We start from the raw sequence: 72,089 nt of genomic DNA, 5'->3' as shown, positions 1-72,089 counted from the left end.
GACCATATCGGTGCAGCAGTCATCTCCTTACATCTCACACTGGGAGTCCATTTGGCTGAGCTCCCCACTGGACCTAACTCCCTCCAACGCTCTCCTCTTCCTCACAGGCACACTTGTCTTGGCAAGCAGGCAGGCACTGCTGCTCTAGGGTCCACAGCAGGGGGTGTTGGTCTACTCAACCAGAAAGGAGATTAGCAGACCTTGGCCCCCAGTCCTGGTCTCAGAACTTCCCCTCCTCACACAGCACATCTGGCTGCTTGGCAGATGACACATTTTGGGGTCTGATCCTCCCTTTCTTATAGTCCATTTCTGGACTCCAGATGTGATTTAGAGTCTGGATCTTTGAAGGTGTATGTTTGGGATTCTGCTTCTTTTGAAGTGTACACCTTTCTCTCTCTTCTTCCTCTTGGGAGGCTGTCTGTCACAGCAGGAGACTCCGAAGCTGATACTCCCACAACACAGGCCATGGGAGTGACAAGAGGCCATGAGGCTGACTATAGATCACACCTCAATGTCAGCCACAGTGTTATGATCAACAAAAGATTATTACCTGGCTCCCAGCCCTACTCTTTATAATTCCCTTTTCAGCCCCATCTCCTTCCTGAAATGTGTCCAAGGCCTTTTCTTGTAATCTATCACTGAATCGAAGAGCGCCCTTTTGAAGTATAGACGGGGACTCTCCAGTTTGTCCCGCCCTCCTCACAGGAACGCAGCAATACACAGATCTGTCTGGGGTATTCCTCTACTCCCCATGTCTTCACCAGGCAGGCATGGGCTTCCCAAAATGGAACCCAGGGCCATCCATGTAATCTTCCTTTGCAGGCATGCTTGCACTTATTGTACATAAATAGCATAGATACTGTCCAGTACTGCCACCTCCATGGATTGTGCTACCCAAGACGCACATAAATTCAGCACACACGATCCCTCTGTGTGCACTGCTCAGTACTGTTTCCTTTCTGTATTGTGTAATGGTGTGCTACATGCAAACACACCCATTGCCAGTACACACATTCCCCGTGTGCATACTGCAGAACACTTCACCCTTCATGTATTTTACTTCTCGCAAGCATACATACACCCAGCAAATGCTTTCATTGTGCACATACTGCACAACACTACATTTCTCATGTAACGGTTTTTTCATACATTGGAGGGTAATAATGTATTCTTATTCTTTTCTACTGGTCATTCGATTTAGTAGCTGAAATCACTCATTTTTCAATTGTGTATACCAAGCCTCTTATCTTTAATTTAAAGTAAATCATCAAACGTTGTATGTTATCTTAAGATCCTTTATTCAATTAAAAAACATCCCTTTTTTTGGGAGACCCAGCCAACGTGTTTCATCCTTATAAGGAATTTATCATGGCCTAAAAAGATTTTGAACATATACAAAAACCAGTGCATTGTATTAATTGAAATCGTTTTTTCAATTTTTATATCATACATTTTTATGTTATTTTTTCACAATCTTTTACATAAAATCAATTAATAATCTGAAAATGTGTAAAACAAAACTACATTTCCATGTCAATTTATCTGAGATTACCCCATGTGTAAATTGTTGCTGTTCCTTATCTTTATGGAACTGGATCCTGTCCATTTCATCCCTTCCTTTTTGTGGTTTATACATGGATATTCAAAAAACAGACCAATAGTGCATGTTCATTTCCAATTTGATAAGAATAAAAAACAACTAAAACCTATTGTAAGAGGGTAAGTTAAAATAAGTAAGTATGGGCGCAAAATCCGCTCCGCTCGCGAAATTTGCGAATTTTCGGCAATTTCGCGATCTGCGAATCTCGCGAAATTGCCGAAAAATTTGCGAATTCGCGAGCGGGAGGATTTTTTTTTTTGGCCCACTGGAAGCACAGTTTAGGCAGGTGCTCGAATTGAAGCTAACTTTGTAACCATTTTAGAATGGCGCCGACAAGCTGCCAGAGTGCTTGCTGGCGCCATTCTAAAATGGTTACAAAGTTAGCTTCAACTCGGGCACCTGCCTTAACTCTGTAAGTGCTTACTGTGGGCCAAAAACTTAAACCTCAACAGGAAGCACTTACAGATATAAATAAAGCAGGTGCCCGAGTTGAAGCTCAAATTCAGTAACATTTTAATCAGCCCAAAAGCATTAGTGAGCACGGTCGAGGCTGGGCAAGTGTGCTTTAACCCCATATCTGCCGTTGAAAATTTGCTGTAATACCCGAGGGAGGTCTTTGCATCCCTGAGTTTCTCGAGCGCAATCCCCGTGTAGTTCCTGTGACCAGGAGGCTGCTTTCTCCTCACCTGCTGCCCCGCTCGCTCTCTGACCCTTTATACACAAGAGGCATGTTAACACTCATAGAAGCCCCACACTAGCGGTATCAAACATCTTCCCTCCTTTTCCCAACTATGTTGGACAGCTCACTCAAGGGACCTCGGCGCCTTTTGGCGTGGTGGCAAAGTTACAGGCACACGTGGTCAGTGGAGACAAATCTTCTGGCCCTTTACGCAGCTGTAGTGTAGGAAAAGCACTATACATTTACCCAACGAGGTAGCACTTACTGATTAGCCAGTAGAAAGTACTCCAGTTGAGTAGATGGAAATCGCAAAAAAATCCGCGATTTTACGGGAAAATCCACGCATTCACTGACCTTTTTGCGATTTCACGGACCACATATCCGCAAAATTCGCCCATACTTAAAAATAAGACATTAGAACAAGAACACAAAAACACAGAATCAGAAGAATAAAAATTGGACATGTAAAGTGCAAGCACGAAAACGGTGTAATCGGGAACAGTCTGTGATACATACCAGAATTAATAATACGTGAAAAAATCCCCTAGACACAGAATGAATTAGGAGCTCTTTATTCCTTAAACAACTTCTTCCTGTGTATTAGGGCTCTTAAAAAAAAGCTTGCAACTTCAACGCAGATCATGGGGAGACAGCATTTGTATACAAACCAGGGCGGTCCTCACTTGTCCAAAATTATAAGTCCTTGCCAATGGAAGGATATTTTTTTTCCGTACAATACTATAAAACTCGCAGAAAAATATAAAGTGCATGTTGTCTTGCTCTGAAAAATTATCACAAGGACAGGGCTTTAAAACAATTGGCTTTGAAAATCCTTTAGGAATAGCTAAAAAACAGTGTATAAAATTAAATCTGAATCTGGTCAGCAGGAAACGGTGGTGGACATTATTAATAAACAACAAATAAGGCTGTCCTAGTGGACCTGTGGTCAACATTATATATTGTCCCACTGTGGGTGTGGCAAGTTCCGTACCCTCCCTTTCCCCCATGTGCCTGGCCAAAACATGTTTTTGATGCCCCTCATATCACAGTGGCGTAGAGTACTTGGGTTTGTGAACAGCTCGGGGCAGCCTATCCTCCTCAGCTGTTCCATAACTTAGTCTAGCCATGAAGGACTGGGTTCTTTTGGACCCAGCGGTGCCAGGGCACAACACCTGAAACCTTCGTGGGTAACCTGCTCCGGCGTACAAGTCACAGAGACACGGGACACTTCCTTCGGCGTCAAAGAGTCAAGGTTTATTTACTGCAGGGAACACAGAAGTCACAGGAAGTACATCGAGTGTAGTTCGGGGAGACTGCTTCAAATTGGTTATGTGGATCGCTCCTTTTATACAGTTTTTACCCATAGGCTAACATGATACACAATAGTTTACAACCCGGTTCCCACATTTAGCTCTCAGAGGGGTCGCTTTGGTCACTTTGAAACACATAAGGTCCGGATCATAAGTGCGGAAACATTTGGCGGTTCCCAACTGTAAAAACCCATCTTCCCACCATTAGCAAATTCCAATCAGCAATCAAGTAGATCGAAATAGGAACGAAGACAGGTGCAGAGGAAGACGGAGACAGTGGGGAGATCGGAAAGGGTGTAAAAGGGGAGGTGTCGGGAAGCACGAGATACAGGCATCAAAGGGACGTGCCTAATGAGATGCACGGCTGAGACAATAAGTCCGTGCGGCAAGATGAGCCTCGAGCGGCGCCATCTGCCTTACAGTAGCAACCCCCTCGTCATAAAGACACTTTCAAAGAACATGTGTCTTCCGCAAATATCTTGGGAGTCCCAGGGTCGCGAAGCGGACAGCGTCCGTTCGCTGACTACTTGAGGGCAAGAGACAAAATGGATGCCGTATCTAAGATGGAACCCATGGGTACAGATGAAAAACCCACGTAACAAACGAACGGTTTAAGTTAGCACAGCGAAACTGCGCACACTTACTAAACTCGTCATTTGCGGTTCATAGATACCAGACTCGACCATATTCGTGCGAGTCGAAAACACCACTTACAATTGTCACGGAACCTCAGACGCTCCTTTTGCCCTCATGTAGGCAAGCACTAGTCGGAATCATATTCGATATTCATCAGACCATCAAGATGTCGTTGTAGCATAGCTCTGTCCAACCGAGTCCCCTTGGTAACAGATGGTTGTCTCATACACGTTGTAGCACAGAGGCCACATAAGGCAGGACCACACTGCACACAAAGGCAACACGTGAACAGGAACACTACCACAACCCCGATGATCATCAGAATCTTCCAACCCCAAGTCGACATCAGGCCCCAAAACCAACCAAGTAGCGTCCAATCCCCTACATCCACGTGTATGGATTCGGAGATCTTATGCAACTTCGAGATGGCTTGATAGACAGTAGGAGCATTATCTGGAATGAAAATGCAGCAGCTCGAATGGATCACTTTACATACCCCACCACGATCTGCCAAGACGACATCTAAAACCATACGGTTTTGTAACGTCATAAGTCTCTCCGCCTGAAGTTCTGTGGTGATATTACCAAGGGCACTGGCAGTAACATTAGCTGTCGATTCTACCACTCGAGTCAAATGTCTCAGGTTCCTACTATTAACCATAGGTCCCCAAAACGGGAGGAAACCCTTGAAAAAGTCTCCTGCCTCTTGACCGGCAGTATCCTCTTCGCTAATTACGCCTCGTACAACTCTAGTCTTATGATAATCGGCATCTACAGTGAACGTCGGAGGCAACAGATTTGCAATAAAACATGAGCCCATGAAGTCTGCGGGCAACCATGTGTATGCACGATCATGACAGATGAAGTACGTACCCTTGGCAGCCAGAAACACAGGGGACGGGGACATTGGCAGAACGTAACTTTCAGTGCAAGCACTTGCTCCAAGTGAGGCTTGCGAACCACGACCCATAAGACAAAGATTACCAGTGTGGGGTACGACCCATATTGGAGGCGAGCTTTTAAGCTGCTTTTCGTTAGCGAACATACTATATTCCCCTCTACTTAGGACCCTATAGGCTTGTACCTCTTCTTTAGGGATGAGGAAAGGATCATGGATCTCATCTTCCATATCCTCTATTGCCATCGATAGCAGCCTCTGATACGAGGTAGGACCAGAGTTGGGGGAACGTTGTTCTGAAGTGGGGTGGAAACCTAGTGCGCTTCGAAACATTGTTTGGAATGCTCGAGCTGACCCTTGGGAACTATACGGTAACACCAGATATGGAATTCCCTTACCCGTAGTATGTGGCATCAACCCACACACCCAACAATTAGTAATGTTAACCACTAACTGATGCTGATGGAGGAGCTGGATAAAGGAATTGTTGCGGAATTCTACACGTCTAGCCTGCTCGTGTTCCGGTAACATGTGAAAAGAATGGGGAGAAGCAGTAGAAGTAGTAGAAGTAAGGTTAGGGTAAGGAGTAGGAGTAGGGGTAGCAAGTAAGAAGTGAGACATAGTGTAATACACCCCACCCGCCAAGAATGCAGAAGCAGTTAAAAACAATACAAACAATTGGAATACAAAACATTTAGTACGACTGAGTTTCTGCAGTTTGACTCTGTACGCCTGAGCTCCTTCCAAATCGTTCAGCTTTGAAAATGCCATTTCCCTACGACCGTCCGCAACGTTTCTTGACGCACTTCGTTCTGTGCAGCAATAGTCAATCCCCAGGAGTTCCTAGGAACCGACGGCCTTTAACCTAGCGTCAAGACCTACTGTCCAGAAGGAAGTACGCGCGCGGCCCTACGGCCCTCAATACACAATATGTATTTATTTAGCACAATAATTCACAGCTGTGGAAGGAAAAAGATACAAAAAGGTAGCTTGATATATGTACAAAACAAGTTTCAATGATACGAATGTTCAAAGTTGATCAGGGGAAACGAGGATATTGCAGTTATCAATTTCAGTAAAGCAAGAAAATTTTTATTTGTCCTTAGTGTGAGATCGCAAAGAATATCGATGTTTCCCGGGACGTGTCTGCTCGTCGAACAAAGGATCCGTTGAAGAGACAGCGTCCTGCTGATCAGTTGGTTGATCTGATCTTGAGTCTTTTGCTGACAATGTTCCAACAGTAGCTGTCTGCTGCGCTGAGGTTTCTTCAACAAGCTGTGCGTCGCTAAAAGGTACAAACGCCGGCAATGTCTCTGTTTCTGTTGACGCAATGCCTTTCCTTACCCACGGGTCTGCCGGCAAAGGAATAGGGACTCGCTTACAATGGGTAGCATGTACCCAATTCTTCCGCCCCTCAAGACGAACGGCAGTCCTCGTGGCCAGGAGCACCTGGTAAGGTCCAACAAAGCGGGGGTCCAGATTCTTTTTGCGTGAGAAGTTACGGGTAACCACCCAATCTCCGGGCTGGAGCTGGTGGCCTGGACCCTCCGTCTGCGTCGGCAAGGCGTCGTAAACCTGTTGATGAATTAACCTCAGTTTAGCAGTCAAGTCATGTAAGTAGTCAACCAACATCGGGTACTCAAGATCAACGAATATTCCTGGCCTAGGAACCCCCCACACATTCGCAGGACGGCCGAACACTATTTCATAGGGACTAAGCCCTATTCGGGAGTGTACAGTCGCCCTAGTTGACAGTAATGCTAGAGGCAAAGCGTCAGGCCACGAAAGTCCAGTCGTAGCCTGAATCTTCGCTAGTTTTAGTTTAAGGGTGCCATTGTACCCTTCAACCAATCCAGCTGACTGGGGATGATTGGCGCTGTGGAATTTTTGATTAATTCCAAGGCCCTTACACACACTCCTCATCACACTTCCAACAAACTCACTTCCGTTATCTGACCACACGACTCTAGGCATTCCATACCGAGGAAAGTATTCCTTCAGTAGGATTTTCGCAGTAGACAAAGCAGTATTGTCTTTGAGGGGATAGGCCTCGATCCATCGGGAGAATGCACAAACCACAACCAAAACGTATTTCAGGTTATTGCATCGCTCCATATGGATGAAGTCCAATTGAATCACCTCAAAGGGATACGAAGGAGGAGCAAAACTGCCAGGGGGAGTTGGGGTTCCTTTGCCAGGATTGTACATTATACACACCATACAATTCTTCACCAGACGTTCAGCACACTTCGTAATACCATCATTCTTCCACACATCAGCCAGCAACTTGCAAATACCTTTCGCGCTGATATGTGCTAACCCATGTGCCATTGTCACGACGGCCAGCACATACGCATCGGGCAACATCCATCTTTTCTGATCCGACAAATCAATCCAGCAACCATTCGCATCCAACCTTCCCGTACTTTCTTTCCACTTCGTCTTTTCAGTGTCGGTGGCCTCATTCTGTATTGCTTTCACGCTTTCTATGGTATTTTCACACATACTCAATTCTGTAGGCCACCTAACCGAACTCGTCACATACATTCGAGTGCTAAGGTTCCGGGCAATCTCCTTAGCAATCTCATCTGCAAACGCATTACCACGACCAACATCATCCGTCACTTTACGATGCGCACTACACTTAACAATTGCAACTTGTGCAGGTAAAGTCAATGCATCCAAAAGATCGTTCACAAGCTGGCCATGCTGTATTTTCGTGCCATGTGACGTCAAGAAACCACGTTCTCGCCACAATCGTCCAAAACTATGCGCTACACCGAAAGCATACTGGCTATCGGTGTACACATTCACACGTTTCCCTTTTGCTAATACACATGCTCTAGTGAGAGCAATCAGCTCTGCAGCTTGGGCAGAATTCTGATTCAATCTCGCAGTCTCAACAACAGTATTCAATGTCACAACAGCATAAGCGGTAGTCACATCACCATTCGGCAATTTAAAACATGACCCATCCACATACAGAGTGCCATCAGGGTCTTCCAATGGGGTGTTTTTAAGGTCCACTCGACCTTTTGTTTCCTCCTCTGTACGCAAGTAACAGTCATGTTCTGCTACTTCATCTGACTCTGCACTAACTGGTAACAAAGTTGCCGGATTTAGGACGTTACAACGTTTTATCTGAATGTGGCTTGCCAAGAGCGTCAATTCGTACCCAGACAACCTTGCACTCGTCAAGTGCTGAGTTTTCGTTCGATTCAAAAGAGTGTCGACTGCATGCGGAACCATCACCGTAAGCATATTATCCATGACCAATCCTGCTGATTGTCGGATAGAGACCGCAGCTGCCGCAGTTGCTCTCAAACAACTCGGCAATGCTCTAGCTACTGGGTCTAAGGTCGAGGAAAAATATGCACATGGACGTTGCTTACCACCAAAAGGTTGCGTTAAAACACTCAAAGCACAACCTTCCCTCTCGTGAACATATAACGTGAACGGCTTGCTGTAATCAGGGGTACCTAACACAGGAGCCGAACACAATGAATCACGTAATTCAGAAAAACTTTTCTGACATTCTTCCGTCCATGGTAAAGGAGTTGAAACATCCTTGCACGTAAGAGCCACCAATGGTTTCGCTAGCAATGAAAAATTAGGAATCCACTGCCTACAGTACGACGTGATACCTAGAAAGGCACGCACATCTCTTTGGGTTTGTGGCACAGCCATTCGCGCAATCGCTGCAATTCTCTCTGGGGTCAATCTCCTTCCCTCCTTTGACAATAAGTGACCTAGGTAGGTTACTTCTTGACAACAATATTGGAGTTTAGAAGGCGACACCTTGTGATTTAACTCACAGAGATGTTGCAGCAACGATACCGTAGCAATTTTGCAAATGTCCTGAGTATCAGCAGCCACCAATAAGTCGTCGACATATTGGATTAAAGCCGCACCAACCGGCAACCTAAACGCATCCAGTTGACCCTTCAAGGCTTGACTGTAAATCGATGGACTTTCACAGTAGCCCTGAGGAGCGCGTTTGAACCGGAAGCTACGTCCACCAAGAGAGAAACCGAAAAGGTCCCTGCTCTCTTCGGCAATCGGGATGCTGAAAAACGCATTTTTCAAATCAATCACCGAGAACCACGAAGCAGTAGCTGGAATCAGAGTCAGTAGCGCCGTGATGTCAGGCACAACAGGAAATTGAGGAACCACAATTTTATTTACCTCCCGTAAATCGATAACAAAACGATAAACAGGCGGTTTGGTAGGATCAGTACGTTTAAGAATGGGCAGTACAGGGCTGTTGCACACGTTTCCCCGAGTCTCCTCAATAACATCTTTCTCGATCAAATCATAGATGATCGCTAACAAAGCTCGTTCACCATCAAGGGAGATACGGTATTGGGGAATACGTGGCAGTCGCACATTCGATTTCAACTGAACAACATAAGGGGAGATATCAAGTAGGCCCACATCATTTGGACCCGTCGCCCACAAAGACGCAGGAAGAGAATCCAATTCCGGTGGAAGCTTATCGAGGGACAAATACATGGGAGAGACTACTTTCTCTCCGAACGTAAGCTTTACACCCGCAGGAGAACAATACAAAGTTGCATACAAACGTTTAAGCAAATCCAGACCCAAGAGATTTTCGCCACAACCAGTGGTCAAAATCAACGGAGCTTCAAGCTCACGAGGCCCAATTGTAAGGGGCAAAGGGCGTGAAACTGGATTGCTAACGGGGGCGCCAGAGAATCCAACGGATACATTTGTTAAGCCAGACAAAGGTGCGCCAGGGAGTTTCGAATACATAATAGAACTTTTCGCTGCACCAGTGTCCAACAGAAAAGGCTCAACGACGCCCGATGTAGCAACTGCGACGTAAGGCCCTCTCTGATCAACCGGAACTGATACCACTCCCTCTCCTTGTCTTCGGCTGTCCTAGTAATTACTGTCGTCAGTTCCCTGATCGACGTAATAATCGTCTACATTGTACTGCGCAGATCGTCCTTGCGATGATCCACGTTGATCGAAACAGTTATTAGAATTTGATGAGTTGTCAGAACGGTCGTTCTGAGCACCACGACCTCTACCACGTGATGTATTCTGTGAACCACCACGGCCTCCTCTAGACGAATTACCACTATTACGGTCATTTAAAGCAGGACAATCAAATTTAATGTGTCCCTCCTGTCTACAATAAGCACATTGATTGTACCCTAACGAAGATCTTTGGAAAGAGGAATCATTACGCGACTGCGATCGATTCGATTGCGACTGTGATCTATTCTGCTGAGGCGCATTCTGATTAGAACGCGGCGGATATGCTTGTTGTAACAACACTTTAGTTTTTAGCTCTTTCGTTTTTTTATCAGCACGGTCAGTTTCCTCTTTTTCTCTATTTTCGTAATATTGTGCCGTAGCCAATATCTGAGCTGAGGTAGAAACGGCCCACGCACTTTCTGAATTCTTTAATTTATTGCTCAAGTCGGGTAATAAGTTCGATACAAATTTATCCACAAACAACCGTTGTCCACCCTCAGTACCCATATCCTGTCCACTATGATCGACGAATGTTTCCTCAAACCTCGTAAAGAAGTCTGAAACACTCTCATCTTTCTTCTGCTTACAGGCTGATAACTTGTCCCAATTTACCCTCATAGCTGGCATAAGCGTTTTCATTAATGTAATGATTCGCTGGGGAAGAAGTTCAATCAGCTGCTCAGGCTTAGCGCCACCAACTTGCAACCCATCTGCCGCTACAATGGCCGCCCAAGTACCACCTAGTTCGTTTGCGTGATTCTCCTGACGAATCTTCGCCCATACCGGTTGCGGTACGACATTACCGAACAACATGTCGATATCGGCAAGATTCATTACCGTAGCATCCACGAGCTGCGATAATTCTTTGTAATACCCCGCAGGATTTTTGCGAGGATCAGGCAAAGTTTGTTTCACCTGAAGCACTTCCGATCGTTTCCATGGGAGGTGTATCCATACTCTCTGGAAGAATGGCGGAACCGGGGGATTTGCCCCAGGATTACCTGGCATCCAAACTGGCGGAACTTCACGCATAGGATATTGGCCAGATTCGTCTGGTTGTTTTTCAATATCCTCAACGAATAATGCATGAGGAATAGGAGCGGGACGAAGAGATAGTAACCGCTCAATAGCACGTCGGACATTAGTGTCGACTATCAGTCCAGTCGCGAACTGAAGCCGAAGTTCAGACAGGGCGGTCAGCACCTCGTCAGGCGCATAGGTCGCTATCTGATCATGTAAGAACTTGCACATTTCATCAAACACATATCTCTGAGTCGGTATGTTGAATTGATCAAACGTTTCGAGGACAACACGAGGTGGATTTCTAATAGGGTTCACCATCCAACCCATCGCCATATTATATAGCGCAACGCGTTCTCTATTACCAGGAAGCTGGCTACGTCTCTGAGGACCATCAGAACCAGCAGAGCCAAAAACAGGTCCGAGCGACTGAAAGAAGCTTGTCGCAATGGGAGAATTACGGTTACGAGTAGAGGGAGAAGAGTAAGACACAGGACTAACAAGAGAAGGAGTAGAAACATTAGCAACAACAGGGGTTAACAACACAGGAGCAGTAGCGTGAGCAGTAGCGGGAACAGGAGTATGTGGAAGCGGAGGAGCAGTAGGAATAGAAACAGGCAAAGGAGCAGGAACAGTCGGAAGAGCGGGTGCAGGTTGAGGAACTGGTGGAGGAATAACAGGTGGAAGAACAGGTACGGCTGGGACCACAGGAGCTGCGGTACCCTGTACGTACGGAGGTGGCGACTTCATAAGATAGGACATTAAAGAATCCTCAACTGCCTCTTCCTTCTTATCCGACTCCGTAGGCAAAGCAGGATAGCATTTATCTATGGACATACGCTGTAGCCTCTCAAACACTTCCTTATCCTTATCCTCCTTATCACGCTGAAACTGTTCAGCTTTCTTCACTATGGTAGCAACAGTATCTCGCTCACTACGTTTATTCTGTCTGATCTCTTTCTGTCGGGCTTCTTTGCGCCACAACCGAAAGGCATCAAACATGGCCGGCCTAGATTTACGTTCAAACAACTTTATTTCCAAATTATCTAAGATCGACGCTTCGAAGCTACCGTGAGGTGGCCAACGAAGATCGCCGTCTTTCTTTGTATATTTTATCCAATAATCGTTAAAAGCAATCGGGCCTAGCCCATGTTTGCTATATAAGTCATAAGTAGGAGTTCCAACCGGAGGTATCGGACACGAGTCCTCCAGCAGGGAATCCGCACCACAAGGTCTAAAGCAACTGAACAAAGTACTGCGACCAGGCATCTTGCACACTAGCCGAGTTTCACAAACTTCAAGGGTTACGGGATTTACCAAGTCCCAGCAAGAACAAAACCCTCGGTTTTTGGCGGCTGCAGTCGTCAAACAAATACAACAACAAAGTACGCTAGCAAAGTGTCACCGACAAAAACACTCACACAGCGTGTACAACAAAACAAACACTAGTGTTTACAACAAAGACACTCGCTAAAGTGTCTACAACAAAAACACTCGCTAAAGTGTTTACAACCAAGAACTCTGGGAGCGACCCACAAATACTTAACTCAAAGAACAATGGCGTCCTCAGGAAGGCCCGTCAATCGTCTCGCTATACCAAGGTCTACGCCAGGCGCCAAAACAGGTCTACAGTCAGGGCAGCAGTCCGTCGCAGCCGTTAGGAGGCGGGAATCTTCGCGGGAAAAATCTTCGGGCCACTTATTTCGACAGCAGGATCGATGAAGCGGGGTGCACCTTCCCTCGGAGATTTCACACGAAGTTCCTCACGATCGTCGGGCTTGGACCGGTACCACTGATGCAGCCCCACGTTGGGCGCCAACTGAAGGACTGGGTTCTTTTGGACCCAGCGGTGCCAGGGCACAACACCTGAAACCTTCGTGGGTAACCTGCTCCGGCGTACAAGTCACAGAGACACGGGACACTTCCTTCGGCGTCAAAGAGTCAAGGTTTATTTACTGCAGGGAACACAGAAGTCACAGGAAGTACATCGAGTGTAGTTCGGGGAGACTGCTTCAAATTGGTTATGTGGATCGCTCCTTTTATACAGTTTTTACCCATAGGCTAACATGATACACAATAGTTTACAACCCGGTTCCCACATTTAGCTCTCAGAGGGGTCGCTTTGGTCACTTTGAAACACATAAGGTCCGGATCATAAGTGCGGAAACATTTGGCGGTTCCCAACTGTAAAAACCCATCTTCCCACCATTAGCAAATTCCAATCAGCAATCAAGTAGATCGAAATAGGAACGAAGACAGGTGCAGAGGAAGACGGAGACAGTGGGGAGATCGGAAAGGGTGTAAAAGGGGAGGTGTCGGGAAGCACGAGATACAGGCATCAAAGGGACGTGCCTAATGAGATGCACGGCTGAGACAATAAGTCCGTGCGGCAAGATGAGCCTCGAGCGGCGCCATCTGCCTTACAGTAGCAACCCCCTCGTCATAAAGACACTTTCAAAGAACATGTGTCTTCCGCAAATATCTTGGGAGTCCCAGGGTCGCGAAGCGGACAGCGTCCGTTCGCTGACTACTTGAGGGCAAGAGACAAAATGGATGCCGTATCTAAGATGGAACCCGTGGGTACAGATGAAAAACCCACGTAACAAACGAACGGTTTAAGTTAGCACAGCGAAACTGCGCACACTTACTAAACTCGTCATTTGCGGTTCATAGATACCAGACTCGACCATATTCGTGCGAGTCGAAAACACCACTTACAATTGTCACGGAACCTCAGCCAGAGAATACTCAAAACCCCCTTAAGTGCAATACAATCCTCTAAACCATTTTGTTTTAAAGTAGAAACAAGACTTGACCAAATTCTCATCCAGCACATTAGTAGTGCAGCTGGAATAAGGTCAAAAATATAAACCAGACCATGCTCTTCGTGCATCATAAAGAAGGGGGGGCAAGTGGGAACAGCAAGAAGTCTATGCAAGAATTTGTTCCCGGCCACCTGCAATTCATTTACATCTTTGTATCCCCTCCACACATCACAACCGTAGGTAGCCATTGGGATATGTTTTTAGGTCTCGCCTGAGCCAGCACGCATGCGCTGACCTGCAAGACTTTTTGTAACGGGGCTTCAAAATCTGACTACACGCTTGTGCGTGTGGTTTGTTTTTGGTCAAGGCTATTGGCCTTTGCGTGCGTATTTCTAAGAAAGGCAGCACGCTATTCGGCAAAGGCAGGTGCATGTCCCACCTTTGCTCTACCACAGCCTATTGCTTGCTGTTACCCGCACAGGCACCATCTGTTTTGAATTATCATGCCCAGACGCAGGCCCGATAATTCAAAACAGATGTCTTGCTGCGGCGCTCGCATGCACCACTCGTGTGCTTGATTTTGTTGGTGACGTTTTTCCCTTTCACGCCGCATATTCTTTAAATGTGTTTCAACATGGCGTTTGGTTTAAATTTCCATATTGGACTTGTTGGGAAATACTCATGGACGCATCTGACTAAGTTAACGATTTGCCCTATTTGGATGCGGCTTTTGGTCATTAGATCTACGGTATTTTGGCACTCTGCAGTGTATGTGTTTATACGTAGTACATAACATATGTTATCTAACATATGGTTACCTATGGTGACGCCAAATAAAGTGGCTTCATATTTGAGATCATGCAACACATATTAGCATACCCCATTTCTTGAGATTTAGCCTCCCCTATGTTTGTGTGTGCAGTATGCCTCATAAAGATTTCCATTAATGGGTACTATTCTTACCGTATTCGGATGCAGGGTCTTTTTTCCATCATGCCGCATCTCTTAATAAGAAGCCTTTACTACTGTTACGTGCACAATATGCTGTTTGTGATTGAGCACTGACTACGATCCTCACTACTGGGAATAGCCTTTAATTCAACTGCTGGGCACTGTGGTTACCCTAACAAAATATAATGCGTGGCATCTATGTGCTTGAATCGGTGATATACACGTTTAAAATCGACTTGCTAATGGTGCTTTCACCTTTTTAGGTCTGCCTCTCAGCCCTCATACCGCCTCCCTCCTGTTCCCACCCGTGTCCGTTTTCTTCTCTCTTTTCCCACCCTGCCTTCATCCCTCTTCCACCCGCCCTTCATTTGACTTCTCTCCACCATCTCTCATTTCCCCACCCCACCACTCCTTTTGTTCTTATGTCCACCCTTTAGTCCCCCCCTTCTTGTCTTTTGCTACCCACCCCTCACCTGATCATTTCCTCTCCCCTCAAATCCTGCATGCCCTCTTACCCCTCCACTATAACTCTTCCCCAGCTTCATTTTCTCTGCCCCATCACTATTTTCTACACTTCTCCAACTTCCTTCAGTGTTGCCTCTCCACCGTCCTTCTATTTTCCCCTTTCTTATCTCCCATTCTTATACACTTCTTTCACCTTTGTCTCTCTACCAACCCTCTCTCTCATTTACACTTAAGCTTCTTGCATGTCCTACCCAGGAGGTCTGCCGCCCTCCACCATCCCTTCTCTAGCCCCTACTCCGCTTTCCCTCCTCTCCCCTTCGCCCCCATCTATTCCTCTCTTTTTTTCTAATACCTCAAAAGTTTTTTAATGTATGATACAATGGCTCTTTCTCGTAATATAAACCACCCAATCTTATCTCACTCAGCCCCCGCCCTTCCACACACTCACCTATTGCAGACTAACATTGGCAAAAATAGAAAAGTCAATGTAACAGCTCCCGTCAGTCATACATATTTTAGGTGTGTGGCAAAGCACCTAATGGCTCCTTCCGGTACCTTCTAAGCGCTGATATCTACACATATACGTGTATTTCAGCGTTACCAGTAAACAGTGGCACAGCAAGGAAAAGTCCTCCCACTGCAACTGTTTTGGTCGTAAAAGAGGCCTGATTGGGGTGCTGTGGGCCCCTCACGCGCCATTGCCCCAAGGCCACAGCACCTGCTGCACCAATGAAAGCTGCTAATTCGTTCAGTATTATGAATGCGCCCCGTCGCTCTAATGGGGTTTCGTGATCTGGGGCTTGACCTGTCGTGGGTGCAGGGGACTGCTACAGGATACAAGGCTTTGGTGTGGTTTCGCCGTCAATAAAGCGGCCACGAGCAGCCAGAACTGGCGGGGACTCGACTGAGCAGTCAAGATGTGTCGGGATAGACAAACCAAAACAACGAAAACAACCAATAGAACAGGCAGGAAATAGTTGCCAACATTCCTCCCAAAAAAAGAAAAAAAGAAACATTTTTATATTCTTGTTTTAATAAGGTTGTTCAATTATATACATCATCTTAATTATAGAAAAGTTAACCAAATGCTTACAACACTTTTTACTATAATTTTGCTACAGACAAGCCACACTTATCTACAACATAGCTTAAACATATTAGCAAAGCCAATAGGTGTAGCTAAGGTCCCAAAGGCGAGACCTATTGGCTATGCCAATGCTTGTTCTCTATAGACCTTTATCAGGGCGGGTACAGGTTTAGCCCCTAATCTCTTAGCAGACTCCGTAGTGGCACCCGCTGCCCTTGCCAGGATGTTCTTTTTAAGTGCTCTCTGAGCCACCATTGACCCTCTTTCATCAAACAAATTTCAACGGTCTGCTGGATCCACACAAACGAACAGCGGTTTTAAGGAATCTGAATGAGACACGGGTTATTCTAGCGATTGGATTTAATTACAAGACCCTGTCAAATGAGATGGTAAGAGAAGGAGGGGAGAAAGGCGAGACCCTGATGTTCTCATAAATGAGGATGGTGGTGCTAAAATACAGGGTGTTAACAAGGTCTCTGAAACATCACTTTGTGGTGTGATATTAGAAAACTAAATGATAGCAACAGAGGATGACCAAATGTAGCATGTTGAGCAATGAATGGAGGGGTTGGGACTTTAAGTTTTGACTCTTTAATGTGACTTGGGGATTTGAGAAATAAAAGGGTGTGGAAACAACATATGAAACAAGGTCATATGTTTCGAGAAAAGAAAGGGTGTGGGAACCGCAGATTAAACTAGATCATATGAAAAAGCATATGCTGCTATAGTGACCATATGCATGAGAAGGTTATATGAATAATTGAGATCGAGCATGATTTTGAAATTTAGTGCAGAGGGAGATTCACAGGAAAGCCTTAGGGCAAACTGCAGGATAAGGAAGACAATGAACGTGCATGATGGTTTGTATGGGAGCAGACTGGATGGGCTTGAAGGCAAACATAAAAGTGTTCATAATGGGCAACGGTGAAGGGTTTTGGATTGATGTGATTCTGTGGCTGCAGAGTGTACTGCATAATTTATCACATTTAACACATAATTTGCAAATTTGAACAGAAAATGTTGTTTCTATCTCAAATGGATAAAACTAATATTTTCAGAGAATGTGTTTCATCATTTACCTTTTCTTTCCACTTAGTTCTGATAGCCATGACACATATTTATGTTTTCCATTGAGCCTAAATCTAGTAGCCCAGACAATGGTAAAGCTCTGCTGCAGAGTGCTTTTTGGGGCTGTGATTATGATGATAAAACCATATTTCAATGAAACTATGAAATAATTTCCAAACTTCATGATATAGGTTTTATACCACTGAATTTTGCACAATAAATGCACACACACGGGGCGTGGCTACGAGCGTCAAGATGTCGGTCGCACCTTAGATGTGCTCCGGACCCCTCTGTCATCCGCTCGATCAGCCGCTGCCATCGGGAACATTTGACACCTTGTGCCCCGTACCTGGATGCCTGGGGAGCCCCCGCAGCTCCTTTCTAGTCGTGGAGCACTGAATCCTGAGCGGTTTGGGCGGATCTTGTCTCCCGGATCTGCCGGGCAGCACTCCTCAAAATGGCGGCTGTGGCAGCGCGGACTTGAGATCTTTGGATGGTCCGCGGGCCGTCCTACATGCCCGCGGGGGGAGCTCCTTTCTTCGTGGGCCCCTCCCTGTCCAGGACACACCGTGGCCTCCTCTGTGGGATTTGCTGATGCCGACTCAGGGGCTTAGTGCTGCTGCATGGAGACGCTGTAGGCCTGACGTGGCTGTCTTGAGCCGCTCAACTCCCATGTGGTGGAGCTGGGGAGTAAGTGACGTCGCGGCTCCGCGAGGGGTCTCGGAGCTCACGGGCCACTTGTGATGCTCCTGAGGGCCCCACTGGATCCTTCCTGCTGACCGGCCTGGTGTGTACAGAGTAGCGGAACATCTTCTACAGAGTGGTGAGCTCGTGCCGGTGTGCCTCTGTGGGCCCTGGGGATATCGGCAGCCCGCTGTGGGCCCTGGGGATATCGGCGGCCCGCTATTGACTCTGGATTTTGCCTGATTGTTCTGCTGTCACGGCCTAGCGGGGAAGCGGCCTGCGGGGGGGGTGATCCCCCTTGTGCTCATGTGACCTTGCCCTGCTGCGTGCACCATTGTTGGCGGTGCCGCCCCATCGCCAACTGCTGTTTGGACTGGTGTCTTCGGTGTGGCGAGAATGTACCTGCGGGGCTGCTGACTTTCCTTGTTGCTCTCGAGGCCCGGCCTGGCGGCCGCTGGGGGCTGATGCTTGAGGTGGGTCCCGCTGGGGGTGAAGATCCCTCCTGGCTACTGGCCGGGGGCTGACCTGGCTCTGCCTGTCGGGGCTCAGCTCTGCACGGGCCGTTGTGACTGTCACCAGTGCTCTTGGGGACCTAAGTGTAGCGCCTGGGGGCACGGGGGCCCTCCCTGTTGTGCTTGTAGCCCAGCAGCCGCTGGGGGCTGGTGCTTGTGATGTACCCCGCTGGGGGTGGAGGTCCCTGCCGCTGTCCTGTGTGCTAGTACGGTGTGCCTGGCGCTGCGGGACTCTGTTCAAGGTTTTTGAGTGTGTTGGCGGTGAGCCCGCTGTCCCTGACTGCGTGCGGTGGCGCTGTGGGGCCCCATCACACCGCGGTCATTGGACTTGTGGACTACCTTAAGTGACCCCCTGGGGCCTGGACTGGAAACCCGGGTGCTGCGGACCCCCATCGCAGTCCGGAGGTGGACTTTCTGGGCTGGTTCCTGCCTGGCCCTGGGCGGACTTCTCCTGTAGGGTGGGCCCGGCCTGCTGTGGCTTGTGCTGGGGATGTGGCCATCCCTGGTAGTGACAGACCTACGGAGGCCAAGTGGTGAGACCTGCTTGCTCCCTGCTTGCCCCTTTTAACCTTGGGACCTATGCTGCGGGCCCCACCGGTGGTCGGTAGGGGGCCTACAGCGAGCTCCAGTTCCTTGAAGTGGAGATAAGGAGTGGGGGTGCTGAGGCATCTGGGTTGGGGTGGAGGACTCAGCCGTCGGTTGGGCAGAAGGCGGGTGCGTGGGGCCCTGGTCAGCTCGGCTTCCTTCCTTTTGCCGTGTCTCCTCCCCCTCTCCCCCACTCCTGGCGCACCTCCTGTGACCTGCGGCGGAGGTGGGCTAACCTGGCTGGACCTCTCCTTCCCAAGCCTGGCGCTGTCTGGTACCGTACTCCCGTGATCGCCATGTGCAACAGTATTGGAACTGACATTACCCCTTTGGTCGCTAGGGGTTGTCTGGAGTGGAGTCTGGCCAGGGGGTCATTGAGAACCCAGATCTCCCTGGTGACAAAACATGGACAGAGCGGACAGATCTGTGAGGGTCCCCTCCAGCTAGACCAAAATGGACCGCTTCACTACCCCCTACAAGGTCGTACAGTGGACTTCCTTGAGATCGTGGGTCCCTGATGGAGCCTTGTCCCCATGGTTTGCGATTGAGCGGGCTCATCGGTCCCTGGCCCCCCAAGCCAATACCGGGCGCTCCTCCCCGCCCAATCATAATGCGGGTTCTTAATTTCAAAGACCGAGACCCTATCCTGTCTGAAGCTCGCCAACAACAACGACTCCTCCATGAAAATTGCGCCATTGTGATCTTCCCAGATTACACCCGTGAGGTCCAGGGCTAGCGGCGCTCCTTTGGAGAGGTCAAACAAAAGTTAAGGGCACTTAACATTCAATATTGGCTCCTCTACCCGGCTCGTCTGAGGGTGGTATTTGAGAACAATACACTGTTCTTCGACAGCCCGAAGGAGGCTTGGACCTGGGCGACGGAGGAGTGCCCTCTGCGGGCTGAGGGTCGTGTCATGGGCGGGGGGATGCAGGGGCGAGGTAGGTTGCTGCGCTCCCTCCCCTCCTCAGCCTCTGTATAATCACTCCTGCAGGTGCCGTGACCGGAGGCGTGCCCGCTCAGACTCCCCGCCGGGTGACACACAACAGCCACCCCAGGTTTAGGAGGGAGCGTCGAAAGGGAGGCGTTCAGGTTCATCTGCACGACTGGACGACGGAGGGGATGCGTCCCGGCCCTCCGCGATTGATCTTCAGGACACAGACCTCGTCTGTAGCCCGATGGTGTTGAGGGACCCTGCTTGAACTGGTCTCTGCCCGCCCGGCCTTGCTCCGCGGCCGGAGACATCGCACTGTCACTGATCTGTTCCTAACTTTCCGATGGTCTTTGTAAACACGCATCCGCTCACGAGGAGGGGTCCTCCACGCTTCCCCATTCCCAGGCGTTTTAGTTTGGTTGTTCGCCTTGTGTACTGGGTGTTGTTTACTGGGGGGTCGACAGATGTTTCTGTTCTTGAAGTGTAAGGTGGTGGGTGGGGGTAAGAGGGGGTTTGGGAAAGTTCTTTCCTGAATGTTGTTCTGCTTTTTGTTGGTTTTTGTTTCAGCTATCACGGAATGACGCAACTTACCGGTGGGAGGGATGGGTGTATCCCCGCAGTAAGCGATCACATGCACTACCATAGGCTCCCAAGCGCATCTGTACACCCAAAGCGCGCGCCCCGCCTAGACCAGGAACCGTCTACTATGACAGATAACACTTCCCCTATGGGATCTCTCCATGTGTTGTCGTGAAATGTCAACGGTCTGCTGGATTGACACAAACGAACAGCGGTTTTAAGGTACGTGCAACGTCTGTGCATAGATATCCTCATGCTTCAAGAAACGCACCTTTTGGGTAACTGCTGCCCCTTCTTGGCTCGTTATGGCTACCATAGGGTATGGCACTTTGGCTTTTCCAGAGGCTCGCGAGGGGTTGCAATCCTTCTAAGGCGTACACTGCCCTTTGTCCTCTCCCAAGTGGTACATGACCCCAAGGCTCATCTGTGACAGTTTGTGGATTGCTGGCTGGTACACCCCTCACTCTCATATCGATGTATGCCCCGCCCTCCATGCTTGCGCCCACGCTTGGAGGTAGGGAAAGAGCTGATAAGATACTTTCCTACCAACGAGGGATCGGTAGCCTCTACGGGTACCCCGTGGGAGGTTGGGAAGGCGACCATAAGGGGTTTTACAAAACGACAGCTTAAATTCCAGAGACAATCACAGCTGCAAGAGATCTCGTCCAAGGAAGCGCAGGCGCTTCGCTTGGAACAGTTACTATCCACGTCAGAGGATGCTGCTCAGAACCGACAATTGGCCCTCATCCAGGACGACATTAAGCAATTATCCCTGGATGTGGCCAAGCTCCTTTGGAGGTCCTCGGTAGCAAGAGTTTACGGCTGGGGGGACAAGAACAGTGCGATCTTGCACAGGTTGGCCACATACCCGAGGGCGAACCGTATTATCCCAGAGGTGGTGGATGTAGCTGGAGCGGTGCAATGCGCTCCTGTGGCACTGGAAAATACCTTTGCTACTTATTATCGGAAACTGTACACTGCACAACCCCCCGGGCTGACCGTTGCTGCCCGCCTTGACCGGGTGGGGTGTGCCTCCACAGGCTGGAGCCAGCAGCCCAGAAGGATCTAGAGCGCCCCTTCTCCTTGTAGGAAATTGAGGAGGCGATCACCCTGTTTTCCCCAGGTAAAAGCCCGGGTCCGGATGGCCTTCCACAGGAGTATTACGCGGCGTACCGAGGCACCCCAGCACCCCACCTAGCTAATTTATTTAAAGAAACCGTGGAGAAAGGTTTGTTTCCACCGGAGGCATATATCACCACCATTGTGGTTCTCCTGAAGTCCCAGCCTCCCTCCGACTGAGTGCAGAGTACCGCCCTATATCCCTCCTTAATACCGAAATTAAGCTTTATGCCACCATTCTGGCCAAACGGCTAAAACCCTATTTGGCCTCATTGGTGCACCCGGATTAATGCAGGTTCATGCCTCAGCGGGGGTCCCGCCACTGCCTCCGAAGGCTGCAGCTGGCTCTGGCAAATCGGCAACTGCTTACCCCATACTTGGCACTCCTGTCCATGGTCTTCAAAAAAGCTTCCGATTCGGCGGACTGGACATACATGCGGGGCGTGCTGACCGAGATGGGGTTCGGGCCCTACTTCCGCTCTTTGATCCAGGTCCTGTAGGCCCACCCGAGAGCGAGAGTCTTGGTTAACGGGGTACTGTCCGAGGCCTTTCCCATTGCCAGGGGCACTAGGCAGGGATGCCCCCTTTCTCCTTTGCTATTTGCCCTGGCGATGGAGCCCTTGGCGTCCCTGGTGCGAGCTGAAGACCGCCTCCGTGTATGGGAGCGGCCCAATACGGACACGGACAAGATTGCATTATACACAGACGATGTTCTTGTCTTCCTGTCCGACCCCGCCTCCTCCGGGCCCCAGTGTCTCCGGATCCTGCATGCCTTCAAGCAGGCCTAAGGATTGCGGCTAAACCCTGGGAAGTCTGTGTTGGTCCCCCTGCATTTCTCTAGAGAGTGCTTCGATTGGCAGTATGCTATACCACTCGGAGGCAGACTTTTAAATATCTGGGGATTTGGATCACCCTTCTTCCCGAGCTGAGATGGTCCCTCAATGTGGCCCCGTTAGTCAAGAAGCTGCCTCTGAAACCCCTGTGGAGGGTGGCCCTGTTTAAAATGATGATTCTCCCCAGGTTCCTTTACGTCTTACAGAATACTCCCTTCTGAATGAATGAATGAATGAAATGTGATTTATAACCGCGCAACTTAGCCCAGTGGGCGTCAAGGCGCCTAGCTCAATATCTAGCTGAGTCAACAAGGTGACAGGAACTTACTGGTAGGCTTTAATGAAGCACCAAGTTTTAAGGGCTTTCCTAAAGAGATCCAATGAGGGCTGAGATTTGATCTCCAACGGAAGTGTGTTCCATAGTTGGGGTGCCAAGATGGAAAATGCCCTACTCCCCCATCTGACCTTCCTAAAACGGGGGACTACCAGTTGATCCAGCTCTAGAGAGCGAAGACATCTGCTAGGCACATAGCAGGTAAGCAGAGACCCAAGATCATCAGAAGGGCCTGCCATGAGGGCACTGTAAGTGAGGCAAAGGAGTTTGAAGGAAACCCTGGAAGGAATAGGGAGCCAATGAAGGCTCTTGCTTGCCATAGTAGCAGATGAAAGCCATGGAAGGGCCAACACAAATCGCGCAGCAGCATTCTGCACCACCTGCAAGCGCTGCAGAAGGCACTTGTTGGCCCCAGCATAGAGTGAATTACAATAGTCAAGCCTGTAGCCAACAAGAGCGATCACGATCTGCTTGCGTGCCTGGGGAGAAAGGTAATGAAGGATTCTTTTTAGGGTCCTAATAACTCCCCAGCAGGTGGCAACTGTCCTATTTACCTGGAGCTCCATAGAGAGCGAGGTGTTGAAGATGACGCCGAGATTCCTGGCAGATTGGGCGGGAGTGGGGCAGGTGCCAAGAGATGAGGGCCACCACTCGCCCGACCACACGTCCTGGTCCTTACCAAAGACCAGGTCCTCTGTTTTGTCGCCGTTCAACTTTAGGGAGTTAAAGATCATCCACTCTGCAACAAGCTGCATGCAAGACCTAAAGTTGGACGCGGATGAACTCACAGAGAGGGCCAGCGACACCATAATCTGAGTGTCGTCGGTGTACGACACCACCTCCATCCCCTGTGATCTTACTAATCTCGCGAGGGGGGCCACGTAGATATTAAACAGGGTCGGGCTCAAGGCCGACCCCTGTGGCACCCCACATTGCAACGATTTAGCAGGGGAGAGGAAATCTCCGAGCATCACTCGCTGTTCCCTCTGATGTAAGAAAGAGTTCAGGAGACTCAGAGCTGACCCTGTTACCCCTGCCTCCCTTAACCGAGATGTCAAAGTAGAGGGAGACAGGGTGTCAAACGCTGCCGTGAGGTCCAACAGCACTAACACGGTAGTTTGGCCAAGATCTACTTATCGGCGAATGTTATCTACCACCTTGGTCAGAGCAGACTCAGTGCTGTGGAGTTTCCTAAAGCCATGTTGGGAGCCATCCAAGAACCCAGAGGAGTCCAGGAAGATGGATAAATGAGAGTTCATGTGAGCTTCCAACATCTTTGCTGGAGCCGGCAGAAGGGAAATTGGTCTAAAATTCTTAAGAAGACCAGGGTCCAAAGAGGGCTTTTTAAGGAGAGGCTTCACTATCGCCTTCTTCCAAACTGTAGGAAAGGTGCCCTGTTCCATAGCCCCATTCATTATTTCCAACAGAGGGGGTAGAATGATATCCCTACATTCCTTAAGTATTTTCAAAGGAACTGGGTCCAGAGGAGAAGCTGATTTAGTTCTGTCTAACAGTCGATTAAGACCCTCCAGGGAAAGCGCTGGAAAGTGGGTAAGGGTAAGGATAGGATCTCCAGCCCAAGATTCAAAATGCGTAATTCCAGAGGAATCGTTGTCATTCAGGGTATTCCTCTGGGATTGTAAAGCAAGATAAATGTCATCTATTTTTTTGTAAAAGAAGTCAGAGATGTTGTTGCATAACTCTTGTGAGCTTACCACGGGATCAGGTGCCTGGAGAGAGGAGAGGGAGTCCACGATCTTAAAAAGCTCTTTAGATGAGGTAGGAGAGCTAGTCAGGCTGGTGAAATATTCCTATTTCTCCTTAATAACTCTGCTTTTATACTCTCGCAACTGGCACTTGTATGCCTCCCGTTCTGTAGCATCCCAAGATTTGCGCCAGCCTCTCTCTTTCCTTCTACAATTTTGTCTAAGAAGCCTCAACGATTCCGAAAACCAAGGGGCTGTCGGTTTCTGTCGTGCCACGTATCTAAGAGAGGTAGGGGCTAACTCTTCAACTGCCTTGGTAATGGAGTCGGCAAGTTCTTGTGCCGCCTCATCCGCCTCCCTCAGAGATGAAATGCTAGTGGCTTGGATATAGGGAGCAAGAGCATCATTGGAGAAGTTTCTAAAGCTTCTTTTAAGACATTTATTAGTGGCAGCGTGATTAACCTCAGCAAGGGGAGATTCTAAATCCAGTGGTACTGCTAGATGATCTGACCATACCAGCGGCAAAGGCAAGCCAACTGATAATCTCGGATCATTGGAAAACACCCCGTCCAGGGTGTGCCCGGCCCTATGAGTCGGGCAGTGCACCATTTGGACGAAGTCACAAGCTTCCAATGTGTTGGTCAGGGTAGAGGTGTCTTTAGATTCCAGGTCATCTAGATGGAAATTTAAGTCACCGAGAATGGTGAAATGAGATCTCCCAAAATAAGGCTCCAAGATTCTAAAGAGCTCTGGGCAGAAATTAGTTCTCGGTCCTGGGGGTCTATATACAAGAATTCCAGAGAAGGAGACCGAAGGAGAACAAACAATACAAAAATATAAAGCCTCAAAGGGATCCGAAGGAGCCGATAGGGACTTCACAGTGCATAAGAGTGTCGCCTTGAAGAGGATTGCCAGTCCTCCTCCTCTGCGCCGCACTCTATCCTGTCTATGAAGCATATAGCCTTCAGGTATAGCCAAGAGGAGATCGTGACCTGAGGACTCAGAAGCCCACGTCTCGGTCACAAAGACCCAGTCTGGTTCCCTCATACTCACAAAATCGTGAAATGGTACATTGTGCTTAATAAGAGATCGCGCATTGATCAGGAAGCCCTTTCTAGGTTGGGAAGTCGTCTGTCGCGGGGGAGGAGGAAAAGGTTTCACAAAAGACTGTGTGGTCAATTTAAAAGATGTTCTACAAGTACGGCATACCTGAGACTCACAAAGGCCCTCAGGAGTAAACCGATGGTGGCACGGTAGGGCTGGGGGTCTAAGAGCAAGCAATTCCAGAGAAGAATATCCCCTATGCACTGTGTGGGACCTATGAGGAGCCCCAGGGTCTAGCCCGTCCTGCAGCGCGTCCTCAGCGCGGACAGGCGCAGACGGGCTGAACTCTGGCATAACTCCGGCGTCATTCAGGCGTCTCTGCTGCGCGTTACCGCTGCGCGTCAGCATGACTCCCTTTTATCCCACGTGTAGCGTCCTTCTGACGACTAGAACGTGGCAGCTAAAGAATGGCGCCGAAAAGCGGCACCAAATACTCGCAAGATGGCGCGAGTACAGAGGTATTACACCGGGAAGCGGACCCGCCCAACAGCGGTGCTTTAGGTCAATTTTAACGTGTAAGTGGGGGCCAGGCAATTAAAAGCAGGGTATAATTTACAACTGAAAACAAAGAAAATACAAAAACGAGGTAGGTTTTAAAAAGTCGCAGCAGCTCCGGCCACCAACCACGCAGAGCGCAGGTGAAGATGACAGGTCAGCTAGTAAGGAGGAGCACCAGGTTTACCTACCTTTTATCCCACGTCTAACGTCCTTCTGACGACTAGAACGTGGCAGCTAAAGAATGGCGCAGAAAAGCACCAAGGCTTGGTTCAGGGAACTGGATAGTCTAATCCCCAAATTTCTCTGGAGCAGAGGACGGGCCTGAGTGGCTCTGTCGGCATGCCAGATTCCCTCCCACGATGGCGGCATGGGGATGACGCACCTGTACTTCTTGGCGGTACGCCTACTAGTTGTCCGCGACTGGTTCAATGGGGGCTGGTCGGACCCAGCCTACCGGCTTGAATTGTGTGAGCTGGGGCTTACGAACATCCAAGCCATACTGTACGGGGAACCCATTCCGACCCGATTGCCTGATGTGACGCGCTCTGTGTTGTTGGCCTGGCTGGCCTCGCTCCGCCACACCAGGTGGATGGGGAAGTTGACCCAATGTACATTCATGTGGCAGGGGGCTTGGCTTTGGGAGGTTAGTGGGTTGCGGGAGTTTAAAGATTGGGATCTTATTGGTATCTCCCAGCTAGGGGACGTATGGGCAAAGGGCCATATGTTGTCCTTCCAGGAGCTCCAAACTTGCTACTCCCTACACTCGTCCCAGTTTTATAAATATTTGCAGTTGAGACATGCCCTCCACAAACACATCACGGGCGACACGTGGCTCCCCGAATACAGCCCCACTGAGGCGCAGACGATGATGGGAAACTTAGGTAGGGGGGTCTCCCTTATTTTCCGCACCCTAAATAACAACACTCCCACGTCCCTAGACAAATTGAGGGACCAATGGGTGGACTGGGTGGGCCCCCTTGACGAGGTAGACTGGCGTGATGCCCTTATGGCCCCCAGAACAGTCCCCTTCTCCGCCAAACTCAAGCTGATTCAGCTCTACTATTTACACACTGCGCATCTCACTCCCCTTTGCATGCATCAAGCGGGTTTGTGCCCAGACGCTTCGCGTGCAAGATGTAACCATGCCCCGGCTGACTTCCTCAACATGGTTTGGTTGTGCCCCCGCTTGGGGCAGTTCTGGGTATCCATTGAAGTGGAGCTAACAGATGTATTGGGTTAGGAGGTTCCTCACGACCCGCGTCATTCCTTGCTGGGGCTCACTGATGGGCTGGATGGGTCCAGGAATGACAAGCTGTTTTTAACACTGCTATGATGGTGGCCAAGAGGGACATTGCGGAGGCCTGGATAAGCCCTGACCTTCCTAACCTAGAGCGGTGGCGAAGAGGGGTAGACTGGTGTGCGACCCAAGAAAAGGCCCTTTTAAAAGCCACGGGGTGTGTCAAGAAATACTGTAAAGTGTGGGGGAAGTGGTTGGGGACTGTGGAGGGTCTTGACTAACCTGATTCCGAATTTCGTCTATGTTCTTTTATGGGGATCGTGATTGGGGGGTATAGTGCTTGTGTGAATGAATTTATACTGATTATTTCCGTGTATTGGTTGAATTGTTTACAAGTTTTTAAAATCAATAAAATTTGCTTATCAAAAAAATAATGCACACACACATGACACCTTTCTTTCACAGCTGCGTCACAGGAGGATTCATGGTATGGGCCCCCTCTGACATCAAAGAGAAAAGACAGTTTCCTTTTAAGGGCAATTTTATTTCAATAAATACAAACTCCAATATATTAAATAAGTTAAATACTATGTGTAGGTCACTGGGACGCAAAAACTTCTGTCAGTGATTCTTGCAGCTCCTCTCGATTGGTGGCCGGCACCATCCAGTGAAGCCAATAGTTCTGGTTGTAACAATATGAGATCTCTGTGTATCTACAGTATTCTGTCACACAAACCTGGTGAGAGATCTGACAGGACCAGACATCCTCAGAGTACCAAAATAAATAGAATGTATCATCAATATCGGTATCAGCATTACATTAAAATTAAATTAAAAGGACAGAGGGTAAAATATAATATTCAAGCAAAGAATGCAAACAGAATGCCACAGTATATATACATTGGATCTGTGCTCGAGCATCCTGGGGGGCGAAGAATCAAGGATCTGTCGTTGTACACATCATCAAGCACTGACTTTCAGGTCAATGCCTTGTTGGAGAGTGAAGGGTAGAAATCATCTGCCTATCAATCCACATTAAGTATGATGACAAAAATGTATTGTGAGCTGTCTGTAAGAATGTCCGACTCCACTGCGGTCTGTAAGTCTTTTCTGGTAATGTCTTCCTTTCCGCCCAGGCTCGACGCGGATATCCAGCCTCAGATTGTGATGCTTCCATTTCCGGTTAATAAAGTGCAAATGGCAGCTGGCTCAGGTCTTGTGCGGATGCTGCTGTGGTCAGTAGAACAAGACTGGTCGTAGCACGTGTTAGCCTCACACCTGCGCGTTCTTCACGCGCTCGAACGTCTGCATGATGTGGGTGGTGGGGACGCAGCCCTCCCTCACGATGCTCAGGATCCCTGGAAAGGAAGAAGCACAACAACATGAGATTGAGAGAGCGTGGACAGGTCTGAGGTCTGTGAGCAGCAGAGGGAGGGGAAGAGACAAGCATAATGAGCACAGTGGGGATTGGCCCCTCAGGAACCAATGGGTGAAGGAGTACAGGTGGGGCCGCCCTCTCACATGGCATATACTCACAGGAGAAAGTGCGGGGTCTGCGCCCTCAAGGAGACATTGAATGGCAGGGGCAGGGTGGGATATCATGGATACAACAAACTGCTAAAACACGGACTCAAAAACTTCAACGGCCAAAATATCTTCCACACAAAACTGTCTCCCTACAAAAATGTCGACCAGCAGTAAACTCACTATCAAGCACTTGGCCAATAAACTCAGATAGGAGATGGAATAGTAAGTTAACTCTGTATTCCTATGATTAGGATGTGAGTCTCACTGGAATTAGGAACTTTTAACAGGTCGAATGCTCTTTAAAGAGACATTTGTGTATATTTGTGTACGTCAATATTTCATAAATCTGCGATTCAGACGTCTCTTTTTTCAGATGGGATCAGAGTAAGAACCATCAGTATCGCGTAACTCCGGCAGGGTGGGATTGTCCACGAGAAAGAACGATGAGTTGGGGGAATATAAAGATACCACCTTGAGGGATATTGTCTTACTGAGGGAGGCTCTGGGTCCATGTGCTGACTAAGTCTGGGTGAATTTTTAATGACTATTCCTAAATTTGCCAAATTTGCGTTAGGGAATTTGCATCATTTCTTCATCAGTGCAGACGGCTTTGAGCATAAAATGTCTCCGTAAGAAACATTTTTGTCTAAGTCTTCTGCCAGTATCTAACGGGACTTTTTAATGTGCAGTATGGACTAACTACCATGAAATGTTCATGCAACCACATTTTACACCGTTCATGTAATTTATTCTTTTTATTTTTTTTATCCTCATACGTCTGATCAGTATATAAATGGAGAAAGAAGAGATAGCCATACATATCCTCACTTTCCAACTGTTCATGTAATTTTTGCAAAGTTTTGTGAAACAAATTATGCAACATTTTACACCAATGGTGCAGACTAATGATAAAGAGAAAGGCTTGTTAATTGGAAAGTGGGGGTCAGGAGTCGGCACAGGTAGGAAACCTCAGGTGGCATCCCCGCAAACTTAGACCAAGTGCTTGGAGTTTTCCTCAGGGGCTCAATAAAGAGCATCTTTTAGTTACGCATTCATTCTGGCCCCTTTCATGCTTCAGCTGTCCCTTCATTGTGGGCTTTGTAGGCCTGTCTGCCTTGGACACCAGGAATGCACTGGACCAGGACTGGTGTTTCCCAATTCTCATGGCAGGTGTTTGGTGGGTGGGGAGGGGTGGTGGGGAGCAGAGCACTCTGTTCACATCCATGGATGCTCCTGAGTCTACTTTGGGAATAGCAGGGGGAGAGATGTAACAGAAACAAGCATTGGTTGAGACCCACCTTCGTCTATCCTCAGACAGTTCACCACCGTGGAGCCCACCATCTCGTAGGAGTCGCCATCACACAGCACCCCCTCCAGCTTGTGTCGAAGACGCCTGGAACACAGAGAGGAAATACAAAATTAACCATTTAAAGTAATCATCGACAAAGGCTCAGGTGCTGGGGATTGAGGGGAAGCCGCAGGCTGGCAAACATCTACCTGACCTCAACCTCAACTGGTCAAACACACCTGTGTTTAATGCGCCCACATATAGACTTATGCCAAGCATCTCAAACACCCTAACATATGGCTGCGATATCACAAACACTGTTACCCCTTCCTTCACCTTTCAATAGAACCAGTAAACCACCCACCATTCAGAAGACACCAAGTAACGCTCAACGCTAGCCCAATCCTTATAAAAACAGAACTCATTCAAAGTAGCACATCACCCATCAATACTCCTACACTTTTCCTTTAACCTTTCAGAATCTTCAGCTCACGCCCTCAGCAACCCTTGCCCCTGCCCTCAGCCCCTTGCAGCCATCTAGTAACTCTCAAACCCCAGACACCATCTCATCCGCAGAAGGCCCCACTCACACCCTTTTCCTGAATCCAACCCCTGTTCTGAGTGTGTACTCACGAGATGACCATGTCATGGTGGGTGCTATCACACTCCCCGCTGGGATTGGCGGAGGTGATGGCCAGAGGGCCGGTCATGTCGGTCAGGTGAGCAGAGATAGTGTGGTCCGGCACTCGGATCATGATGGAGTCTTTGGTGCCCACAATGCCATAAGCTGGTCCAACTCCTGCAGGAGGAGAAAATAACAAAATGAATCAGCAACATGCCAGGTGTGAGTGAGCATTTGTGTTTGACTGTATTTATTTACTCTGCATCCTTAACTGAGGTGCTCTATAGCAATTCCACCAGATGTAGCCCTAACAACTAAAGCAGCCTTTTCACCATAATGTCAGTACCTTGGAGGGGCGGAGCCTCATGCCTAGAAGTGCCTAAGAGGTGCTGTTTAGTGTATCAGCCTACCTGCATTAAGGACTATTTTACAACAGAAAAGTGCATTGACTCATCACACAATACATTATGTATCTCAAGCATGCACAGAACCCAAAAAACAACGCTTCTTTGTTTTGATTTGTCATTGCTGCAGAGTTTATTGATGTTTTAGTCAGGACCTGTGCAAGAGTCACATATATTTATATGTTTACACAAACACACATACATACACTCTCAGACACACAATATATAATGGTGCACAGTCCAACTGTTTAAAGCAGGCATGCTCTGGTAAAGTCAATAGGGCTAGCTTTAAAGTGGTAATAAATGGAGAAAAGTAAAATCACAAATGCAGCTTGCTTGCATTAGTTCATTAATGTCAGACCTATTGATGGTGCCAATGCTTGTTATTTCAATGTCATTATTAGGACAGAAAAGTGATTATTATTAAGCCACAAGAGACCTCTTCCAGACCCTGCCACACCCCAAGCATGGGCACTCTCTGTTGTTTCTCCCATTGGTGGTTTGGGCCAGGGAGGGCCAGGCCGTATCTTGGCTTCCATCGCGCCTCCTGCTGTACTATTCACTGATGTAAGGCCGCCGGGCCACGGGACTAACACAGGCCCCCGGAGCCTCTGCGGCGCAGGCGGACCCAAATACATCAGAGACCCCAAAAGCTTTAGGTGGGCCCATTTAGCCAATAGCCAATGAATATCTGTGAGATATGGGAGACTAAGGGGCTCCTCCTTACACTCTGTAGGGGGCGCCATCATTATGCGTTACACCACTGCGCCTGCCTGGCTTGGCACTGGCATGGCCACATTTAGATTTAGAGTTGGATCTCCAGTCAGGACAGACAAGAGCCCCTGCGTTGTCTCATGGAAGAGAAGGAATCTGTCCCATCATGTTTTCAACTGAGTTCTGATTCAGTTTGTTTTTTCATTACAAATGATAGACTACAAATACCAGAATGCAAAGTAAAACAGCATCTAAGAAGCTACACACACAAAACAGGAAACGACTCAGCATCGATATATTGCTGCATAAATGTGGAATGATGGTTACTTGAAACAAAGGACACTATGCAATATATGTATTTGTGTTTATACAGAGCTGCACAGATCCAGCTGATGAACTGAAGAGCCTGAGACCTTACAAGAAAACCAGAAGTTAAAGCAAATACTTATATAAGAACCGTGTAAGGAGTGTGGTCTAACAACCAACAGCTGCATGAGTTAGGGGCCTGTACACAGAATGGGGGTCACTGGACCCTGCTATGTACATGCAATGGGTACATGAGATGGGGGGTCTGTGGCATTTAGGGGTGAATGAGCATGTAATACCGGCATGAGATTAGAATCTGTACACATTAATGGGGTGACTGTAGCCTGATATGTATATGCAATAGCTACATGCGATAGGGGTCTGTACACAGAATGGGGGTCACTGGACCCTGATATGCACATGCAATAACTACATGAGATGTTGGACTGTACACAGAATGGGGGTCACTGGACCCGAATATGGACATGCAACAGTTACATGAGCTGGGAGTCTGTAGACAACAGGAGGGTGAATGTACATGCAATACCTGCATGACAGGGGTCTGTACACAGAATGGGGGTCACTGGACCCTGATATGCACAGGCAATGCTTACATGAAAAGGGGGTTCTGTACGCATTAACACCATCGATGCTAGTGTTATTTTCCTCCTGTGCTGAGTTATGTTGATTCCCATTGTTCATGACGAGCTGAGCTCGTCATGAGCGTCGAAGGAGTTAAAGATGTGACTGGACTCTGATATGTACAGGCAATGCTTACATGAAAAGGGGGTTCTGTACGCATTAGGGGTGAATGTGCAAGTAATACCTGCATGGCAGGGGGTCTGCACACATTAAAGGGGTGACTAGACCCTGATATGTACATGCAATGCTTACATGAGAAGGGGGTGGTATGTACGCATTGGGGGTGAATGTGCATGTAATACCTGCATGAGATGGGGTCTATCCACATTAAAGGGGTGACTGGACTTTGATATGTGCATGCAATGAGTACATGAGAAGGGGTCTGTAGACATTGGGGCATGAATGGAGTGTAATACATTCAAACAATACCTACAACAGATGGGAGTCGATAGACATTGGGGGGTGAATGGAGTGACAGGTGTGTGTAATACCTGCCTGAGATGTGGGTCGGTACACATTGGGGGGCGGGGGTGAATGAAGCATGATCTAGACAAGCAGCACTTATATGAAGTGGCACACCCCTGAATGTCCCCAGGCACAACTTCAGGCATGTGTAGCCCTCACCCCTCTCCCCTCCCCAGCCCACCCCTCTTTGTAGAAGGAAACAGACCATGCAGAAGAGGTCACACTCACCCATCCTCTTCAGCCACTCCCCCTTCTGGACAATGCAGCTGACACCCCCAGGGTAGACGCTCCCCATGAAGTCCCACAGCAGGGGGCTGAAGGGGGGTCTCACGGCCCGCAGCTGGTCCAGGTGGGAGATGCAGATACAGATGGGCTTCTCCAGGGGTCGGTCCTGCAGAGGATGGAAGAGAGGGGAGAAATGATTGGTTTAGAGATAGAAGAGGGAGGTCATGACCTTCAGACATTCTGTGCAGGGTCACGTGCTACCTAAAAATGAGCTTAGACCCAGTCACACCACCTCTGAAAATAAACTAAGTGTCTCTAGTGCTAGCCAACCGGTTGTATAAGTTAAAAGCCTGTAGGACCTTTTAATGACCTACAGCGGACAGACACTGGCCACAGAAGTCAGTGCAATGGCACCTGCAGAGAAGGTCTGTGTGTCTGAGAACGCAGACTCACTGTGTGCTCTGGGGCATTAGCATCTTTGTTGAGCATGTGATAGATTCTAATTGGTCACTTCTGGCCCCGAAGCAGGATTTTCTCCTGAGGCCATGTGTGGGCTGAGCCCTCGGCTCCCTTAGAGAAGGTTAGTGTGTCTGAGAACGCAGACTCACTGTGTGATCTGGGGCATTAGCATCTTTCTTGAGCATGTGATAGATTCTCATTGGTCACTTCTGGCCCCGAAGCAGGATTTTCTCCTGAGGCCATGTGTGGGCTGAGCCCTCGGCTCCCTATCACCCCCATCCAACACTCTCTGCACAGGATGATCTGATAACAAGTACCCTGGCTGCTTCCAATAATTAACTACGTTTTGACACTGGAACTTTCTATGCAGATATTACCATGGTAACCCCGCACCTGCAGAATGGTTTTACCCTGACGTCTCCATGACAATATCTCTATATATACATACTCCAGGCTGGTATCACCATGGTAATCACACCCCTGCAGAATGGTTTCACCCTGACATTTCCATGACAATGTCTCCGCCCACAGGGTGATTTCTAACTGTTCTGGTAAAAGGTGTCCTTATTCTATTAATGACAGAGCATCTGTCTCGGACTCGGTAAATTCCGCCGGAAGTCCGCCCCTTGGTGCTCACCTTGATGGTGTAAATCTTCTGGATGGCCTCGGGGTGTTTGCAGGAGGCCGCCAGGGCGTAGACCGTGTCCGTGGGGACCCCGCACACCCCACCCTTGTCCAGCAGGGCGGCGATGGTCCTTAGACTGCCGGTGCGATAGGAATCGGGGCACACGCAGGAGTCGGACGCCTCAACTTTCTCCTCTGACTTCGTTTCCTAAAAGGACAAAGAGCAGACAAGGAGTGAGACAACGCCACCTACAGCTGCCTTTGAGCAGCACATGCACATCACAGAGTTAGAGGACAGAGATGGACTTATATTTGAAAGACATATCGGAAAGAATAGTGATCGTAACATATTGCATGTACTTATCACTGTACCTTGAAAAAAGAGGGTCCCATGGGAATTAGCTCCTTGCTGAAAATGCAGTTTCCAAGAGATGCCGCCGCTCCGTAGATACAGACGACACTGAAGACGGACAATACAGTGACTGAAAGTAACACCAAGAGGGGAAAATTAGACATAAAGTTCATAAAATCAACAAAAGAGACAAGTGTGCTGATCAAGTTAATGTTAAACCAAGACAGGGGTTCCCTTTAGGAGGGATTTCAAGAAGGGAAATGCCACCCAAGGCAATAGAATAAAAACATAAGACAGATTACTTTTCACTCGCCTTCTGTCTGTACGAAATTAAGTGTGGTAAAACATTTAAACTGGTACAGGAACTCCTATCTTGGTTTATACTTAATTATCCTGGTTCCTAGTGTTATCGGGCTCACCCCAACTCTTCGTATTATAAGAAGGTGATGTTAAGGCAGCAGTGGAGAGACAGGTACAGAAACTAAGACACGTGGAGGTCTGGCAGAGAACCAGACACATGTCATGTTTGTGACTGACTCCATTCCAGCCCACCTTGCCTTGTAGAGACCAACTCTAGCAGAGTCTGACACGTAACTGACTCTGTTCACCCCCCACAGCCCTTCAGAAGCACAGGCTTGTCAGGCACACTCCAGTCCTTTCTACAGACCACTCCCCCTTTAGCCCCCACCACATGGCAGGTGGACTCAGGATGGCTCTTGATAGATATTTCCTGTTTATTAACCCTTTAGAGATCACTGACATGCATTAACACACAAGAGGAACCCACAGTGAAGGCGTCCACTTACTCTCGAGCGCGAGGGGCAGGCATTCCAAGGTGAAGAGCAGGAAACAGACCATCACCGCCTCCATCAGCAGCGCGAGCAGCACCAGCACCACGTTGGCATAGGCGACTGTGGAACAAGCAGAACAAGATGGCGTCAGAGGCCGGAAATGACATATTTCAGAGGTCAGTGGGGATAGCAGTTGTTTAAGTCTTTAGATGAGGACGCTACGATGCCCCGGAACTGTCCATATGGACCATCGAGGGACAGACTCCGGCCCATACCCACTGCAGCCGGAACGTTTTAAAAATTACTATGTTTCCCAAGGTGTTGTACCTGTTCCGGGCTATACCTCTTCTCTTAGAAGAGAGAGTGATTAAACATCTTGAATCAATCTTTATAAGGTTCATATGGCAGAATGGCAAGGTCAGACGCTCTAGGCAACCTGGGCCGCAAGGATTCAACAGAGGGATGACTGGACCTCGGTATCTGGAGAGACTTACCCAAGGATATCAGGAAGACATTGATGACCAGGAAGGTGACGGCACCAACAGTGAATGCACCATAACTGTCGACGTGGATATTCAGCAGGGGACCTGGAGAGGGAAGAGGAGGGGGGCAGAGGGTTAGTCATGGATGAAACAGAACACAGGAAGGAGCTCTTCCTTTAAAGGCAGGAGAGTGCCAGGAGCAGAGACAAGCGATGGAGAGGACCATATACTGTCAACACCTCTATCATCTAACAGCCAATCATGGGGCTGGATGTTGACTTTTGATGATTTGCAAAACTGCATCTTCCTCCCCACCCTGAACAGGTTCGCCCCGATTTGTTGATACACGCTTCTCTGAGCTCCTTATCCCAGTATAAGGTGTTTTCTCGCATGAGTCAGAAGACAATCGAAAATTAAATTCTGGTAAATATGCCCCCGGGTACAAGAAATGACCAGTTATTTGAACAATGATATTCATGCCTTTTAGTTCTTCCCACACCTGGATTATCAACAATAGTTTATCAATAGTTTATCCAGACCCATTAATGGTTCCATAAGTCATTAGTTCCCTCCTAGTGGCCACCTCCTCTTCAACCCTTTGCCCCCCACCTGGCAACCATCACATATGACCCCTCCCAGGTACTTCATCAGGTCGCATGGGCCCCCCAAACAGACAAAGAACTGCATGTGATGTCATCAAGAAACTACCTGCATGCATGGCTGCTCCAAATGAAACCAATTATCAGAAATATACATCCCCCCACTGCCCCTACTGGTGTGCCTGAGTATCTAAACCACTCAGAAGCTTCATGACACTGGATCTCTAGGACTTTTGTGAATACATTTTACACATTGTAAAGATTAAGAGATCATAAATTACCTGCGAGTTGTAGCCACGCCCATGTGGCCCATACAGCAGCGTAAAAGAATGGTAGGACCGACCCAAATCTTCGCCCTCTCTGGACCACGATCCTGCAGACGTACAACTGGAAGAGAGCGCCAGGGATCAGCACCCAAGGGATGGAGAGGTGGGCTCTGGTGGGGTCACTGAGGGACCCCTGGATGGCAGAGAGTGATGCCAGGCCATTGCAGAAGAAGAAGAGGGCATCAGGGAGCTGGCATCTGGTGGTGCTGACCTCCTGGCCCTCCTTAGACCTACTGGTGACGCGCTTCAGGCTTAGCAGCAAGTCCTGGAGCGTAGCCGATGACATCACTTGGGGTCCAGTAGAGATCAGCGACTTATCAGCGATGGAGTTAATGAGGCTGGCAAAAGTGGCGTAGAGGGAGGTGGCGGTGTAGATGCTGCAGACCACTCCGAAGAAGATATGGGATCCCAGGAGTGGAATCTGGTGGATGGTGGAGACCGTGAGGAGGAGGAAGCATGAATTCTGCAGCACCTCCAGGAGGTCTCTGTTGAGGGACATCAGGCAAAGGATGCAAGCGGCGACCAGAAAGAACCAGCCCCCCACCATGCCCGCTCGGCTCTTGTCCACATTGTCCCCCGTGAGGAGCACCGTGAGGATGAACTCTTCCCAGGACATCAGCAGCCAGAAGAGGCTGTGGAGCCCAAGCTTGGTGGTGTGGTAGACGTCTTCTCTCAAGTAACTGTAGTAGCTGGCGCAGAGCTGGGACAGCGCATTGATGCTGACCCAGATGGCGCCAATGTAGAAGGTCTTCATGTACCTAAAGCAATAAAAGGCAAAGATGAGCGAGGCCACCGCGTCGGCGATGTGTCCCAAGGCCATGGGCTCCGCGTACTTGGAGTTCTTCTTGGTCTCTTCCCCGATGCCACTGGAAGAGGTGCTGTTGGCCGAGCCCAGAAGCAAGACGCTGAACAAGGGGTTCCCGAAGCCTGGAAGGACGTACCTCTGGGTCAGGCCCTTCAGGAGCAGGGCAGTGGCACCATAGAAACCAATCAACACAATGAGCAGCTCCAGGGTCCCCGAGACCACCAGCGCCCACTGTCCGAAGAGCCCCACCGCCTCGAAGACCAGCGTGAGGGTGATGGCGCCAAACACGAAGGGCATGACGTAGTTAACGGTGGCCGAGCAGAAGGAGAGGATGAAGGCGACGGCGGTGTACGCCACCAGCCCTGCTACTGCGCTCTCAGCGACCGGAAGCGGGGAGGCGGCCATGATGGTCTGGCTGCTAGAAATGTTCAGGGTTTGTGTGGTGTTGTGGATGGTGGGGTACGCGCCCAGGGCGACACGTGTAGCCCCGTAGCTGCTCCAGAGGGCGGCGAATGCCACAAAGGCGGTGCTCCCAAGGTGATCGTACTTCCGGAAGCACAGGAAGCCTGCAATGAGCTGTGTCAGTCCTCCAATCAGGATGAGATGGACCCCTGCAAGAGATAACACAGGCATTGAACAACGCGTGCATGTGTGTGTGGGTGCGCAAGTGTGTACCCCCTCCCTCCAAGTGTCCTATGCATGTTATCCCAGCGCCACCTGTAACTCTTTGTGTGATCTGTGGCTTCCACACTCACCTGCCAGGATGTTCTCCACCCCTTCAGCGTTCACTTTGGTGTGGAAGGAAAAGAAGTTCTGTAGGGCCACCAGGAAGGCGCTGATGACGTTGGCGAGGAAGCCCATGACGGATGGTTCACTGTAGTAGACAGAGGCGAAGCCTTCCATGGTGAGTGGCAGACCTGGGGAGGGGAGAGAGGGCAAAAGATAAGAAATTAACCACAGGTGAGAGGGAACTAGAGGTGAGATTGGGACAGGAGGTGAGAGGGAACAAGAGGTGAGATTGGAACAGGAGGTGAGAGGGAACAAGAGGTGAGATTGCGACAGGGGGTGAGAGGGGTATGGGGGTAAGAATGAGGTGGAAGACGGGTAGCTGGGTGGGTAAATTGGTGCACAAGGTTAGATGGGGAACAGGGGTGAGACAGGAGGCGGAGGCTTAATATCAGACAGAGGTGAAATGGGAACAGGGTATGAGCGTGGAACAGTGAGTGAGATGGAAGACACATGTGAGTGGGAAAGTGAGTGAGATTGAAGGCAGATTAGAGAGGGACAGTAGATGAGATGAGAGACATTTGAAAGTTGGACAGTGAGTGTGACGGAAGACGTGAGAGTGGGTCAGTGAGTGAGAAGGAAGAGACATGAGTGGGACAGTGTGTGAGATCGATGACACTTGTGAGAGTGGAACAGTGGGTGAGATGGAAGACATGTGAGAGTGGGACAGTGAGTGTGATCGAAGACACTTGTGAGAGTGGGACAGTGAGTGTGATCGAAGACACTTGTGAGAGTGGGACAGTGGGCAGAATTCGATCCAGAATTGAGATAGGAACCGAGGGGAGGTGGGGCAGGGACAGGTAGTAAAATGAGAACAGCCAGTGCAAGGGGTGCAGGGGGTGAGATGGGGTGGGCAGTGAAACTAAGACTAGGGCAGGAGGTAAAATGGAGCTTAGAGGCGAGAACAGGAGCTGAAATTTGGTGAAAGTTCACGAGGTGAGACGAGTTAAGGAGTTAAATATGAACCAGAGGTAAGAGCCACAGAGAGACGGGCAGGTGGAGATGGGACAGGTGTGCAGTGAGAGCGGGGCAGGCTGGACAGATCAGAGTAAAGCACTGTGAAGGGACAGGCTGTGCAGTGTGCAGAGACAAGGACAGGCCGCTCACACTGAAAGGTACAGGCGTGGACAGGCCGTTCACACTGAAAGGTACAGGCGTGGACAGGTTGTTCCCAAGAGGAAGGTATCACAGAGACGCAAAGTTTGTACATACCGAGGGAGGGGAGCTTTGTTTTCCGTCACGGGGCTGCACCTCCGTTTTCTTTGAGGGACCCTTGGGTGAGGGTCGGTGCTGTCTCTCGTCTGTGAGGGTCGGTGCTGTCTCTCGTCTGTGAGGGTCGGTGCTGTCTCTCCTCTGAGGGCTGCTCTGGTGAGGGTCGCTGCTGTCTCTCCTCTGAGGGCTGCTCTGGTGAGGGTCGTATAGCTTCCTGTGTCCGAGGGTCTCTCCTTGAGGGTCTGGTCTGGAAAGACGCCCTGTGACGACCGGTCCTATTTCTGGGGTGTCTCTGTGAGGGCAGGCCAGCTGCTCCTCTTCTGCCTGTTCTCGGCTCGGGCAGGTGTTTTATACACAATCTGAGGTGGGAGGGGCTGGGGGGGGGGGGGGGGGGGGGGGTAGCCCTGCAAGGTGAGGGGAATTTCCCCCTCGTCGCTCTCCCTCCTCCACCCGTCACCTCAACCTGTCCGTCCTCCGAGCCCCTCCCACTCTAGGAGGCTCAAGAATGACCCGTAACTTTTATTCATCTTGAAACAAAGTTTAAAATTCAGAGATCTCTCTTCCCAGGGCACAGGTCACCGAAGACAGAGTGGACTGTAATAAAAACAGAGGAAACACACGAAGATAGAGCTCGAGAGATGAATTAATATTTAGTTTGAGAAACATATATTTAAAAGGTTTTTTGTAATAATGATGATGGTTATTAGTATTATTATATTCAAGGCAGGTCTGGGTGATGAGACGCAGTTCCCACTCGGACACCGTCTGTGCGTAGTTTGTCCCCCGCACGCGCTGCCGCGAGTCGGGGTTTCCTCGTGAATAGTTACTCAGAGCCGTAAGGAAGTGAGTCTGATTGTGAGAGGGTGTGAAAGGGGTCAACCGTGTACAATGAAATCACAGTGGCTGAACCAGGAGTGCGGGGAGTCCGGGTGGCCGGTGCCTGGGTCATACATTCACAAGGAGCTTCATGTGGTGCTGTCATGTGTGTGGGAAGTGGTGCCCAGGTATGCATTTTACAAGACGCTCACTGTAGTGACATTAGGAGTGTGGGAAGTGATGCCCAGGTATGTCTTTCACAAGAACCTCACTGTGGTGACCTCACGAGTGTGGGAAGTGGTGCCCAGGTAAGTCTTTCACAAGAAGGTCACAGTGGTGACCTCACAAGGGGGGAAGTGGTGCACATGTATGTCTTTCACGAGAAGCTCACTGTGGTAACCTCACGAGTGTGGGAAGTGGTGCCCAGGTAAGTCTTTCACAAGAAGCTCACTGTGGTGACCCCACGAACGGGGAAAGTGGTACCCAGTTATGTCTTTCACAAGAACCTCACTGTGGTGACCTCACAAGTGTGGGAAGTGGTGCCCAGGTAAGTCTTTCACAAGACGCTCACTGTGGTGACCTCACGAGTGTGGGAAGTGATGCCCAGGTAAGTATTTCACACGAACTTCACTGTGGTAACCTCACGAGTGTGGGAAGTGGTGCCCAGGTAAGTCTTTCACAAGAAGCTCACTGTGGTGACCCCACGAACGGGGAAAGTGGTACCCAGTTATGTCTTTTACAAGAACCTCACTGTGGTGACCTCACAAGTGGGAGAAGTGGTGCCCAGGTATCTCTTTTACAAGACGCTCACTGTGGTGACCGCACGAATGGGGAAAGGGGTGCCCAGGTATCTCTTTCACAATACGCTCACTGTGGTGACCTCACGAGTGGGGAAAGTGTTACCCAGGTATGTCTTTCACAAGAAGCTCACTGTGGTGACCTCACAAGTGGGAGAAGTGGTGCCCAGGTATCTCTTTCACAAGACGCTCACTGTGGTGACCTCACGAATGGGGAAAGTGGTGCCCAGGTATTTCTTTCACAAGACGCTCACTGTGGTGACCTCACGAATGGGGAAAGTGTTGCCCAGGTACGACTTTCACAAGAAGTTCACTGTGGTGCCCTCACGAGTGAGGAATGTGGTGCCCAGATATGTCTTGCACAAAATGCTCTGTGTGTGAAACTAGGAGTGCAAAGAGGTGCAGGCTCCAGCTACGCCTTTCAGAAGGAGCTCAGCTCCCTGTGGTGACACCAGGACTGCAGGGAGTGGATCAGGCCCTTGGTACGCCTTTCTAAGGAGCTCATGTGGTTCCACTGGGGTTGAGGAGGTGATACAGATCCTAGACATGTCTTTCACAAGAAGCTCCATGTGGTGACAGTCAAGTTGAGGAAAGTAGTGTAGGTCTTAGGTTTGTCTTTCACAGAGAGCGCAGGAGTGGTGCAGGGACCAGCAAAGTCTTTCACAAGAAGATCCATGTATCACACCAGAGCTAGACACAGTGACATCATGGCCAGGTCTGTGTTTCACAAAGAGCTCCATGTATCACACCCGAGCTAGTTATAGTGGCATCAGGAGTGCAGGGACCTGGCCACGGCTAGGTATGTGTTTCACAAGGAGCTCCATGTGTCACACCGAGCTAGATATAGTGGCATCAGGAGTGCAGGGAATGGGACACGGACAGGTGTGTGTTTCACATACAAGTAGCTCCATGTGTCACGCCAGAGCTAGATGCGGTGACATCAGAAGTGCAGGGACTGGGCCACGGCCAGGGATGTGTTTCACATACAAGGAGCTCCATGTGTCGCACCAGAGCTAGATATAGTGACATTAGAAGTGCAGGGAACGGGACACATCCAGGTATGTGTTTCACAAGGAGCTTCATATGTCACACCAGAGATAGATATGGTGAGATCAGGAGTGCAGGGACTGGGCCATGGCCCGGTATGTGTTTCACAAGGAGCTCCATGTGTCACACCAGAGATAGATATAGTGACATTAGGAGTGCAGGGACTGGGCCATGGCCCGGTATGTGTTTCACAAAGAGAGCCATGTGTCTCACCAGAGCTAGATATGGTGAGATCAGGAGTGCAGTGACTGGGCCACAACCAGGTATGTGTTTCACAAAGAGCTCCATGTGTCACACCAGAGCTAGATATGGTGACATCAGGAGTGCAGGGACCGGGCTATGGCCAGGTATGTGTTTCACAGAGAGTTCCATGTGTCACAGCAGAGATAGATATAGTGACATTAGGAGTGCACAGACTGGGCCACGGCCAGGTATGCGTTTCACAAGATGCTCCATGTGTCACACCAGAGCTAAATATGGTGACATTAGGAGTGCAGGGAACGAGACACATCCAGGTATGTGTTTCACAAGGAGCTCCATGTGTCACAGAGGAGCTAGATATGGTGAGATCAGGAGTGCTGGGACTGGGACATGGCCAGGAATGTGTTTCACAAGGATCTCCATGTGTCACACCAGAGCTATATATATTGACATCAGGAGTATAGGGACTGGGCCACGGCCAAGTATGTGTTTCACAAAGAGATCCATGTGTCACACCAGAGCTATATATATTGACATCAGGAGTATAGGGACTGGGCAACGGCCAGGTGTGTGTTTCACAAAGAGCTCCATGTGTCACACCCGAGCTAGATATAGTGGCATCAGGAGTGCAGGGAATGGGACATGGACAGGTGTGTGTTTCACATACAAGGAGCTCCATGTGTCACAACAGAGATATATATAGTGACCTTAGGAGTTCAGAGACAGGACTATGGCCAGGTATGTGTTTCACAAAGAGCTCCATGTGTCACAGCCGAGCTAGATATGGTGACATCAGGGGTGCAGGAACTGGGCCAGGGCCAGGTCTGTGTTTCACAAGGAGCTCCACGTGTCACACCAGAGCTAGATATGGTGAGATCAGGAGTGCAGGGACTGGGCCACGACCAGGTGTGTGTTTCACAAGGAGCTCCATGTGTCACACCAGAGCTAGATATGGTGAGATCAGGAGTGCAGGGACTGGGCCACGACCAGGTGTGTGTTTCACAAGGAGCTCCATGTGTCACACCATAGATAGATATAGTGACATTAGGAGTGCCGGGAGCGGGCCATGGACAGGTATGTGTTTCACAAGGAGCTCCATGTGTCACACCAGAGCTAGATATGGTGAGATCAGGAGTGCAGGGACTGGGCCACGACCAGGTGTGTGTTTCACAAGGAGCTCCATGTGTCACACCAGAGCTAGATATGGTGATATCAGGAGTGCAGGGACTGGGCCACGACCAGGTGTGTGTTTCACAAGGAGCTCCATGTGTCACACCAGAGCTAGATATGGTGAGATCAGGAGTGCAGGGACTGGGCCACGACCAGGTGTGTGTTTCACAAGGAGCTCCATGTGTCACACCATAGATAGATATAGTGACATTAGGAGTGCCGGGAGCGGGCCATGGACAGGTATGTGTTTCACAAGGAGCTCCATGTGTCACACCAGAGCTAGATATGGTGAGATCAGGAGTGCAGGGACTGGGCCACGACCAGGTGTGTGTTTCACAAGGAGCTCCATGTGTCACACCAGAGCTAGATATGGTGAGATCAGGAGTGCAGGGACTGGGCCACGACCAGGTGTGTGTTTCACAAGGAGCTCCATGTGTCACACCATAGATAGATATAGTGACATTAGGAGTGCCGAGAGCGGGCCATGGACAGGTATGTGTTTCACAAGGAGCTCCATGTGTCACACCAGAGCTAGATATGGTGAGATCAGGAGTGCAGGGACTGGGCCACGACCAGGTGTGTGTTTCACAAGGAGCTCCATGTGTCACACCATAGATAGATATAGTGACATTAGGAGTGCCGGGAGCGGGCCATGGACAGGTATGTGTTTCACAAGTAGCTCCATGTGTCACGCCAGAGCTAGATATGGTGTCATCAGGAGTGGAGGAACTGGGCCAGGGCCAGGTATGTTTTTCAGAAGGAGCTCCATGTGTCACACCAGAGCTAGATACGGTAACATTAAGAGTGCAGTGACTGGGCCACAACCAGGTATGTGTTTCACAAAGAGCTCCATGTGTCACACCAGAGCTAGATATGGTGACATCAGGAGTGCAGGGACTGGGCCATGGCCAGGTATGTGTTTGACAGAGAGTTCCATGTGTCACAGCAGAGATAGATATAGTGACATTAGGAGTGCCGGGAGCGGGCCATGGACAGGTATGTGTTTCACAAGGAGCTCCATGTGTCACACCTGAGCTATATATATTGACATCAGGAGTATAGGGACTGGGCCACGGCCAAGTATGTGTTTCACAAAGAGATCCATGTGTCTCACCAGAGCTAGATATGGTGACATCAGGAGTGCAGGGACTGGGCCATGGCCCGGTATGTGTTTCACAAGGAGCTCCATGTGTCACACCAGAGATAGATATAGTGACATCAGGAGTGCAGGGACTGGGCAACGACCAGGTGTGTGTTTCACAAAGAGCTCCGTGTGTCACACCAGAGCTAGATACGGTAACATTAAGAGTGCAGTGACTGGGCCACAACCAGGTATGTGTTTCACAAAGAGCTCCATGTGTCACACCAGAGCTAGATATGGTGACATCAGGAGTGCAGGGACTGGGCCATGGCCAGGTATGTGTTTCACAGAGAGTTCCATGTGTCACAGCAGAGATAGATATAGTGACATTAGGAGTGCCGGGAGCGGGCCATGGACAGGTATGTGTTTCACAAGGAGCTCCATGTGTCACACCTGAGCTATATATATTGACATCAGGAGTATAGGGACTGGGCCACGGCCAAGTATGTGTTTCACAAAGAGATCCATGTGTCTCACCAGAGCTAGATATGGTGACATCAGGAGTGCAGGGACTGGGGCACGGCCAGGTGTGTGTTTCACAAGGAGCTCCATGTGTCACACCAGAGATAGATATAGTGACATCAGGAGTGCAGGGACTGGGCCACGGCCAGGTGTGTGTTTCACAAGGAGCTCCATGTGTCACACCAGAGCTAGATATGTTGGCATCAGGTGTGCGGGGACCTGGCCATGGCCTGGTATGTGTTTCACAAGCATATCCATGTGTCTCACCAGAGCTAGATATAGTGACATCAGGAGTGCAGGGACTGGGCCATGGCCAGGTATGTGTTTCACAAGGATCTCCATGTGTCACACCTGAGATAGATATGGTGACATCAGGAGTTCAGGGACTGGGCCACGGCCCGGTATGTGTTTCACAAGGAGCTCCATGTTATGACCTCTGGAGTGTAGGGGCGTGGCCTAGTACAGTCTCCCGCAACAAGATCACTCTGGGTGTTTCTCCTTTCAATTCTGAAGCTCCCGATTTTATCACAAACATGCATAGAATTTTACCGTAAAAATATCCACTCCTTTCTTCGGGTTCCTGTGAGGTGAGATCTCAGAAGCAGAGGGGCGCAGACGGGAAGAGGGGGGTCTCTCTGGGAATTCCCCATAACTTTCAGCTCCGGTTGGGAAGTTCCATCTCTTCTGATGGCGGAGGGGTGTTGAAGTAGCACGGGACTGACAAGTCGGCCCCGCAGGGGACCTCTACTCAAGGCCCTTGTTTCGGGACAGGAAAGACTCCGTCAATTAGCATAAAACCTCTTCATTTAAATACTTGAAAAGCGCGGGCACGTCATTTCTGACGTCAATGCGCTTAAATATCTGGTAAGGTCGGTTTCGTTTTGCTCTTTTGTGTTTCTAGGACCGGGAAGATCAAGTGGTTTGCCTAGAATCACAGGGTGGTGAATAGACGCTGGGATCCAAACCTAGTTCACCAGTCTCAAAGTCGACAGCTGGGGCGGTGTTAGGCCACATCTTCTCAGTACTTCAGGAGCAGACGAGTAGTACACAACCTAACTCTAACATGGGTTACAGGTGGGAAGTGTTTCACTTTTTAAACAGACTGCAGCGCTGAGCCGTGTGTCATGCGTGTCTTGTATACATGACATGTGTATAGTTAGTTTGTCATTGTCACAATAAGAGCCAGGGCTGCGATGGTCACAGTGAATAAATAGCTAATGTCTTAGATCTGCGCTTTCTTCTGAAAACGACTTGGGCCCCTCCCCATTTGCTGAGTCAGAGCGTATGTACTGTCACATGTTTTACAGAAAGAGGAAAACTTTGCAGTTTTTCACCTATGAGTCCTGTCCATCTACGAACCCTTGGCGTCACTCTCGGTGTCTGAAGCCTGTAGCCGGAAGTGTCCTATGGAGACTGCAAATGTCCCAACCAATGCATTGTGGGCCTCCTTAGGTCAGCGCTGCAAGCCTTCCTGCTGCACTGCCTTAGGGTAGAAGAAATGCGCTTGCCCGAGGCTACGCAGTGGCCATCAGGAGGGCGGGCTCTTAGTCACGGTGGGCTGCCCCCGCCCACCTTGTGACCATCCACTCATCCCCTGGGCAGGCTTAGCCCAGTAGTAGGCAGGCGGGTCACTGTCGCACGTCCGGGGCGGCTGGGAGGGGCCTCAGAGGGTTTATTACCCCCTTGCACCTTCGTGGAGGCCTCTTTGCCGCTCCGGACGTCGCGATTCCGCTTCGGGACACTCTTTTGCTTCTTGTTGCCGTTGGATCACCCTTGGGAGGGAGGGGTGGGGGAGATGAGCAGACCAAGAAACCAAAAGAGTGTGAAAAAGGCCGCTTTAATGAAACAGGTGCACATTTACAAAAACGTAACCTCGGCAACAGCCTAACAATCTAAAACCTTACCAAATTTGTTTGTATATTTTCAAACCCCCAAAACCCGCCCCCGCCCCTCACCCTCCATCAAACCCGCCCCCACCCGTACATACCCAATCACATAATAAACCATACCACAATCCCACAACAACATTATAACATCAACATTTCCCAAAGCCATAACTCAAAACCCCAATTACATCCCAAGCCGATCCAGATCCCCCAACCCATATCTCCGAACACCAACTCAACCTGTACAAATTCCCCCAACAAATCCTAACTTCAAAACTAACGGGTCCAATCATGGCCCAAAAACTGGCAATCCAAAATAATCCGCCACCCAGAAAGCAGTGGGGGGGAGAGGCCGAAGGGGAAAGACCCCCCACCTTTCTGCCCCCCAACAAGAAACCAAATAGCCGGGGGAAAAAGGGAGGGGGGGGGAGTAGACAAGAAGCAGAAAACACCAACAGAACATTCTACTCACCCAAAAAATTCTGAATCGTCAAACAGCGAGACAGTACTTCTCGCAACTCAAGGAGATATAAATCCATCCCCATCCTGGACAAATGAACTCCATCGCCTTTAAAAAATTCCACCGCATCGTACCGAATATCACTATGCACAATACGCCCGAAACCTAAATCCCTACAAAATCGAGAAACCTCAAGATTGAGTTTCCTACGAGATTTATCAATGGCCTTTGGCTTTACAGCATTCCTCCAAACCCTCCTAGGAATCAACTCGGTCCACAAGACGTGGCACCCTGACCAATGCTGATGTAACAAAGAAAGATCCTTCTTCATCGCACGAAGGAGAACAACACCCTTAACCAAACCCAAGATTGATAACTAAAACATCTGGACAAACCCCCCCTACCAACCAAGAATTGAGGGCTGGAATCAAGTCTTTCCACAACATACCCCCCTTTCCCTTCCAAACAATATTAAATAAACGATCATTAAACCCCAACATTGAGCCAAAATAACTCAGATGAGCTTGAAGTTGCGCTCTCTTTATGAACGAATGACCCCCGATCCGCACAGTTAAGAACTCGGCGCGAGGACCAGCCACGGAACCTGAAAAAGAAAAAAGTATCAGAGAGGCAAAACAGAAGCAGACGCAAGCGCTCCCCTAGGTTCCCTTCTGACATAGCGCTGAAAGCAGTTTGAAATCCAGCGCCCCAAGCCCATGATGTCTTCCCTTGACCAACCCCTGTTAAAGGCCTCGGTTGCAGCCCCAATCCTAAAAGAGTGTGTACCATATAAGTCTCATCGAGTCCAAGATGACGCAGCGCTTTTCGCAGTACCATGCGCAGTTGATAATTGGTCACCACAGAACCATCCAAATGTCGAAAAACCTGATGCCCCAGAACCCCACCCAAAAGCTCCCTCCAGCAATGAGCCCCCCGTAAAGGGCAAGTCTCCGGGGGGGAAACCGCCTCCAGCCAAATCCCCTTGCCCGAACTCCTCTGATCCGTCTTAGAATGAGACAGCCATATATGAACACCCCGAACTGACAACTGAACATCCCCCCAAAATACCTCTCGAAACTTTATTGCCCAACAGCTCAGATACCCGAAACGCTCCAAAAAACATCCATACCATCAACGTGGCAAAAAGACAAGCTTCCGCCCGATCCGTACACACCACAGGCAACACAGATATGATATTGAACAACTTCTGCCAAGACAAAGGGGACCTGAGTGCACGAACACAACCCCGCTCCCGGGAACACCCTTCCAACATTCTCCTACCCAACTCCCCAGCTGACGGAGCATAGCCCCATAACAATTTTCCCATGAAAGAAACACCCGCTAATTTACCAGCAATTGTAACTCTGGATAAACCTTTATCCATTAACCACAAAATGAACTGAACCACGTCTTCAGACCTCTGCCAAAGAATCTCCCTTCTACAAGCTCCTGAGGACAAAAACTCATTCCAGGCCAACTCATATGCCAACTTAGTAGATGGGGCCAAAGAACCTAAAACCAGTTGAACAACCCTGTGTTGCCTACCGTCCACAGATGTTCCGGCATGGGAGTCGGCTCCTCGTCTGCCTCCAAAGCGAGCCCACGGAATCTCTCCCACTGTGAACGAGACAAAGCATCCGCAATGTCATTGTCCACACCAGGAACATGCAGGGCCCTAAAGCAAATGTCAAATTTAAGGCAACCTAGCACAAAAACTCTGAGAAGTTTGAGGATCTGTAGGTCCTTAGCAGACTGTTTATTGATCACTTGCACCACAGCCATATTATCAATTCTAAAAAGAACCTTCTTGTGAGCCAAATCCTGGCCCCACAAAGTAACTGCCACCACAACCGGGAACAATTCTAAAAAGGCAATGCTCCTGCCTCCATTCTTCCAACTCTCCGGCCATTGTTGTGCACACCACTTTCCCTGCCAGTATAAGCCGAAACCCTCGCTGCCAGCCGCATCAGAGAAAATTTGCACATCCCACAAGCAGTCCACCTCCCTACATAAAGGGACACCATTGAAAGAATGTAAAAAAGTGACCCACATACGCAAATCTTCCTTGGCCCCTGCTGACAAACGAACTCGGTGATGTGGCAAGTAATGACCAGAGAGAGCTCTCCCCAACCTCCTACAGAAAGTTCTGCCCGCCCTGACCACCCTACATGCAAAATTAAGGTGACCCAGCAAAACTTGAACCTCCCGCACCAAAACTTTCTCCTTAGACAACATCACACCCACCAATTCCAACATTTTTTGCTTCTTGTCCAGTGGTAGACACGCCTGCATTGACTGTGAATCAAGTTCAATTCCCAAAAAAGACATGGTCGCGCAAGGACCCATGGTCTTTTCAGGAGCCAGTGGCACACCCAAATGAGTCATCAGCGTCTGAAACGTTGTCAGAGCAGTCTGGCAGTCCAAAGAATCTGCCGCACCCACAAAAAAGAAGTAATCCAAGTAATGTGTGACCAACGTATGTCCACTTTGTTGAGTAAAGAACTATTGTAGAAACGTACTGAAGGTTTCAAACAATGCACATGACATAGAGCAACCCATTGGCAATGCCTTGTCCACGTACCATTTACCAAGGAAATGGATACCCAGAAGACTCCAGTCCTCAGGATGGACTGGAAGCAGTCTAAATGCTGATTTAATATCGCATTTTGCCATTACAGCAGAAGGGCCTGCTGTTACAACCAATGCCATAGCCACGTCAACAGAAGAGTAGGACACCGAGGCAGCTTCATTGTCGATAAAATCATTCACCCACCCACCCTCTGGCCAGGACAAATGTTGGATGAGCCGGAACTGCCCAGGTTCCTTTTTGGGGACCACTCCAATAGGGGAAACAATCAGATTCTCCAAAGGCCAATCATCAAAAGGACCTACCATCCTGCCCTCACACACTTCCTTATTTAACTTCTCTTGGACCACAGCAGAATGTTCACTTGCCGACTTCAAGTTCTTAGACCAACGCCTCAAACGAGGACCCTCGTAACCCAGATGAAAACCATTCTGAAAACCTGATAATAAAAACGACCGCAGCTCCGCAGGCTCGTAGTCCTGCAAGGCGGCAGCCAGATGAAGAACATTAACCGGCGTACGAGCCTTTGGGCCCAGAGCCAGATGACGATTTCCCTCCCCTGGGAGCTGGAGATGGCTGTGGTGCAACATAAGACCCTGACCCCTGCTGTGGCCCCTGGTGACCCCCGGAAGGCCTAGGACCCCAGCATCTCGACAAGGGGTGATTTTTCCTTCCACATTGGGAACATTCATGCCGGAACTTGCAATATTCTCTATTACACGCCCCTTTATTGAAATCCCAACAGGTGCCTGAATTGGATTGCGCTGGCGAACTAGCCCCCACCCCTCCCCGGGTGGGTCGCGCCTGAAAGGGGCGATAAACCAAAGGAAAACCACTAGCAGTAAAAATAGTCTTACCACTAGCAGAGGAACCCATAGTATGCTGCCAAAGATCTGTGTCTAACTTCCCCCATTTTGCCTCCGGGTCCCAAGCCATGCGTGCCCTGAACTCTTCATCATACTGCGCCCATGCAAAATCATTCCTTGTTATTTGCGCTTTCCGAATAACATCCATATATTTAAACAAGGAAACACAGCGCTCAGGAAACTTTTCGCAATAGACGCTGGCATAGATTAAAAAGGCCGCCGTCCAGTTTTCAATATTCAACGGAACTTTAGGGCGCTTGGCCAACTCGTATTCCTCTTCTTTAGAGCCTTCTTTTGCCCGGACCTCCCTGTGCAATAGTTTCAACAGTTCTACGTACTCACCATTCCATATCCGTTCCTTAGTGCTGAGCATTAAATGAGCCCCCAAAGGCTTAGTAACACCCATATAGGGCAATTTTTTAATCTTCAACTCTTTACTATGCAAAACGTTTTTAGGCGTGTCCAAACCAACTGTGGAAGTACCACTGTCCACTTTTGTACTTACTCCTTTATCCTCATCAGCCGTACCCACACTTTGGTCCTTTACAATGCGACCCTTATACAACTTACCATCAGCTTCACCAGAAACCAAATCCACCCCAATCCCAACAGACACCATTTGAGGTTGCACAGAATGTTCTATATTCTCACCTGGGCGCAACAAAGGAGGCTGACTTGGCTCCATCCTCCATGCCGTACGTGAACCGTCATCCGCCCTCCGAGGAGCCCTCACCGAGAGGCCGAGCACTCGTGGTCTGGACAACTCCGCATGACTCTGCACCACCGGTGCCTGTAACACACTATGAGAGACATGAGAATGCCCCCCCCCCCCAGACACAACTTCCCTCACTTCGCCCTTCTCAGGGCTTTCTTCATCATAATCCAGAATTAACGACTCCTCTAACTGGGGAGGAGCAGGCAACACCACATTACTCTGAACATTTGCAACTGTTTGTGAACGTCCACGGGCCTTACCAGCCCTCAACTGTGACCGTGGCGGGGAGGCCGACTGTACGCGCCGGTACCCTCCTCCACAATTACCACTTACAACCGCTTTTCCAACCGGCAAAACCAAATTAGAACCTCGAAGAACTTGTGGCACAAGAGAAGCCGTGCATGACCTGCTCTCATGAACAGCGCTGTAATCCCTCGATGAGGCCAGTAAGGTCGCGCTTGACCTGCTTACACTGCCTGTGGTGACTTCCCTCGTTGGGGCCATCGAGGTCGCGCTGAACCTGCTTGTGTTGGCCACGACGGGATCCCTCGATGGTATGGGACGTGCCACGCAAGGCTCCACCCGCACTTCACTTTGGCGTGACTGGGCTGCCTGCCGCCCTGCCAAGTCCGCTGCTCCAGGCCGATCTCTAACCTGTAAAGAAAAAGGCCGGACTGATGTGCCGGGTCCCTTACTACATAAAACACCAGGAGCCGAAGACAAATCACCTGCCGCTCTACCGAAACCCTGACCACTCTCCTGAAAAACAACAGAACCAACAGGGCCTTTTCTTTTTAAAACAGCGCTCAGCCGAGGGGGAGAAGGGGAAGGAGCGCACAGCTCTTCATCAGTACTACAATCTAACAAAGCCTGAATAAACTCCGAAGCCGGGCCCTGTACCTGGGAACCCTGAACCCCCGACCCCCCCAAGGCACCCGAAACCCTATCCCTCCCACCCACTTGCAAACCTGGAAATTGTAACTCACCAGACACAGCAGGCATACCCCCAAGGCTCCCACTCCTCTGCCGGAACGAGGCGTCCCTACGCCCCTCCCCCCAAGAAGGTAAGACATCCAAACCACCCCAAGACCGAACCCTGACTACAGATTGACGCTCACTCAAAGGATCCCCCACAGGAAAATACCCTTCCACACGCCCAACACCCTCAAAGCCCCCCATCTGTGCCCACTTACCCTCACCCAACGAACCACTGCAAACAGAGACTACCTCACCCCTAACAGAGACCGAAGGAGAAAACAATAAAGGGCTAACTTGACCCATATCTGCGGCAGCACCCCCAAAATCCCCAGACAAATCAGTAATTGCAGGACCTGCAGGAAAAGAAACGTGCTGTGTGCGAGAAGGTGTAAGTAAAATGTCATTTTGACCGTCCCCAGGCGCCGAGAAATCAGCCTGCCTGAGACCACTCTGATGAGAGAACACCTCAGACACAGGATTAACCTGACCGCCCTGTAACGGTCGAGACGCTACCGCCTCACACTCCAAAATGGCCTCCGCCCCTCCCCCGCTAATGACGTCACTAACCGCCACCGCAGAGGCCGAGGCAGAGCGGCGCGTGCAACCACGCTGTCTAGAGGCACGACGACCTCGCAATACAGGAGCAGAAGCAGCCCTGTCACATATTGCTACCGCTGATAAATCACCCGGTACCGTCTGAAACTCACCCACCAACCCAGGCCCACCAACAGAAAGCCCCAACACACCCGCCGGTTCAGAAGGCCCCGAACCACTCCCCCGGCGCACCCTCTCGCCCGGGACCGCTCTCCTAGTTCTGGAGCGGCCCCTTTCACTTACCGCCTCCTGCCGCCGACGTTTAGGGGAATAACATGCCGCCACGACCGCCGACACCCTTGCTGATGCCACACGCTAGGGACGCTGGGGCTCGGCCTGCTCCCGATCACCTATAACCAAATCCAAGCGGCCCGCCTCGCTAAGCAGACGAATCGCCTCAAGCACTCGATAATCTTCGCCAGCCATCACGAACCTGAATAGACAATCACTACAAATTCGAGACTGAAAAAGACCTACAAAAACAACCGACAAAAACTAGCTGCAAAACCAACCGGCCACCAGGTCACCTAAGCCTAAAATGGTGTCTGGGAGGAGGAGCCCCACCCATTTATAGGCTGGGCTCCAAAAACAACCAAAAGTAGCCCAAAAGAAGCCCAAATGGAAACTGCTGGAAAAAGACCCCCACCTAAACCTCCCAAACAGCCCGGGGGAGGAGACCTCCCAGGGGTCGGCTGCCCTCCCCCAAGCCCCCCTTGTGACACGTCGTACCGGGTCTGGCGTCGGTTTTGTTCCGGTGAGTGTGGGCATTGTAGCCGTAGGTTTCCTCTCCCCTCTCCTGCCTCTAGCTCCGTGCGGGAGTCGGGTCGTTTGGGTTTGGTTAGGCAGGAGTTGGGGTCGGCATGGTCCGCGAATCCTCCACATGGAGGGGGTGGTGCTGCGCGGCAGAGGAATGAGTGGCATCGAGCTTGGGGGACTGGGTCACGTTTGTGTAGCGCGGGCACTGCTGTCTGTAAGGAGTGTCGCGGCGGAGTGTGTCCCCTCCCCCCATCCCCCCGTGGCCATTTTGAGGAGGCCCGTCGGAGCTCAGGGGCAGTTGCGCGAAGCTGTTGTACCGCCAGGGCTGGGTCATTGCATTCTCGTGCGGGTTGGTGAATTAACTTTGCATGCCTATTGTTCCGGTTCGTGTACCACTATTTGAATGGTGGGGGTCGGGGCTGCCGTGTCCAAGGCCTGCCTGTCGCTTCGTTTCCCTTACAGTCCAGACCGGAGTTAGGCTAAATAATACTTATGGTGTTGATGTGCCTAGGAAGTTACTCTAGGTTTGGTTTCCGCTCCTTCTACTAGAACGGGTACACAGCTGCCTTAGGTCTACCAGCCGATTTCGCAATCACTAGGATGTGTCGCGTTGTCTCGTGCCGCACGATGCTTGCAGTCACTTGGGTGTGCCTACGCCATCTGTTAGGATGCCTACGCGTGGGACACCGCAAGGCGATTAATTTATCTATTAATTTCATTAATTGAACAGAGTAGAGCGTTCAGCCGGTGGAGCTTTCCTCAACAGAAAACTGCCTGGGGCCAGTTTCAGGATATGTAGTGTGCGCTGTGAGCGGATCGTTTTCAGATCTGTGTACTCTGATTAACCAGCACGAGGGACCAAATAGATATTTGATCAAACGGTAATTTCATTTATTATGTTGAGGCCTGGCCGTGTCTGCCGCTGCATAGCGCTTTACTTTTATTTAAGTTGTTACTTCTCCCCGGTAAGGATTTAGAAGGATGAGGTGACCATTCGGTCGTTTTTTAAATTTCTGACCAGCTGGTAAGAACTGTCGCACACTTGGGAGTTTACTTAAGACGGCATATTTGAAGTGTGCATTTGTAATGCGATGATTGCACGGAGTCTTTGGTCGCCTGTATTAAGACTCGCTGCAGGCGGATTAGGATTATACTAATCCACTATGTATGCCTCCTGGGCTTATTTGCTGGTTGGTATATCCTCAGTCTGCTGGTAACACAATCCGCTTGCGGCCAATTTTTGGGGCAGTAGGTCCCATTAGGTCCGGCGCACGTGGGTGATGGCGTCCGGATCCGGCGATTCCCAGGGGCATTAGATTGCGGGAGGTTCCGCTCATGTGGGCTTAGCGCCTGGTGCAGCCAGTTAGCTTTGGCATAGGCATTGCAAGGGGTTTGTTAGACTTTGTGAAGGAGGAGGAGCTTAGTGTTTTGAATGGCTCGGGGGTAGAGTTGCACCTTAGCAGGGTGCTGGTTCTTCGAAGTCGCCTCTGGTCGCCATCTTGGCCACAGGGGCGGGGACTGTCTGGCCCGCCCCAGGAACTGCGTAGTGCAATGTGGCTGCTTGTATTTACCGATCGTACTCGTGCCATTTATGAAGTAGAACTCTGCTAAGCACTGCTTGCTGGTCCGTACAGCGGTACACCATGCAAGCGCCCAGTACTGTGAAACTATCTATCAGGTATGCGCAGTCTAATGTACGTGCTATTTATGAAGTAGACCTCTGTTATGCACTGCTTGCTGGTCCGTACAGCGGGACATCATTCAAGCGCCCAGTACTGTGTAGCTATCTATGAGGTATGCGCAGTTTTATGTACGTGCCACTTATGAAGTAGACCTCTATTAAGCACTGCTTGCTGGTCCGTACAGCGGTACACCATTCTAGCGCCCAGTACTGTGAAGCTATCTATGAGGTATGCACAGTTTAATGTACGGCGAATTAAAGAAATGCCAGCACGCTGCGCAACGTGTACTTTAGGCAGATTGTCGGATCTCGCGTAGGGCCAATTCACGAGGGGACTCCACGCTGTCCCGCCCCGTGCCAGAAACGGGTTTGGACTAGGCGCCAAGGGTAGCAGTCCGACACATTGGTATTGTAATATGTAATTCTTCCACCCGATCTGGGGTGAGTATGCGGCCTATCGGTCGACCTCGGAGCTGGGGAAACGGGTTCGAGTCTAGGGTTGCAGGCTCACTCATCATCTGCGATTCTGGGCAAATCATTATAATACATTGAAGGTGTCCTTGTGTAACGTTCGGGAGCTCTTGTTAAACGCTCCTACACCAAATTAAATAATTTGTTACAGAAAGATCGATTACTTCAGAATTTAGATCTTGCGGGGGATTATCTGCTCCCCGCAGGACTGTTTTAATTGTCATGTTGCATACGATTACATACACCCCCATAAGTAATTTGCTTCTTATACAATATACTGCTTGCAAATAGCCGCGGTTAGGAGTAAGATTGACTTTGGTATAGGACGCAATGCATGGCCTTCAAGGCTGGTAAATCTTTGTTGTCAGTCGGGACGAAGTTTCACTTGTGCGGCATATCAAATAGTGTTATGATTGACATAGTTATAGATCGAGAATACACTTTGCCCTCCAACTATACAGTCATTTCAACTGCATCCAAGGCGGACAGCATTGACATGCATCCGGTTAGCGTCCATGCATCTTAACGCGGTTAGGAGGCATGGGGGCACGTGTAGGCCCGGTAGGCGCAGAAGCGACACGGCCGGGCCCCTGCTTGCCCCTTAGCACCGGCCCCTCATGTTGCTTGGGTGGCAGGCAATAGCTGCAGTGGGCAGCCATGTGCGTGACCGGAATGATGAGTCGTTCTCACCGTCGGGCTTTGCGATGCATGCCCTCTGTGTACCACGTCGCGGTAGCTGGTCGGGCAGCTTTCCATTTAGTTAAGAGAGACTGAGCTAGGTCACCAGCGATTTTGTACCTATTACTGTGGGCCGCAATGCACTCGCTCGGGCTCCACGGGGGCAGGTGTATCAGCCCATGTCCTACATTTGCGTATGCGCCCTAGGCTGCTGGAACACCACTTCTTTAGCAGGGGCATCTGTAACTCTCTGCTACTCGGTCTCATGTACGCCAATCTGCTCCTGTTGGGGAGCACGGCATAGTGGGAATTGACGTAAATGCGCAACAGCCTGTCCAACTGGTATCTTGCCAGAAGTTGCCCGACCATTACACTACAATTGTGGCATTTAGGTGGCAATTTATATGCCCACGATCATTTTATCCAAGATAAATATGGGATTTCTTCCAGCTTCATCAGGAGTTTTACAGAACAGTTTCGCTGTCGGCGATGGAGGGTGCGAGTGGTACAGTTTAGACTTACATTGAAAGCGACCCTTTCTTCGATCCCTGCTTCTATTTCTAATAATCTATTACTTTAAGTCTCTATGTCCTATCCTGTACCCTGAATATTGTCATACCCTCCAGCTTTACGTATTATTAGTTCGATTCTCCTATTTGAGCCCCCGTGCTAGGAGTGCACTAGCTCGGCTCTCTTGCTTACCATTGCTATACTCTTCCAATTTGTACGATAGATAGGTTGGTCGATGGCATCATATTCTTACAGCAAGTTTTTCGCATCTGTAGCATAGGTCAATTCAGAAATGGGTGAGTTAATCCGGGTCGGTATCCTCATTATTGTACTACACACCAGCAATCCCTCGTTTCAAAGTGTTGAGGTCCTGATAGGTATGATAGGCCCAGCGCTCCTTCAGGTATATATGCTCTGGTGACCATCAGTATACATGGCTGACTTTCGGCCCAGCAAGAGAATTTCTCTGAGTTCTCTTTCCAGCTGTTGCATCACTCCATGAGTAACTTCATATTGGGAGTCTGCTTTGGACCTTCTTCTCAGGTATTTTCAGTGGCAATGCAGGCTCAGGCTGAGGTTCAAATGTATTTTCTTGTATTATGGTTCCTCCCATTCCAGAGTAGGGTGTCGGGGCACTTTACACCACTGGTGGTTGGTAGGCACTGCCAAGCTGGGCGTTCTGTACAGTCGCTTGAGGATTCGGATACCCTGCACCCACCATTCCAAAGTCCACCAGCTTAGACCGCGGTGGCGAGCTATGTACAGACCTGTTTCCATTAGCATACATCGGGAGTATGTTTAGGGGCCCTTACAGGAGGAAGGGTCGGGTATGCTCGCTGCATGAGTATACTATGCGCAGGTAGTGGGGTGTTCTAAGAGAAAAGTGAAGTGCGCAGTTTCGGTAGTGGCCCAGGCGCATAGAGTGGGTAACATGCTGCTTAACAGGTTGTTGGGGCGGACTTCCATTCCAACGGTACTCCTTGGGAGGACCTCCCTGAGCCAGGGAATATTTTAAGATCACTTGATAAGAGGCTCCTTTCGAACAATAGCAAGGGCATGTCATTTCGGTGGAAAGGTAACAGTTCAGAGAGTCATCCTGACTTAATCTTAGACTAAGTAATTTAGTTTCCTCCTGTCCCGCTTATTTGTGAATGTAGGTGGTCGACCTGCTTCTAAGTCACGGTCATCTTACTTGACCTTGGCTGGGTGTGGCAGTTAGGGCTTTGTCCCTTCGCAGGAACTCACATTTATGTGGGGGGACAGGCCATTAGGTGCATGGGCGGGACTCCGATCATCGTTATCCCAAATAAGATAGTGCTGTGACGGGCAGTACAGTAAGTATGTATACCTCTTCAGTTATTAATTTAGTGCTGTGCGGAAATTTGTATTGGCACCTTATTATCTTACACATTACAGCTTTGCTGCCGTGCTTTTCCCTATGGCGCTCGATTGGGAAGGGCCCTCACATCTGTTTTCCTATCTGACGGTTTCTCATGGTAGGTCTGGCTGTATGGAAGACAGTCTAGGACGTGCCAAAGTAGGATTATTAGCAAGCTCTAGGCCCAGGCTTAAACTAAGGGGAAGATCCCTTGGCACATATCTCCTCCTGGGGCCTTACCATGAGGGATAGCTAGTCCTGTTATCTGTACATGCCTGGGACCGGCACTGGGTTAATTTAAGTATGTAGACCTCCACAGTGTGGAATTAGGGTGCAATAGGTGCGAATTTCCTGTCACTTTTCATGTATTTCACCCTGGGTTTCTGTCTTTCTATTCGTCAAGGCAAGGTTGGCCTGTAGGGTAGTCAGTCTAGGATGTGCCTAAGTAGGATTATTTGCATGTTCTAGACCCCCCTAACTTATAGGAATATCCCCTGGCGCGTTATATCCCCGGGGGCCTCAACCAAGAGGGTTGGCTAGTCCTGTTATGTTTATATCCTGGGACCCGTCCTGTGTTAAATCGCCTTTGAGTAGGAAAGGTCACAGGACAATTGTCATTTCACCCCTTCCATAATACTGCGGTTGTCTGTCTGTCAGCCAAGGCTCTGGAATCAGTAGGCAGCCCACCCGCTGTGCCATCAGTCTGGGAGATCCTGATGCCTCCCAGCAGAAGGTAGGGTCAGAAACCTGCAGTGTTACTCCCACCTCATGCCTAAGTGGAGCAACTGGTGTAACCACGCCTGAGTCTGGACTGTTATACCCCTAATAAGTGGCACCCCTAGAAGCCTCTATTACATTCCTGTGGGGGGGTCGTAAGTCAGCCCTGGAGACAAGTCATCCTTGAGGTGGCATGGTATTACAGCCTTTTGGCAAACTAAGCGTCATGTGATTCCGGCAGTTTCTTTGGCAATCCTGTATACTCATGTATATTGCATGTAGTTCCCCTCGCAAGTTTTTTACCAATATATGCTTGCACTCTCCATCAGACTGCTGTATCTTCTTGAGTTTAGTCGCACAAGCGTAAACATAGCAGTTACAGTTGAATGTAGTACTGCGCTTCGGCTGAAGTCGTACATCATTGGGTTTGTTTGCTGATGCTTGTGGGAAGTTGTGTAGTGTGTCTCAGTGACATGCGCGGTTTCCCCTGTTTGATAATTTGTGTGGGATACCAGAGGGGAGGCTCCCCATCTCCTGATTCCTTGCCAGAGGTATGACCTCACGTACCTGGGATAGTCTACACTTTTGCTGTAGAGGGATGTACCCGGGTGGATATGCTGATTAGCGTCAGAGAGGCATTCGTTTCTCAGGCGGGTCTTCATGCGGGTCTTCATGCAGGTCAGGTGCTTAAGGGGCAATTGGTCTCAATACAGCTACCCCTTGTGGTGGTCGTAAGTCTACCTACAGACTAGCCAACTTATTGGTTGCAGGGCCTTAGCTGCTTCCAGACTAAACACATGAGTGCGGTGATGCATGCAGTAATTCTGGTTATATCCCATATAACTTCGCCCTAGTTATGTAGTCTATTCTGTAGTGACCCCCCCCTAATCCCCCCTGTGCTCTTTGAGGATAGCAGCACTAGCGTGTCAAGTGGGCACACCTTCTGGTTGACGGTGTAGAGGTCGGCTTACACAGTAGTGGTAACTTCACCTGGGTGTAGTCCACTGACGCTTTGTGTGAGGTCTTTTCTGGTACTATGGCCTCTAGAACCGGGGATGGTTACTCTATTGGGGAAGGTTTGGTCCCGGGGGATCTACAGATTAGTGGCAGAGGGGCCTTTTATTCCTTCCGGCATGTTAGGTTCATGTCAGGAGCTATGGTCTCCTCGAGGTGGAAAGGGTCCCCGCAATTGTCGTTGGGTCTTGTTCATTGGACTGACGAGAAGCTCTGCGGAGCTAAGCTTAGGTCAGGGATTCTTTGTGGCTGATGGTGTTCATCACGCCTATGGGCTTGCCGTGTTCCTCCTCTATCTGAAGGAAGCTATTCTGTTCAAAGGTTGCAGGTAGAAAGTAGTAGCAGTGGTGGGGGGCCCGTGCGGCAGCGGGAACCACCGCACGGGCTGTGGCGGAGTTACTGGGCGATCCGGAAGAAGAGAGGTGCAAACACTGTACTGCAGCGGGCACATAGGGGTGCCCGAGCATAACCTCAGAGCCTAACCTGTAACCTCATGGGAGGTGCAGGAACTCGTGTCGGCGCCCCAGTAGTCCTTCGGGCGGTTGTGGGCCTGTGCAGCCGGGGGTTTGCCCAGTCACGCCCTGCAAGGGGCGTGTGTAGTATAATTATAATAATTATAATAAGTGTGCAGCAGTTGGGTGGTTCGCCACTGTGCTTTTTGGCTCAACAGGCGGGCAGGTGGCGAGAATGCGGCCTGCCCTTGGATCGCCCGTAAGTTAACCCACCATCATTACATATGTTGTATGTATAAAACCTGCAGCAAATTTTTCCCAAACTTAACACTTGTGTCTGTGTGTTATTTGCGGGTTTGGGCATCACGGGGGCGGGGGGTGCTGTGGCCCTGATGTGACTATGCGCTTGCCCGAGGCCACGCAGTGGCCATCAGGAGGGCGGGCTCTTAGTCACAGTGGGCTGCCCCCGCCCACCTTGTGACCAGCCACTCATCCCCTGGGCAGGCTTAGCCCAGTAGTAGGGAGGCGGGTCACTGTCGCACGTCCGGGGCGGCTGGTAGGTGCCTCAGAGGGTTTATTACCCCCTTGCACCTTTGTGGAGGCCTCTTTGCCGCTCCGGACGTTGCGATTCCGCTTCGGGACACTCTTTTCCTGCCCTTCCTCGAACCCAGAGTGTCTGCATGAGGGGGGTCTGGGGGGAGCTTTAATGTGTTCCTTTTTCGTTGCAGGGGGAGTTCCTGGGCGATTCGGAAGAAGAGAGGTGCAAACACTGTACTGCAGCGGGCACATAGGGGTGCCAGAGCATAACCTCAGAGACTAACCTGTAACCTCATGGGAGGTGCAGGAACTCGTGTTGGCGCCCCAGTAGTCCTTCGGGCGGTTGTGGGCCTGTGCAGCCGGGGGTTTGCCTAGTCACGCCCTGCAAGGGGCGTGTGTAGTATAATTATAATAATTATAATAAGTGTGCAGCAGTTGGGTGGTTCGCCACTGTGCTGTTTGGCTCAACAGGCGGGCAGGTGGTGAGAATGCGGCCTGCCCTTGGATCGCCCGTAAGTTAACCCACCATCATTACATATGTTGTATGTAATAAACCTGCAGCAAATTTTTCCCAAACTTAACACTTGTGTCTGTGTGTTATTTGCGGGTTTGGGCATCACGGGGGCGGGGGGTGCTGTGACCCTGATGTGACTAAGGGCAGGAATGCACCCTATCTATCAGCTACGGTGCATTCCTGTCCTCTTTCCCTATGCTTGAGCTCAATTGGTTGCCACTCACCAACACAGGCACCCTTGCGCCAACCATGGTCACAGGCACCCTTGCACCAACCATGGTCACAGGCACCCTTGCACCAACCATGGTCACAGGCGCCCTTGCGCCAACCATGGTCACAGGCGCCCTTGCACCAACCATGGTCACAGGCACCCTTGCGCCAACCATGGTCACAGGCACCCTTGCACCAACCATGGTCACAGGCACCCTTGCACCAACCATGGTCACAGGCACCCTTGCACCAACCGTGGTCACAGGCACCCTTGCACCAACCGTGGTCACAGGCACCCTTGCACCAACTGGTCACAGGCGCCCTTCCACCAACCATGGGCACAGGCGCCCTTGCACCAACCATGGTCACAGGCACCCTTGCACCAACCATGGTCACAGGCACCCTTGCACCAACCATGGTCACAGGCACCCTTGCACCAACCATGGTGCAATGGCGTCTGCGTTTTTCAGGTTTTTTTCTTCTGAAAAAGTATTGGCAGCTAGGGAACTACGTCACTGCCCCACCTAAGGTAATCGCAAATGTAAGACTGCATAGACATTGCTCACCTTAAATGTCCTGCTACCAGATGGTCATACATGAAGCAATTAGAAACACCCAAAATGAGAGGCAAATGAAAAACACAAAATGACATCCAAATTTCATGCTGAAGTATTTATTTATGTATTTATTGAAGTTTTGTATAGCGCTAGCTGGACCTGAGGGTGTCAGAGCGCTTCACAGCATGTACAGTTATGAACAAGAAATTTTGGGCGGTAAACAAGAGCAAAGAGCAGAAAGAGAAATAATAGTCTGCAGATCAACAACTTGAGAGCAATATGGAACAGAGTTCAAGAGCGCATCTTCAGGCTGTGGGATTTCGAGAAGGAGAGAAAGCAGTCCTTCCCCTAGTCAATCGTGTTTTTCGCGTTACGGTCGAGAGCGCTCGAGGAAGAGGGTTTTGAGTAGTATCTTGCATTTCGGGAAGGAGGTGGTCATTCTGATATGGGGTGGGGGGTGAGATCCAGATCTTAGGAGCGTTTCCAGCAAAGGATTTATTTGAGGTTTTGTGTTTCCGTGATTTCAGTGGGATGAGTAGAAGCGTGTTGGAACTTTTGAGGTTCCTAGACTGACCGGCCCTTTTGAGTTTGGCGGCCAGATATTCTGGTTTGCCTGTGTGCAAGGCTTTGTGTGTGAGGCAAGCTGTACGGAAGCTGGCTCGTTGGTAGATAGGGAGCCACTTCAGTTCCTTGAGTGCTGGTGAGATGTGCTCGTATTTCTTCGATTCTGTGACCATTCTTGCTGCGGCATTGAGGGTAGTGGTAAGAGGCCCTAGGTGAGATTTTGCTGTTCCTGTCAGTGCTGCGATACCATAGTCAATTCTGGAGAGTACCAATGTCTGAGTGGTCTGCTTCAGATCTTTCGGGGGGAGGAAGGGTTTTATTTTGTAGAGCAGTTTCAGGTTAAGGAACACACTTTTGGCGGTTTTTGAGATGTGTTTTTTCATGTCCAGTTTGGAGTCAAGGGTAATCCCTAGAGATTTCACCGAGTCCGTTGGCGCAAGGGCACCACTGAGGGCCTCTATGGCTTTGAGCCATTCTACGATTTGGGAGCTTTCATCTCTATTCAAGATGAGGAACACTTCTGTTTTCTCTTGGTTGAGTTTGAGGTGGTTGGTTGAGAGCCAATGTTGGACCTCAATGAGCGTGACATTAAGTCTGTGAATGTCTGCGATCGAGGTGGTTTCCAGATAAAGTTGTGTGTCATCCGCATAGAGGTGGAAGGGGATATTGGAGTTCATTAGAAGTGAGGTGAGGGGTCCCATGTAGATGTTGAAAAGTTGAGGGGAGAGTACTGAACCTTGTGGAACTCCTCTACTAATGGGGAGGGGTTCTGACTCAAAGCTATTGATTTTTATTCTTTGTGTGCGGTTGTTGAAAAAAGAAGACAGCCATTTTAGAACCGTCTTTTCAATACCCGCTCTCTCCTGGAGGACTTTGAGGAGCAGGGTGTGGTCAACTGTATCGAATGCGGCCGAAAGGTCTAGGAGGATGAGAAGGCTACATTGGTCAGAGTCAAGTGACATGTGATGATCGTCTACGACATTTAAGATTGCGTTTTCGGTGCTGCAGCCCTTCTGAATCCTGATTTCTGTGGGTCTAGTAGTTTGATGTTCTCTAGGTGTTGGGTTAACTGTGGCAGAACACATCTTTCTAGAATTTTGGATAAGAGAGGAAGGTTCAATACTGGTGTAAAGTTGTTCATGTCCTTAGGGTCAAGGCCAGGTTTTTTTAGTAGCGGCGTGACTTGTCCTACTTTGAGGCAGTCCGGAATGCTTCCCTCACTCAAAGAGCTGTTGATAATCTTGCACCAAATTGGGGCTAGTGTAAACTTCAGGTCTTTAGTCAGTCTCATGGGTAGCTGATCGAGGGAGAGGGAAGAGGGTTTAGCAGAGGCGATTAGATTACTTATCACTTCTTCCTGGACGGGCCGGAAGGATGACCAACGGGTAGACGTGATCACTGGGGTATTGCAATTTGTTGCTGGAGTCGGGATCTCCGTGGGGGAGTAGGGCTTAGTGCTGAACGATCGATCAATTTTGGTGATTTTTTCATTGAAAAAGCTTGCACAGTTGTCGCAGTGGGTTTTGGGTGCCACCAAGTTGGCTGTCACTAGGTTGGATGTTTGGCTCTTAATGATATTAAAGAGTTCTTTCGGGCGGTTTTTAGCATTGTCAAAGGAGGAACAAAAGAAGGTTGTCTTTTGGCTCTTGATGTGTATATAGTAGTTTCTGTGTGCTGCCTTGAGTTGATCCCGGTGGAGGGAGGAGGGGTTATTCCTCCAGGTTCTTTCTAGGGTTCTGAGGTGTCTTCTTTCCTCATTTATGTCTGTGGTGAACCAGGACCTGGAGGGGATGCTTCTGGGTTTTTTAAGTTTCAAGGGTGCCAGCTGGTCCAAGGTGAGTGCCAAGTTGGAATGGTAGAGCGAGGTGAGTTCTGTGGTTGAGAGGTGCTCCGCCGTGTGTGGGAGAAGCGTGCTTAGTCCTTCTTCTAGCTTTTCTCAGGGGACTTGGGATGTGTTCCTGACCCATTTAGGAGAGGCTTGAATAGGTTGTTGGTATAGGGCCGGTTAGTTGATATGAAAAAGTATGACGTGGTGGTCAGACCAGTCCACTAGGATGATGTGGTCAATGGTGATTTAATTTTTGTCCGCAAAGATTGCATCCAGGATCGCTCCTCTGGTGTGTTTCTTCTGAGCAGTGTTGGATCATATCGTTGTCTTGCAGGAGGTTGTTGAGAAATTGGCTGAGCGGGTTTTTTGTTTCGTTCCATCTTAGGTTGAGGTCGCCCAGAATTATGCTGTTGTCGCTGTTGAGTGCGGATTGGGTGATCAGGTCCGACAGCTGAGCTCCAAATTTGTTGGAGTTGCCTGGAGGTCGGTATAGGAGGTGGCATTGTAGTGAACTGTTTGTGGGCGATTTGATGTTGACCGATAGGCATTCGAAAGAGTTATACAGGCAGGAGGGACTATCTAAGATGGAGATGTCACTTTTGTGAATAATTGCTATGCCGCCACCTTTTTTCTCGGGCCTGTCTTTGTGGATAATTGATAAACCAGACGGCACCAGCAGGTCCATATTGAGGTAGGACAGGAGGTTCATCCAGGTCTCTGTGATGAAAGCTAGATCCAGGTTGTGGGAGGATGGCTTCTGCTATTTCCATTGCATGTTTGACGGCAGAACGGCTGTTGATACGCATACAGTTAATGGAAGGTTTATCATTTTCGGATTGTCAGGCTGGGCTCTGGGTATGGAGGAAAGATACTTTGGGGGTCTGGTGGCTCTTCGGTGGGGAGGGTCCCTACCCATTCCAGTAATTACTTGGATCAAGGAGATGGGAGTAGAGTTTGGCGACGGAGCCTGAGCTAGCTGGTTGATGGGGTGTTCGTATGATGAGGCGAAACACAGTCGCTTCCTGGGGGGAGAGGATGGGATTTGTTCTTCTGGGTCTGTCAGCTCGGGACTCAGTCCAGGGTTTCGTGAGTGATGGCCGAGAACCTGGGGGTGTCAGGGTCCAATTGGGGGGAGGAGATTCATTGCTTCTGGGAAGCGTTCTGATGGGGGGTGTTGCGGAGTGAGGGGTCGGCAGCTGGATTTTCCCTCGGGATCATAAGGTTTCCTTCAGGTGGTGAATCAGGGTTGCGAGCTGCTTTTCCAGAAGATCAAGGCGTTGCGTCAGCTTGCGTGGGGGGGAGGGGAGGGGAGGATGGGCAGAGCTGAGCCCTGTGGGCGAGGGGCTGTAGGTCGTGTCAGTTCTGGAGGGGTTAGGAGGAGGAGGGGGTGTTAACTCTGGCTTAGAGTTCAACTGTGGAAAGGCTGGAGGGGGAAGGGGGGTTATGGCCTAGTTGGGGATGAGAGTAGTGTTCCCCTCTGGGGGGGGTGGCTGTGTAGTTGAGGAGTGGGGGTTAGCGGGGGGCTGTGAATCGTATTTGCTTGGGAGTCTGGTTTCTCTATGGGCGGGTGACTGTGTTCTGGGAGTGATTTGGGTGCTGGGGGAAGAGGGGCTGAGGGTCAGTCTAGTTTCTCTATGGGCGGGTGACTGTTCTCGGAGTGCTTCGGGTGCTGGGGGAAGGGGGCTGAGGGTCAGTTGAGGATGGCAGGGGGCTGAGTTCTGGGAGGCTGGTTGAGATGGGTGGTAAAGGGGGGTTGGGTGATAGAGGGGGCTATGGATGAGGGTGACGCAGGGCTGGCGGAATTATGAAACTCGGGGGGATGAGGTCGCTGCGCTGGCGAAAGCGGGGTCAGATGGCTTGGTGATTGTAAGGAGCTGCTTGGGGGGGGTCTTTGAAAGGTGTGAGTAGTGAGATGTTCACTACAAATATTTCGGGGCTTCTCTTTGCCCCAAAAACAGTGGCGACAGCCTCTTTTCATTGCGCATTTGCATTCAGTATTTATAAATTGAAACTTTCCATTTCTTCATTTTCAAATCCATGATTCTTTCTGTTATTCAATGTTCACTTAATGTTAACTTTCTCCTCTCGAGATGTCAATCACATCACCATGCAAGATCAGCGCCATTTTCCATAGTTTCTCATATTCCTGTCGGCCTTCCGAACCTTTCCTCCAAGAATAAGCACTAGAAGCACCATTCATAAAAAGCAGTTTATTTGTGATCCAATGCATTTCGGACCTCACAGGGTCCTTCGTCAGGGAAAACTGTAATGACAACATCAAGAACATTCTATTAGACTTATATCCCAACTCGCTCATGTTTACAAAATTTATTTTTATAGAAACATTTGTTGCGCATGTTTAGCTGCACTAATTTGCTCGGTGATAAATAACCCTCTCTTTGCTGTAACCTTCCACTTCACCATAACCAACTCTTTCCACCCTTCTATTCCTTTAGTTCCACGTTAAGCAAATCTTAAATATCACATTCTTTCCTAACATACACTCATGTTGCCATCTTTAGTGTGGGGAAGAGAGTCGAAGAACTCTAGGTTCTTGTCTTTAGCCTGAATTAGGAGGGTGCCGTTCTCACAAATGGTAATGGAATTATATCTCCTGTCAGGGACTGTTGTTTCAGGGGGGAGATTGTTAGGTTACGGTTGTGGTTGGTGGTGGTGGTTTTGGAAATGGGGAGATGTGAGTTGAAGATAGTTACCCAAAGGTCTGGTCTGTTGGTATGGAAAATGAAGTCCATTTTCCTCTGCCCTCTAGATGAGCAATGGTAGCGCTGAGGTACCGACGGATAAAGCGGGGCCTCATACGCGGAGCAATTGCCGGGCGAGGCTTACACCCACAAAAAGCTGGGGATGAAGAAATAACTTTGGAACCACACACATACGAGATATGTGTCTGGTAGGGTGGTTAATAACCACTGATCCATTTTCTTCGCACTAATATATCATTTTTGTTTCCACATGAATTGATATATTTGCAGTAGCACACACCATCTTTTAGATCCTGAAGAAAGCCGGGTCATTAACCCTCTCGGCTGAAACATGTTGACCTCACTCCCAGCCAAATAATAGTAGAAAATGTTCCCAAACTATCAGGCAGTTTTTATTACATGGCATTAGGACAATCCCTAATAAACATATTTTTTGTCCTTTTAGTCATTTTTATCACACTTGCACTTATCACTTGCACTGCACTCCACCGGTCCTTACACCTTGGACAAACATAGAGGCTGAGTCATCCAGAGATTAAGAGGTCCATTACCTTTGTACATGTAGCCTGTGTACTATCTTGGCTATATGTGATCCTTCTCTCTTGGTTCTCCAAATGACGAAGTTCCGCCAAATGGGTGGGCTGATGGAAACCTTACTCTAGCCTGGGATGGGACAAGTTATGTATAACTGATGAACTGTATGTGCTCGTACCTTCTGTCACACTCTTCAGACCGTTGTTCTTCCTTTAGTCAGTTACAATGGTAGGTGTCAACAACTAGTGTTTCGGAATGTTGCCTAATTAAATTCTGTTTAAAGCATTTTTTCGCTTTGAAGGAGAGACTGCGGGGGACATTTATAGCGAAGGTGTTCTGTCCATGTGGTGTCAGGTAGTTCAGTGAAGGGCGGGGATAAGTGTCCAATTGCATGGGTGGGGGCAACTTAGCTGGACTGGGGAGGCGTGGATCCTCAGGGGCGAGGGAGGGGAAGTGTTGTGTCGGGTGGGGGCTGGGCTGTTCGATGAGGTGGGTAGTGGGGTGTAGCGTACTGAGGTCACTCTTGAGGGGTGGTCAATTGGCGGGAGGGAGGCTTGTTGCCGAGGAGGAGGGAGGGGGTATTGGAGGAGCGGTCGGGGCAAAGGAGGGCCGAGAATGCAGGAGTCCTCGGCTCTCTTGGTTGTGGGGGTATGGCAGGATCGGGGGCCTCACTAACCTGGAGAGGCTGGGGCATAGAAGGTCTGAACTGCATGCACTGTCCCAGTTCTTCACAGAGTGATCCGATCGAGAGCTTGGCCGGGTATCACCTTCCCACCGTACACTTGGGGGTTTCGTCCAAAGGGGAGCTCCTCTGGCAGGGTTAAATTGTGTCACTTCAGACCCCTTGACGTTGCCGGGGACACCGTTGCTCCTGGGAGCACGAAGATTTACATTGAGGAATGGAGGTTATGCTGGCGTCTGTAGGGGTCAGTTCCAGCCTAGATGACCTTACCCGTGACTGTTTGAGGCTAGCGGGCGGCCATTTTGGGGGCAGACAACCCTGAAGGGGAGAGGCACCACCAGAGTGGCCAGCGTTTTCTTGCAGGGTGGTCTCTACTGCAGGATCAGGTGTTTGATGGGGGCAATGCTTTGCCTGCGACCTCGGCTGCACCTTTGCTGGAAGATTGGATTCCGCCGCGGTTAATGCCATTTGCTCCTTGAATTGAACAATTAATGTCAGTAGTGGTGGCCATTTTAGGGTCAGGCGGCCCTCTTAGTCGTGAACAGCCGCGGTCGGTAGGGGAGTACCTACTGGGGCGGTGACTTAGGGAGGTAGAGGGGCAGGGTGGGGGTTAGTAATGTAAGGATAATTGAGGTTTGCAGGTACGAATTTTCGTTGCGCGCACTACCTCCCCAAATGCAATGCAGTGCGCGCAACAAAATTCGCTTGATTTATTTAAATGTTTACTTACCTGCAAACCTCCATTATCCATACATTACTAACCCCCACCCTGCCCCTCCCACTCCCCACGTCACCGCCCCGGCAGGTACTCCCCTACCAACCGCGGCTGGTCGTGAAGCGAGTTGGTGCTTGCGGTTCTCCCATGTAGGAAGGGTTTGGAGTCCCTTTGTGTCGGCACTGGATCCTCTTGCCGAGACTCAGGGCTGGCGGTGTTCGGGACTGTTTCAGTTTGTCTGGCCTCACCTTTATTCAGGATGGTTCGGCAAGTGGACGGCCATTTTGGGGGCAGGCAGCCCCGGCGGTGGAGAATATAGAGCAGGACCGTTGTGTGGCACGCGACCTCCCACAGAGGGTCCCCTCCTCGGTTCCGCTGCTCGGTTGGGACGGCACTCAGCCACAGCCTCCGCTGAGCCCCCGCTATCCGTTGTGTGAAAGGATCCGTTTCCGCCACTGCTCGTGCCCACCAGGAGCTGCGAGCCTCGGCGCAATTGCCTCGGGTTGCTACGCCGTCTCTCCACACTCCGGTGAGTGCTGAGCTTGATTACCCCTTTTGGTTGGGGGCTGTTGATGGGAAGGGAGACGCTCCGGTAGACGTGTCATGTAGGGAGGAGGTTCCAGTGTGCTTGGGACCCGGACCTCCTTGTTGGGCACGCCGATCCCTGTGTCGTTTCCCCCGTGTTCCTGGATGGATACGGGGTCCAGGGTTCTGGTTCTTTTGAGGGGCCCGTTGTTAGTTGTACCCTTGAAAGGGGGTATGCAGGCCAAGGTATGTTGATTCCAGAATAATATGCAGATCTTCACGAAGACTGAGAAGGAACACGAGGAAGTACTCAGAGAAGTATGCAGAAGGCTGAGAGAGGCGGGGTTAGTTATAGGTTTTCAAAAATATAAACGATTCAAACCAAAGGTGGAATATCTAGGCCATTTGATCTCGGGAAGTGGAGTAAAACCAAAGAATTCACTAGTTGATGCCATACGTCATTCCCCTCCACCAGATGACAAGGATAAACTGAGATCCTTTGTTGGATTATGCATATACTACAGTAAATTTGTTGAGAACTTCACCACTTGAATGGAACCCTTGCGCAAATTAAGAAAGAATGCAGAATTTGTGTGGGGGGACTAACAAAATAAGGCTTATCTAAGCATCAAGGGACAGATAACAAAGGCACATACATTGTCAATATATGAGTTATTGTATATTGGGAATCAGGCCATCTCTGCCAAACCTGAAGCAAAAACCCAAGGTTCAAATTCGACTTGTATCCCATGCTTTGTTTGATAACCGCAGATGTTTTTTCTACCAGAGGAGATAGACCAGCCCCCTCCCGGAGGAGCTTGATAAGTTTGATATGTTCAGAGTTTAGAACATCAGAAATCCTGCAGCATAAGTGGTAGTGGAAGGTATTAGACATGCTTTTCTTGAACCGGCTCCCCGTGAAGCCCTGGATTATGTTGCACGGATTAGTGTGGAGTGTTCATGCCCAGGGCGCTCCAAGGAATCCCTCACAAATTAGTGCAACGGTTCAGCCCCTGCCACTTGCTAATATCTACCAACACAAATATGCCAGCTATGGTGTGAAAATAGATATATAAAGGCTTCAAAGTT

The 72,089-nt window shown here is 49.7% G+C and overlaps 1 protein-coding gene across 1 annotated transcript; it reads right to left on the bottom strand.

The window, feature by feature from the left end:
- Positions 1-28,792: 28,792 nt before the first annotated feature.
- LOC147689232 (uncharacterized) lies at positions 28,793-39,139 on the bottom strand. The gene is made up of 10 exons (XM_086940045.1): positions 38,992-39,139; positions 37,387-38,847; positions 36,519-36,611; positions 36,040-36,144; positions 35,254-35,363; positions 34,895-35,089; positions 33,802-33,964; positions 31,054-31,219; positions 30,431-30,525; positions 28,793-28,963 (listed from the first exon to the last, which is right to left on the bottom strand). The coding sequence occupies exons 1-10, from the start codon at positions 39,137-39,139 to the stop codon at positions 28,878-28,880; spliced, it is 2,622 nt and encodes an 873-aa protein (XP_086796171.1). The 3' UTR covers positions 28,793-28,877.
- Positions 39,140-72,089: the final 32,950 nt, after the last annotated feature.

This window comes from Lissotriton vulgaris, chromosome 10, assembly GCF_964263255.1.
Source record: "Lissotriton vulgaris chromosome 10, aLisVul1.2, whole genome shotgun sequence".
NCBI lineage: Eukaryota > Metazoa > Chordata > Amphibia > Caudata > Salamandridae > Lissotriton > Lissotriton vulgaris.
This window is presented reverse-complemented; position numbering and strand designations above follow the sequence as displayed.

What these genes read in the sequence shown, in the direction of transcription:
- LOC147689232 (XM_086940045.1), bottom strand. Translation starts at nt 39,139, where the DNA reads ATGGAAGGCTTCGCCTCTGTCTACTACAGTGAACCATCCGTCATGGGC. An exon ending in GGCGTGGCTACAACTCGCAG is followed by an intron (nt 36,612 to 37,386) that starts GTAATTTATGAT and finishes TTCCCTCTCCAG; the next exon opens with GTCCCCTGCTGAATATCCAC. An exon ending in TGGGACCCTCTTTTTTCAAG is followed by an intron (nt 35,090 to 35,253) that starts GTACAGTGATAA and finishes TTGTCCTTTTAG; the next exon opens with GAAACGAAGTCAGAGGAGAA.